This window comes from Mauremys reevesii, linkage group 8, assembly GCF_016161935.1.
Source record: "Mauremys reevesii isolate NIE-2019 linkage group 8, ASM1616193v1, whole genome shotgun sequence".
In the NCBI taxonomy this organism is placed as follows: domain Eukaryota; kingdom Metazoa; phylum Chordata; order Testudines; family Geoemydidae; genus Mauremys; species Mauremys reevesii.
In genome coordinates this window covers 36,391,414-36,444,889 of record NC_052630.1, presented here as the reverse complement: position 1 = coordinate 36,444,889, position 53,476 = coordinate 36,391,414, and the positions used below count along the sequence as shown (strand labels likewise).

Sequence of the window (53,476 nt, the reverse complement as noted above, 5' to 3'; positions counted from 1 at the left end):
TGAGAGGTTTTCCTACAGAAAATGGCAAAAATATTTTCAGAAAAAGAAGGCAATGGGTTTTTCTAATCAAGTAAAGAAAACCAAATAATAAAGACAGACACGGCTTTCCTAATCCATGACTAATGTAAGCTGCTTAGTTGTGTGTTAATTTTTAGCTTTTATGTAGAAAAGTTTTATATAAAACCTAAGTTTAAAGCACATTTCTACTCTGAAAGCAAAGTGTAAAAATACCATAGTAGGTTTCCTATGGACTCTGATACTACAGTGGCAGGGAGAGAGAGGGGAAAAGGGCACATTATAAGTACTTAGATAAACTTGCTCCACTTACAAATAAGTAAGGCTAAGATTTTGTCATGGATATTTTTAGTAAAAGTCATGGACAGATCATGGGCAAAAAAGAAAAATTCACAGGAAGCAGTGACCTGTCCCTGACTTTTACTAAAAATATACCTGACAAAATGGGGATCCACAGATCCCCACACTACCTGAAGTGGAGCATACAGGGGATAGGAGCCGCCAGCAGCAGCTGGGGGCTGTGGGTTACCCCTGCCACCTTCGACTGCCCCTGCAGGCCAGGAGCTGTGAGGTGACCTGGCCTCCCACGATGGCTGGGAGCAGTGGGTTTCTCCTGCCATAGCCGGGAGCTGCAGGGCTCCCCACCGCCCGAGGCAGCCAAGAACTCGGGGGTTCCTCCGCCACCACTGGCAGCCGGAAGTCCCCTGATGCCCACTGTGGCCAGGGCTCGGGGGTTCCCCCACCACCTGTGTGAGCTGGGGTTCCCCACTGCCTGCAGCAGCTGCAGGGTACCCTGCCCCCCGCAGCAGTTTGGAGCTTCGGGGTCCACCAGAGGCAACGGTGGGACCCTGCAGCTCCCTGCCCATGCTGGCGGAGGAGGGCCCTGCAGCTCCAGATCTCCAGAGGCTGAAGTCACAGAGGTCACTGGAAGTCACGGATTCTGTGACTTCTGCAATTAAATCGTAGCCTTACAAATAAGCTACCAGCACCAATAACTCTGTAAGCCAGTTGTGTCCTTTGGAACCCATGCATCATAACTAAGAGGTGGCAGGGCCAAATCTTGCCTTCCTGGATACCCCAGGAGCCCTGTTGTCTTCAGTGGGCTTGTATAGATGTCAATGAGCAAAATGTGGTGGTGGTTTGGTTTTTTTGTGTTTTTTGATCTAGAACTTAATTAGCAGTATAGTTGACAATGCACAAAACTGAAAGAGGCTCCAGCTGGCTCTGCAGGGCTCACAAGAAAGAAACAGGAATTTACTTAATTTGTAATGAAAGAGATGCCAGGGCTCAAACAATTCTTTTACATTCATAATTGATTCAGCAAGCCCAGAGGTACTAGGGCTCTGAACTGCCAAACCTGGAGGTGCTGGGGTTCAGCCCTGGCACAAATTAAGTCCTGGTTTCCCTACTGTAGGCCCGTTCCCATCTGTAAAGACATCCTGTGAAGTTTGTGGTAACTATTGCCCCTATGGGAACTGCAAGAGGCAATAAAGCAACATGGTTTCATGGATGGGATGTGTTCGCTGGGCAACAAGCCAAGGGCACTGACTCCAATCAGGGTCCTTTTCCTACTTGTGTGGTGGGGGCTCCCCTTACTAGTAGGAAATTCCAAACTTACTCCCTTGACTTATGGTGAGATGGGATCCTACCTTCAGGCAGGTAGCAATTCACCCAGAATCGCTTGCACCCTCAATAGCAAACACTCTGCTCCTTTCGCTGTTGCTTGTTTTACTGTCCCACCCAGTTGCCCCAGCTGTGCTAGGTGCTGTACAAACTGAACAGGTCAAGGGGAGGGGCTGGAGACGAAATCCCCTCGTGTCTCTTTGGCCCAGACCGAGGCACCCATGCTGGGTTGTCTTGGGAACGGGAATGGCCTTGATAATAAGTGGCGGGGGGGGATCATGCTCTGTCTCAAATCCCCGCCACGCGGAGCATCACGGGAGTCGCTCCGAGCCCCTCCCCCTGTTACCCTCACGCAGAGGCGGCGGAAGCATTCTCCCTCGTTCCAGATGAGCCCCATTCCCGGAAGTCCTCCAGCCCCGCCCCCTGAGCACAATCGATCTCTATGTGTCAGGCCGCTCCCTCAGCCCCATGAGCCTCTATGGTTCCATTCGGGAGCCGAACTCCAAACCGTCCAGCTCTCTCTGGCAGACCTACGCCTCGCTTCCCGGCGCTGACGCTTAGTCTCCTCTTGCGGTGACACACCATACCGGGAAGTCCTCCAGGAGACTCTCTTGGCTCGGTAGGCGATGTACTTCCTTCCGGTAGGTCTCTTAGTCCTCCTGCTCCCCCCCAGCAGGGGCGCCGGAAGTCCTCCTGTCATTTCCTGTTCGCTCCTCTTTCCGGGAGGGGGAGGAACCTTTTCCCGGAAGTCCTCCCGCTTCCCAGCGGCCGGCCTCTCTGGAGCCTAGCCCCCGGAAGTCCCGCCCCCATTCCCTGTTCTCTGGTGACACTGACAGTTTTATGTTACAATCTGAGCCAGTCAGAGTTTGTCACTGTGCCGGTCCGGAGCGGCTTGTAGGGACTGAGTATGCTCAGTAACAGCGGCTGAAGCCGCTGCCCGGCCCCTGGCTCCGCCCTGCCTTGGGGTGCCAGTCTGTTCCTGCTGGGAGGGGACAGACAGACTCCGTGCAAGAGACCCAGCTGAATGCACGGGAGAGGCAAACAGCTGGAGGCAGGAGAAGGGGGCTGAGGGGTTGGAGCTGGGGTTGGGGCACTGCGAGACAGCGGCCGGGGGCCAATTATCGGGATCGGGCTGTGCAGAGGGTACCGGAGTTAACACAGATGGGGTGGCTGCACATAATGGGAGTTGGGGGAGCAAGGGTTTTTTCCCCCCTCCCTCCCTCGCAGGACGTGGTTCTTAGCCCCGGCTTCCTAGGGCTGTGCTCTTAAATGCAGAATGCATTTCACTGCCTGGACAAGGCGGCGCTTTCCTGTCCGATATAATGTACTAAGCTGGTAAAGGAGACTTGAGTCAGTTAAATATTTTACATACAACCACCTCCCCTCCAAATATGATAACTGTCAGTGTTTGGAAGAATCCCTTATTAGTTTATATGTCTGTATATAGCCTCATAGAACTGCAGTTAAGACAAATTTGTGAATGCCTAATAGCCTGAACTGGACTGGCTTTTTCTTGTAATCCACTGTAAATTATATACTTTTCAAAATGTTATTACTCTTAGCACTTCCTCATTTATCTTCATTAACATTGTGCAAATGGATGTCACTGCTATTTAACTGATGCTTTTAATAACAATAACAATTTAAAATATGAATAGTTGCTCAGCTTCAGCAGTCACATCTCACTGTATTTCTGGTATAGCACTTCCTGTTTGTATTGCAACATTCGTTTTTTATTCAAAATTTGTGTGGGTTTTTCATTTTTTTTTCTTCTTGACAATAGATATGGAGAACAACTATTCAGATTTCTTCATACCAGCCCTTCATAGTCAAAGTTGATAAGTCTCCCGTCAGTCTTCTTTTCTCAAAACTAAACATGCCCCAGTTTTTTTAACCTTTCTTCATAGGTCAGGTTTTCTAAACATTTTATGATTTGTGTTGCTGTCCTCTGGACTCTTTCCAGTTTGTCCAAATCTATCCTAAATTGTGACACCAAGAATTGGACACTGTGCTCCAGTTGAGGCCTCACCAATGCCAAGGAGAGCAGGACAGTTACTTCCCATGTCTTACATATGACACTCCTGTAAATACACCCCCAGAATATTAGGCTTTTTCACAGCTTTATTACATTGGTGACTCTCACTTAATTTGTGAACCACTATAACCCCCACAACCTTTTCAGCAGTATTACCACTGAGCCATTTCCTCCCCTCCCACATTGTAATTGTGCATTTAATTTGTCCTTCCTAAAGAGAAGTGCAAAATATTTTACTTACTGAATTTCATCTTGTTGAATTGAGACCAATTCTCCAGTTTGTTAAGGGTCATTGTCACCAGGGCTGGCTTCTCCCCCACTCCAAAGCATGTGCTGCCATGTCTTTTTCAAGGAGGTTTATTTCCTTAACAGAGATTAGCAAACAACACAAAAACAGTCTTCACTCATTCCTTAACCTCAGGGCCTGCCCCTCCCAGGAGCCTTTGGCACTCCTGCTCCTGGCCATTTCCCAGTCTCAGTCAGCTCTGCTCCTTTCTTGGAGCCACAGCCCTGGGGCTGCTTCCCTGAGCCCCTTACCCCAGAGACTCCCACAGGAGCTAGCTCCACTCCAGTGTGGCTTTCTCCCCCCAGGACAGAGCCTGTCTCAGTCCATCTCTTCCAGCTGCCCACTAGCATCCTGTCACACTGTCTAGAGTGGCTCATGACCAAGAGTGCCAGCCTCTGGGAAAACTGTCAAAATTAGTGCAGATACAACCAATTTGGGGCATGTTCTATAAAAGAGTTCACTAACCCAGTAACAAATGTGAACTTCTGGGTCACTGTAACAATCTTACCATGGAGTCACAGACAGTCCCCTTGGATACTCCAATCTATCTTGCCATCCAGATATGCATACCTTTGTGATAGATGGGCCCTTGCACCAAAGATCACAGCAATATTCTGGTTACTCCCAGTCCCAAAGGACCAGTCATCTTACTCCAGGTCAGTTGTATCTCAGATCTCACACCAAAGACAATGCTTGTAGCCAATCCTATAATAAACTATCTAAAGATGTATTAACTAGGAAAAGGAAATTAGTTATTTACAAGGTTAAAGCAGGTAAACGTATATGCACACAAATGAGTATCTTAAGTTTCAAGAATTAATATAAGTTGACACAATAAACAAGCTCTATGTGTCCTTTAGGGCTAACCCAGGGCAAGCACTGGGGATCTTATGCTTAGTAATCTTTGCCCCTCAGAGTTCAAGCAGCATAAAAGATACAGTTTCTCCTTGTTAGGACCTTTTATTCCTTCCCCCCTTTTGCTTTAAGTTGCAAGTTCAGCTGTTGGGAGGAATTCATTTGGATGTCTCCTCTTCACAAGGGTGAGAGAAGAGCAATCAGCAAAGGCCTTTGTCCTCTGATGTTCCACACTGGTTTGTCTGGTATCGATGGACTTGTTTCTGTGTAACTTTGGATCTGTGATGTACCTGTATCCATCTCCTGTGTTTGAGTCTGATCAATGCACTGTAGCATTGCTCTGTGTCAAATAAAGATACCTGAATGACAAAGTCTTGAGTCAAACTCAGTTCTTGGAAAGCCGAGTGCAAAGAGGTCATGGAGGGAATCCCAACATGTGTGACTCTCCAGGATGGACTGGCAAGAGAAAGGGGCAACCACGCACACAGGGCTTGTCTTCAGTGACAGTTTTAGCCACCACTGTAGCAACAGTGATTTTTCTGCAACAGTGCAAACTCCTAGTGTAGAGCGGTGCAAGTTACTAAAAACCCAGGAGTAAACAGGGTCATAGTACCTGGATGGGGTAGTGTCAGGGGACTTGGGAGTCCCCACAGAGCTTTGTGTTTTAGAGTTAACCACACAGTATAAGTATGGAGCAGTTTGTACTTCTGATTCATAGTTTCAGGCTGTCTGCATACTCAGGCAGCATCAGTTACACTCAGATTGCTTTCTCATAGTGGGGACTTCAATGGCACTAATCATGGTTAAAATTAAGCACATGCATAAGCCTTTGTAGAATTCAGGTCATAGTAAAAAGACAAAACAAAACAGAGAGGTGGATTTAAAAAGGAAAGGATGGCATGGTAAATAGTACAAATGGTTTTTTTTAATTTACACAAAATAGCTGTGTTAGTAGGTTTTTAGCACAGAGGCTAAGAAAGTCATGATCACTGATAGACATATCGGTTCCCAGCTGCTTAACTGTTACCAGGTAGCAGTGTTCAATAGACATTATGTTAGAAGTGGGCCTGAGGGCGGGGTGTAAAGTTAGATACAATAATGCCTTTAGTGATTATTCAGGGGAGTAAGTTCAACACCACGGGGTTACATGTGGCACAGTGGCAAAGTACTGAACTGTTTGTGGGAGAAGTAAAATAACTGGTGACAAAGGTCATTCACTGTTGGCAAAGTAAAGACAGTGGTCGTTGACATAAAGCCAATGCAGCAAAGCATCTAGCATGGGAGTCATAATGTGACCAGAATGAACCTGTGCTGTACAAGGAAGGAAACTTGCAGACAAATAAGGTAAATTTAGTATGGAGAATTACACATTCACAATAATAACAGAAGTATTATAACAGCAGTCAGCCTAAGAGGTTTAACCTAGCTATGATCTTCAATTTTGAATTTCTGTAATTAATATTTAGAAACACCATGCCAGCCAACTGCATAACACAGTAACTCCTCACTTAACATTATAGTTATGTTCCTGAAAAATGCCACTTTAAGTGAAACAATGTTAAATGAATCCAATTTTCCCATAAGATTTAATGTAAATGTGAGGGGTTAGGTTCCAAGGAAATTTTTGGAGGGCAGACAAAAGGCATTATATACTGTGCAGTACTGTACTGTACTGTGGTGGGGAGATGACCCTGGTTTACCCCTGGGGCTGAGGGTGCAGGGTCTGGGAGGGAGTTAGGGTGCGGGAGGAGGCTCAGGGCTGGGGCAGACAGGAGGTGCAGAGCACTTACCTGTGGCAGTTCCTGTTTGGTGCAGGGGGTGTGCAGGTGGCTCTGCGCAGCGCGGTACCACCCTCATGGCCGCGATTCTGGGAGCCGTGATTCTGGGAGCTTCCCCACCCAGAAGGCAGGGGCTTTAGGGGCTGCAGGGCCCTGGGCTAAGGGGACACTGGGGCCTTGGCCTAAAGCTCTAAAGCCCCTTTCGGAATGCGGCCCTGCGAGCACGGGCCGGAGAACTCAGGAAGAGCAGAGGCAGCCGTGCAGCCAGCAGCCGGAGAGAAGCGGCACTTTCCCCTTCAAAGCGCCGCTTCTCTCCAGCCGGCTTTGAAGGGGAAAGCGCTGCTTCTCTCCAGCCGCTGGCTGTGCGGCTGCCCCTGCTCCTCCTGAGTCCTCTGGCATGTGCTTGCAGGGCCACATTCCGAAAGGGGCTTTAGAGCTGCAGGCCAGGGCCCCAGGGCCCCCTTAGCCCAGGGCCCTGTAGCCCCTAAAGCCCCAGTGTTCTGGGTGGCCCTGGCTACGGGTTGGGGGGCGGGGGGAAAGCTTCCCTGCTCCATCCCTCCCTCCCTCGCAGAAACTCCTAAGCTCCGCCAAACAGCTGTTTGGTGGCGGGGGAAGCTCTGGGAGGGAGGGAGGAAGGGAAGGGGAGGAGGTGGAGAAGAGGAACTTGTGCCATGCTCCCTTGTAAAGTCAGCCAAATGATGTTATAAGGGAGCATTGCACAACTTTAAACGAGTATGTTCCCTAATGGACAGGGGCGGCTCTACAAATCAGGCTGCCCCAAGCAGCGCGCGGGCGCTCGCCGCCTTCCCCCCCCCGCGCGGCGGGTCCCCCTCCCCGGCTCCGACATCTGGGTGGGGAGAGCGGTCTCCTCTTGAGCTCCGCCGCCCGCCCCGGCAGGGTCACACCGGAGGCCGGACGACCGACCTGCGCCAGTCCGCGAGCTGGGGAGGGAGCAGCGGACGGCGCGGGACGGCGGACCCCGCATGCAGCACCGCGCTGGTCCGTCCCGGTCCGCGGCTCCGGGCGACCCCGGCATGCAATGCGAAGCTCAAGCTCCCCAGGATGCCGCCCCCCAGGATGCCGATGCCGGGTGCTTGGCCCTGCGGCCCTGCCTAGCTGCTAATGGAGCAGCGACGTAACTTCGAAACAATGTTAAGCAGGAAGACGTTAAGTGAGGAGTTACTGTATTGAAATATGTACATGATGATTTTGTTAGGAACAATAGCAGCTAATATAAAAACAATTATAAAAATCAAGCCATGGTAAAAGTAAAAGTAACTAACGTGTAGCTAATGAAAATACCAACTTGTTAATATGAAAGTCGGAATCTATACTGAACTCGACTTTAGAGTTCAGTAGTTCCCTTAATATGTTATAATTTTAATAACAATAAAGAAATGGTAACAATTATTAACTGACAAAATCATCTGCACAACTAGACAAACCAGGGAAAGAAGATGTAGTACAAACTATACCATTCCCTCTCCCACAAGAGAGAGAAAAAAAAGGGTGGATGAGAGAGAGTCACTTAGAGCAGTAAGAATAGGAGTCCTTGTGGCACCTTAGAGACTAACACATTTATTTCAGCATGAGCTTTCGTGAGCTACAGCTCACTTCTTCGGATGCATAGAATGGAACTCCATTCTATGCATCTGAAGAAGTGAGCTGTAGCTCACGAAAGCTCATGCTGAAATAAATGTGTTAGTCTCTAAGGTGCCACAAGGACTCCTGTTCTTTTTGCGGATACAGACTAACATGGCTGCTACTCTGAAACTTAGAGCAGTGGTTCTCAACCAGAGGTCTTCCAGTGAGTACATCAATTAATCTAGATATTTGCCTAGTTTTGCAACAGGCTACATAAAAAGCACTAGTGAAGTCAGTACAAACTCAAATTTCATACAAACAATTACTTGTTTATACTGCTGTATATACTGAAATGTAAGCACAATATTTATATTCCAATTAATTTATTTTAAAATTATATGGTAAAAATTAGAAAGTAAGTGATTTGTCAGTAAGAGTGAGCTGTGGCACTTTTGTATTTTTATGTCTGATTTTGTAAGCAAGTAGTTTTTTCAGTGTGGTGAGACTTGGGGGTAGGCAAGACAATCAGATTCCTGAAAGGGGTACAATAGTCTGGAAAGGTTGAGATACACTGACTTAGACGTGCAAACAGTATTTTTCAGACCTCCTGGACCCATCTCTGTGTAGCATCAGGCAGATCACCCTGGAGTCTGGATAAGCAGTCTGGGTGAGGAGTCAGGGATGTCAATCAAGCTTTTAATTGAGGCCTTGATGCAGCAAGGCACTTAAGACATGCGTAACTTTAACTGCTGACGGTCTCGCTACTGTGCCCATATTCCGGTCACCGGCTCCCCACTTCTGTCTGTCACGCTGACCAGTAAGCACGCTCTGAGAGCAGGGAAGGGCAAAGTGTGGGCAGCGGCCTCGGACGCGGCTACTACGCATGCCCAGCTCCTCCGCGCATGCTCAGTGCAGTGAGGTTCCGGGGTGGGTGGGAGACGGGAGTGCGGCGGCCGGGCTGACGGGCGCTGCGGTGACCATGGCTGACGAAGCGGCGGAGCTGGAGGAGGCGCTGCGGCGCCAGGCGGACACGGTGCGGCGGCTGAAGCAGGAGAAGGCCAGTCCGGAAGAGGTGAGCCCGGCTCGTCCCCGCGGCTCCCTGGCCGGGCTGTAGCGCCCCCTCCCGCCCCTACGCGCCTCTCCGGGCGGGTTGGCTTGGGGCTCGGGCCTGCCGGGGCCGGGGAAGCAGGATGCCCGAGCCGGGCCGGGGTGGATGCCCGGAGCGTGCCCGGGGAAGGGGAAGGGGCCGGGGAGGGGGGCGTGGAAGCGGGGTGTCCGGGGCTGGGAAGCCCAGCTGCCTCCCCTGGGTTGTGCTGTTCATCTGCCACCCTGTCTCTGTACCCAGGTGGCTGAGCAGGTGGCGAAGCTGCTGGAGCTGAAGGCGCAGCTGGGCACAGATGAGGGGAAACACAAGTTTGTCCTCAAGACCCCAAAGGTAAGTCCCCTGCCCTGGACTCTGAAGCTGTGACAGGCAGCCCCTCTTCACTTCTCCCCTCTCTCTCTCTCTCTCTCGTGGTGGACAGCCTGCCTTGGTCCCCACAGTGCATCAGATGCATCTGCCTGGAGGAATGAGCTGCAGTATAGCCTGGCCCAGGGCCAGTATGTTACCAGGGTGCAGGGCTTGAAGGTAGGGGCATCTGAACCTCAAAGGCTCCAGCCACAGTTGTCTGACAAAGGCTGTGTGTGTGCTTACAAAGGTACCAAGTGGCATGGAAACCTGAGACTCAAAGGTGTGTAAACAGCCAGGCCTGGAGCAGTGAGAACGGGAGGCCCAGGAAAGCATGCTTTCACTCCACTTTCTGCAGTCACTGCAGGCTCTGCCAATTGAGTACCTGCCCATCTGAAAAACCTGCCGTTAAATAAATTAATCTTGAACCCATTACCCAACCCCCATCTATTTATACCCTCCTCACTCCACTGAAGATGCAAAGCTAACTTCTTCCTCTAGCTGTGTTTATGTGCAAGTTCTTAAAAGTTTCTACAAGTGGTGGCATCACTGGGAGTGTTAGTGTAGACAGGGCTCTGGCTCACCGCTAGCAGTGTAAGAACCATGTTGTCTAACCATTTTGTGAATGTAACACAGGGGTAAAATCACGTACAATCTCTGTCACCTGATGTCTGGTGGAACTGTGCTGAGGGTGATGGCACTGGAACTTTAGGAGAAATCACAGTGTAGAAAAGGTCTTGTGTATCTTCCTTCCTTTTACCTTATCTGCGGATCATCTTCCATAAGAGCCTTGTGTGCATGATCTGTGTGGCCCCCAGACCTTCACATGCTTCTCTTTAGAATATATGTCTTTTAAAAGGACTATACACCTAAACAGTATTATGTGGATAGATTAAGAACATATAAGAACATGAGAACGGCCATACTGGGTCAGACCAAAGGTCAATCTAGCCCAGTATCCTGTCTTCTGACAGTGGCCAATGCCAAGTGCCCCAGAGGAAATGAACAGAACAGGTAAATCATCAAGAGATCCATTCACTGTCGCACATTCCCAGCTTCTGGCAAAACAGAGGCTAAGGACACCATCCCTGCTCATCCTGGCTAATAGCCATTGATGGACAAATCCTTCATTAATTTATCTAGCTCTTTTTTGAACCCTGTTATAGTCTTGGCCTTCAAAATGAATGAAGGGCCAAAAGATCATAGACTCAGTGCATTAAAAAACAATTTGTTTTAATATCAGCCACAAGCTTATCTTCCTTATTCCATCACCCTGCTCTGTTTTTGTCTCCCGTTCTCTTTTTCTCTAGTAGGGTTCAAAAAAAAAGTGTGGCCATTCTCATGGGTAATGAGAATATCCACGTGTTGCATCCAAAAACAACAACAAAAATACCCCCAGAATAATGTAGATCTAATTCCTCAAGCTTTGGGACATAAGCCAACCACAAACTGACTAGAATTAGGAAGAATGTCCTCTGTGAACAAGTTATTCCATACCATAGTTGTCCATTTTGGGGTTTCTTGTACCTTTTAAAGCACCAATTACTGACCTGATCTGGGAGAGTAATTCCTGTAATCCTTTGTGAGCTGTTTGGGGCAAAGTCCTGCTCTTTTGTTTATATAGTGCCAAATACACTGGCACAATCCAAATAATTGTTCTCTAAGACAGAAGATCTGCAGGGGACAGTTTCTCTGGTGATCCAGATTGTATGGTGGCATGTTCTTATGGGCTGTCCCAAGTCAAAGCAGCTACACTTCACAGAACAGCCTGGTAACTGCACTGGGAGGGGCACTTTCAAAGATTCCCTTAGTGTCCTCAGCCAAGTCTGTGAAATACCTGGCCACCAGCAACCTCCCATCTGCAAACAGAACTTGCGTCAGTTTAGAAACCCATCATTAGTTTAAACAGTGCAACTTTGTGTGTATTTCAGCCCTACCTTTCCAGAAATCCCTCACTGTCTTGCCTACTATGACCACACTTTACTATGCATTAAAGAGAAACTGTCTCCACTGCTGATAAATAAATAATTTAACCCTGTGCCTTCGAGATAGATGAATGTCCTAGACTTCAGGGCTTCCTCCTGACAGTTAACAAAGTGCGGGGTTTTATCCTGGTTTTCATAAACCCCAGAAGAGCTGATGTAACTGACAGCAGACCGAGTGAGCACATGTGCATTGCAAGGGACACTCCATATGGCAGGTAATGCTGCCACCTTGCCCTGCATGTAGCCTGTATAGTCTCCCTAAGTCAGTGGTTCTCAATCTTTTTGGGCTCAGGACCCATTTGTAAATGTTTATGGCTTGTCACAACACAGTAAATAGTCTGGGGGTGGAGGCCCTGGGGTGATTTTGGTTGGATTCCAGGAGGGTTGGGTCCTGCCCGGAACTCTCCCCACAGTGGCAGTTCCTGCAGCTCCTGTGCTGTGGGGCTAGCTGGGCGTGGGTCTCTGCTCTGGGTGTTGCAAACTCCAGGGTTGCAGCACCGCTCAGGTTTGGCCCTGCTCCCTGACTGGACCAAATTTGGGTGAGTGGAGTTGTGACCTAGTTCACGGGATTGCCGTGCCACTCATTCAAATTTGGCCTATCCGGACTCCAGTTATTATGACAGCTAGGCCAAACCTGAGTGGCGCTGGGACCCCAGAGGCTGCACTGCCTGGGGCAGGGAAGCAAACCCAGCCAGCCCCATGGGACAGGCACCACAGGAGCTGCCACGTGACCCTTTGAAACACTCTGGCAACCCAGTTTTGGGTCCTGACCCACGGATTGAAAAACCGTAGACCATGCTGCCTCTCTCTATTGACTTGCTCCTTTTTGACCAGAGATCATGCTGGCTGCTCAGCAGAGGAGATGATAACTGAAGGCATCTGTCTCGAAGGACACTTGTGGCCATCCAAGCTCTATCAGCGGTTGCCTGGGCAACGGTGCCCATCTAGCTGTGAACTGATCTGGGGTCTTCCGAAAAATGAAGGGAACCCAAAGGCCACCCCAGAGTGGCTGTGAGAGGACTGTGACTAACCTGTGATCTTTGGGGCATGGTGGTAATAAGTAACCCTGGTGACCAGTTTGCATCAGTTACATCTTCAAGGCTATTCACCAGGAGAAGAGCTAGAAAACTTTTCTTTAAAATATTGCTCTTCCAGGGCAATCACAGCTGTGAGCCTCAAACCTCACACCCCCTGCAAAAGCCAGCTCCTCCCTCAAGTAATGAGTACAGGCAGGGTGCAAGGATGTTATGTGGCATTTTCCCTGGAGCAGCCAGACCATTTACAGTGGTTGCCACATCTGGTGAAGGAACCAGGAAGCTAACAGCTCAGGTTTCCCAGCCTTGTAGCTGATGTTAGATATCTGCTTGATGATGGATCTTGCTGCTGGGGCAGTAACTGACAGTTCTTAAAGTACAGTTCCTGGAATAGGGACTGTCATTTTCTTTGTCTTGTGGGGCCCTGAGCATGCTGAGGCTGGCCAAATAGGACATAGGTCAGTCAGTTTTAATCTGCTGTAGATGTTTTTCTCTTTAGAATTTTACAGAAGCTCAGGAATTCTGTCTGTTTCAGGTTCCTTTAAATATGTCCCCAATTTCAAAGGTAATAAGGTAGCTTCCATTAGCACTCAATTCAAGTAAATGGGGGAAGTTAGCATTGCTTAGGGCAGGGGTTCTCAAACTTCATTGCACTGCGACCCCCTTCTGACAACAAAAATTATTACACGATCCGAGGAGCGGGGACCAAATCCTGAGGCCAGCTGCCCCAGGTGGCAGGGCCAAAGCCTGAGCCCTACTGTCCTGGGCAGGTGAGCCAAAGTCAAAGCCCAAGAGCTCCAGCCCAGGCAGGGAGCCTGTAACCCAGGCCTGCACAACAATGCGGCCCGCGGAGCCTCACTGTGCGGCCCGCGGGGGGATTCTGAATCCCCCGCACACGGCGCTCTGCGGGCAGCCCAGAGCCCTTTAAATCCCAGCCGCGGCAGCGAGTCAGAAAGCTCTGGGCTGCCCGCAGCCACGGGGAGCGCAGAGCCCTTTAAATCCCAGCCGCGGCCGGGAATCAAAGGGCTCTGGGTTGCCCACAGCCGCGGGGAGCCCAGAGCCCTTTGAATCCCAGCCCACGGCTGCTGATTGCCCCCTCCACGGACCCCTGCCCTAACTGCCCCCCAGGACCCCCACTCCTTTCTAACACCGCTGGTCCTTGTCCCCTGATACCCCTCTCCCAGGACCCCACCCCCTATCTAAATGCCGCTGCTCCTTGTCCCCTGATTGCCCCCTCCTGAGACCCCTGCCCCTAACTGCCCCTTGGGACTCCAGCCCCTATCTAAGCCTCCCTTCTCCTTGTCCCCAACTGCCCCCTCCTGAGATCCCCCCCAGCTTCCCCTCACAACCTCACCCCCTACCTGTCCCCTGATGAACACCTGAGACTCCCATGCCTATCCAACTGCTGCCTGTCCCCTGACTGCACCCCCGAACCTCCGCCCCATCCAACCTCCCTGTCCCTTGACTGCCCCCCAGAGCCCCCTACCCCTTCTCCCACCCCTATCCCCCTTACCATGCCACTCAGACCAGCGTATGTGGCTCCATGCAGCTCCAGACATGTTGCTGCCATGCTCCCAGTGGAGCCCACACCCCCCCCCCGCAGCACCTGCCTTCCAGATTTGAACATCTCAAAATTCAGGAGTGCTCAAGCTCAGTTTGGGCAGCTGTTACTTCATTTCTCCCAAATCAAATATACTGATCCACTGTAACTTGCTGTAGAAAAAGTAGGATAAAATTGAGCAAGAAATGCTTATTAGGACTGGAATTGCTATTTTCAACAGCCATTGCCTTTTTGTTTAAAAGGAAGACAGTGATATTGCATTGGCAAATTCCCCATAGAAAGAAAGAGTGGAACAAAAGAATAATAAAGGCACCTCAACTTTTCGTCATTTATGGAGGACAGTCTTATAATATGCATCCAGATATCCTCCAATCACACAAGCTGAAAATTGTTCCACTTTACTGCAGCTCTGTAACCATATGGGAACCAATCCTGTCTGTGTTTTGTGCACATCCAAAATTCCTGCTGAATGACCCACCCTGGGAGTGAGTTACCAGTGACCCAGGGCTGGGGCGGCAGGAGGTGGGGGGGGGCACTGGTGGAGGGGAGCCCAGGGCTGGGGCAGCAGCGGGGTGAGGGGAGGGCACTGGTGGGGAGGAAAGGGGGAAACCCAGCGCTGGGGCGGCAGGGGTGTGGGTAGGGGGGAGAGCCCAGGACTGGGGCAGCAGGGGGGTACAGGGGGGAGCCCAGGGCTGGGACAGGGGGCAAGCAAAATTTTTTTTTGCTTGGGACAGCAAAAAACCTAGAGCTGGCTCTGCTGGGTTCCCCCAGCCGCCGGAGCCCCGGGCCCTTTAATTTGCCCCTGAGGGCTCCCAGCCACCTCTTCAGCTGGGAGCCCCTGGTTGATATAAAATAAAATATCACCTCCCCACCCCCAACCTTCCTTTTGGCCCACAGCTGTTTTGGTGGGGTGGCGCTGGGGAAGGAGGGTTTGTTTCTGCAGGGCTGGGTGGCCCTGGGGCGGGGTGTTTCTGCAGGGCCGGGAGGTTTCGGCCCTTAGCTGTTTTCTTTGGAGGAATGTGGCCCTCGCCGCTTTATGAGTTGTGCAGGCCTGCTGTAACCTGAACCCTGCCACCCAGGCCTGAAGTCCTTGGGCTTTGGCTTTGGTCCCGGGCAGTGGGGCTTGGGCTTCAGCCCCAGGCCCCAACAAGTTTGAGCCAGCCCTGGCGACCCCATTAAAATGGGATCGCAACCCACTTTGGGGTCCCGACCCACAGCTTGAGAACTGCCGGCTTAGAGCTATGGTTTGCTCAAATAACAGTGATAAATGTGGTGTAAATGGCTGAATAGATCTGTAGGCTCAAAGGCTGTGCCACTGTACACATGGCACAATCTTCAGGCAGTCTCCTGTTGTTACAGTAGCAGTGGCCTTAGCAGCAGCTGGAGCACTAGTGCAGAGTCTTTATCACTGTAAAAGCTGGCAGCTAGCCTACATTAGCACTGCTGCGCGTTCTAGCTTCGGGGTGCCACGCTGGTGCTAGACCAATGGCAGGATAATTGCAAAAAATTGCTGGTGTGGCCAGGGCTAAAGACATCACAGGCAGTCACTAGAAACTTTTAATTAAAAAAAATGGAAATGTCTTTTTCTAGAGATTTTTGGTGTCAGGTGAGATGCAACGTCTGGGATGGCTAACAGCGGGGCATGCCACCTGCATTTGTGTCTGCCTTCTTCTAGAAGGGCCCGTCCTTATGGCCATGGGAGTTCAATCTTGGGCCTTGTCATTTTTTGGCCTCTGCTGAGAACAGCAGAAAGGGGGTAATTAATGCCATTTGTGATAGTAGTGTGTGTGATGTGGACATCTGTCCACTAGGCACTAGACAGAGACCCCTCAACTCATTCCACAAAGACCACTAAGCAACCTGTGGATGGTAATGAATGTGGGCTGCATTTGAATCCATGACTAGTAGGTGAAAGGCTGGATAACCTGATCCCTTGATCCATCTTGCTCCTGTGCTCCAAATTTTAGCTAAAATAAAAAAGTAACTAGTAAGACCACAAAAGTGGAAGAAAGTCTCTAGTTATTTAAAATTTGAGACAATGCCCAGCTTCTCAAGATCTGAAAAAATGTTATCTGCTGCTTCCCAGTTTCTCTGCCTGAATGACATCTCAGTGCAGTAAACATAACATTAAAAGCCGGTCTTCCTTTTCTGGCCCACAGAATCATACGTTATTTAATACTGTGTGCCCCCTTTCTCTCCCTGACATCACATATGACTATCAGTAGAAGAGGCAAAGCCGGTAACTGCCATGTGAGAATAAGGTCTGAATTTATTAATAGTCAGCCATAGTGGTTTTTGGCTGTCTGGAGAGGATGATCAGAATGATTCAGTGATTCTAACAAAGAAGAAATGGAATGAGAAATCTCATCCACTTCACATAGCAAAGGTGCACTCAGGAGACAAGTATCAGACCCTCTGGTCTTGCTGAAATTTCCAATTTCTCTGTCTAAAGGAATTCTTAGATTAAAACACCTATAAGCCTGATGTTTTACTCCTAAATTTCGAAAGCTCCTCTGTCGTCTCAGCCTTATCCTTTAGTTGGGTTATTTTACCAGACACTGACTCAGAAAAATCTTCCTTTCTTTGGTGCCTTTCTAAACTGTGAGCTCTTCAAGGCAGGGACCTTGCCTTTATACGTGTCTATAAAGGGCCAAGCATGCTATTGGTTCTGTAGAAGTAATTGGATCCATGCTGGATTCTCCACCTTCTGGCTCCCATTAGCTGTGTGCTACCCAGCAGCTGTATAAGTAGCCAGGTCCCTTCTGGGCAGCATCTTGTGGCTTTCACCTGCATTTTAAGAGATCCTTGGACCATCTTTTTCTTCTCTGGGCTGGAGCTTTTGCTTTTGGTTAATTCCCTTTCACCAGGTGTATTGATGCTGTTCCCTGTTGTGTATCCCTGTCTTTCTGGCTTTGTAAGTATTTTAGACACATGACACACCTAGTCCACCACTTCCTTCCTTTGTGCATGGAAGAAGCAGAATGTACCCATCCATGTTAATGTTCATCTGGGCAGAATCATTCCACTAGCTCAGGCCATGGTTCTCTGCTCTTCTTCTCACCCACTTCCCTTTGATTTGGGGTCTCAGGGCACCCGGGACTACAACCCCAAGCAGATGGCCATCCGGGAGAAAGTCTTCGACATCATTATCAGCACCTTCAAGCGCCATGGAGCTGAGGTCATCGACACCCCTGTGTTTGAGCTGAAGGTGAGTGCAGGAGCTGTGAGGTGACATCTGGGAGGGGGTGGCTGTGCTGGTTAAGGCACTGACCCATGAATTGAACATGATCCCCAGGCCTGTAGCTGTTTGCCCCTTGAAATCTTTGGGTGCATTTTAAAGTATGGTAGCTGCCCTGACTAAGGCCTCAGTGTGAGCAGCTCCCATTAAAAGTGAGAGCCTTCTGTAGTAAAGCTGTGGTTTAAAGGTTGCACCCTTGGCTTATCACGTGGACACGGGGCATCTCCTTGCTTCCTCACTGAGCCTCTTGTTGCAGCTTTGTGCTCCTAGGCTTTGTCCCTACTCACCTGAGATGTCATCTCTCTATTTCATCTAGGAAACTCTGACAGGAAAGTATGGGGAGGACTCGAAGCTCATCTATGACCTGAAAGACCAGGGGGGAGAGCTGCTGTCTCTTCGCTATGACCTCACTGTATCCTGCCACAGTTCCTGCTCCTGGCATGCCGATTTCATCCTACACAGTACATTCACTGATGGGCAGTATCATGTGGAGGCCTCAAGAGGGAGATGGGGAGGTCCTCAGTGGTGGGGCAGTCATGCAACAGGGCCCAGTGGGAAGAGCACAGGTCTGGGAATAGAGACCTGGGTTCTGTTCCCGGCTATGCCAGACTCGCTGTGACTCACTGTACTCAGCTGTTGTAACTATTATTCTCCCCTTCATATAACACAAGAACCGGGGATCATCCAATGAAATTAATAGGCAGCAGGTTTAAAACAAACATAAGGCAGTACGTCTTTACGCAACGCTCAGTCAATCTGTGGAATTCATTGCCATGGGATGTTATTAAGGCCAAAACTATGCTTGGGTTCAAAAAGGAATTAGATAAGTTCATGGAGGACAGGTCCATCAGTGCCTATTAGCCAAGATGGTCAGGGACACAATCCCGTGCTCTGAGTGTCCTTAAACCTCTGACTATCAGAAGCTGGGACTGGATGATGGGGGATGGATCACTTGATAAATTGCCCTGTTCTGTTCATTCCCTCTGACACATCCGCTGCTGGCCATTGTCAGAAGACAGGAGGCTGGGTTAGATGGACCATTGGTCTGGCCCAGTATGGCCGTTCGTATGGGGGTTAATGAAGCTGTGATGCCTTCATGAAGCAGAATGTCTGATAGTAGTAATTGCTGCAGGGCTGTCTCCTTTTCTTCCCTTTGGCTTCAGTGATTGAGGCGGTGAGCATGAATGCTCTTAGCTGTTACTCCTGGAGAAGGGTGTGTTCCTTACTGAGCCTGGATAACAGGGGAGGGGTTAACCAGACTTCTGCCTGCAGAGTGATAATTGGGCTGGTTAGACACATAATAGAAATGAGGCATAACACCCTTTGCTACTATATGCAGAGAAGTTGGGTGATCCTGTCCACACCAAACCCCTTGTCCTGGACCTTCCGAGCCACAGGAGAATCTTCTTGCATTCCACCCTTAACCCTTTGTGCTCAGGTGCCCTTTGCTCGTTATTTGGCAATGAACAAAATCACCAACATTAAGCGCTACCACATTGCCAAAGTTTACAGACGGGATAATCCGGCCATGACGAGGGGCCGCTACAGGGAGTTCTACCAGTGTGTGAGTACCGGCAGCCTGAATGCTCTCCATGCCGCAGGGAGCTGTGTGTCTGGGTCCAGGGTTCCCCAGGAACTCAGTCAAGGTGGACCTATATGTGTGACTACAGTGCTGGCTCAAAGCACAAGGAAGTGGACAGGGAGGAAGAGAACTCCCGTTTTGTGTCTGGGGCCTGGGTGCCACATGGGGAGCTGGTTGTCTGGGGACCCTGGTTGCTACTGGGCTCCCCTAGTTGTTACATTGCCCAGATTTTCACTGCCTGTGCTTGTGCCCCAGGATTTTGACATCGCCGGACAGTTTGACCCCATGATTCCCGATGCTGAGTGTCTGAAGATTGTGCATGAGATCCTGAGCGGGCTGCAGATTGGAGACTTCCTCATTAAGGTAAAACCAGAGTCAGGTGCCAGTTTCAATACACGATGATGTGAAGTGAAGAGCATTCTCCTTGCTTTCTGCTTGTTCCTGGTCTCAGCCCAGCAGCACCTGCACCCTCTGTAATGCACAGTGCAGATTGATCCAGAACCCGCAGTGTCTGTGGCATCTCCTCTCTATGCATTGTTTATGCTAGAGAAACTACCAGGCTTGACACTGGTTGTCACCTGGCAACCACCATCTCAAGCTGCTCTTCAGAAGGGAGTTCTGGGGCGGACAGGGTCACCCAACTTCTCTGCCTGTTGTAGTAAAGGGTGTTAAGCCTCATTTCTGTTACATGTCTAATGTGCTTTGCTCCAGGAGGTGTAGAACTTGTCATGTTTTGGTGGGTGGAGTCAGACAGCAGCTCTCAAACCCAGCTCAGGCAGCAGGGCGACTGCTATGTTGGGCACCCAGTGCTAAAAAGAGGGGTCCGGTAGTATTCGTCTTCTCCTCCAGGGCTTATGATTCTCATGGTGAGGTCCTGCGTGTTGCACCTTGAGTCTGCAAGCTCCACACCTTCACCCTCGTACTGATGACCTTCATCCCTGCTCCCTTTTGAGAATCCATCACCTCCTCCAGGGAATCTGTCCCTGGGCTGAGCTCCTGCTGCGCAACAAGAGACCAACCCCCGGCCCATGTGTGGTAGCACGCAGCACATACTGCTGTGCAGACGCAGCCTCTCTTATAGTCTACCCTGAACAAATGGGGGCAATGGGACCTGAGGAAATTAGAGGTAGCTAGGGTGTTAGAAAGGGACCAAGTGCCCCGAGACAGCAATGGAAGTAGTGGTGTCGGGAGAACCTTGGAGGCAGCTAAGGCCCCCTGTGAGTTCGTAGACCTAGCGAGACACTGCTGGGCTCTGTGGATCAGCTGGAGGGGTGGAAGTCAGCCCTGGCTGCAGACTTGTTTCTGGGATTTCCTAGTGGGATATCTGGTTATGATGGGGGCTATCTGTGTTGTTGGACCCAAGGTCCATCTAATCCAGTATCTTCTCTGACAGTGGCAGCAGCTGGTGCTTCTGAGGAAGGGGCAAGAATCCCCATGATAGATAGATATGGAATAACCTGCCCACAGGGAAAGCTGCTTGCCCTGACCTTCATCAGTCAGTGATTGGTTTATGCCCTGACATAGGAGGATTTAGAATCCTCCAAAAATTTGTTCCCTCCCTTGTGTAACTGCAGGTGTGCCCATTCTCCATATAAACATCTGATTGCCTTTTTAAGCCTGCTAAATGGTTGGCCTAGTTACATCTTGTAGCCATGAGTTCCACAGCTTAATTATGCATTGTGCAATTTAAAAATCCCTTGAGTTTTTGATGTAATTGGATGTCCTGCTGTTGTGTATTCTGAGAGAAAGTGACTAGAAGTGCCCAATTTGCCTTCTCTCTATCCTTCATTAAAGATTAGTTCTCTGTCATGTACTCTTTTATATACAGAGCTGGTGCCTTGCTAGTTTAAGTTAAGAACAGCTTTCTGTTTAAATGATGATTCTGTGTCAGAGGTGGGCAAACTGTGGCCCACAGGCCACCTGCTTGGCCTTTGAGCTCCCGGACGGGGAGGCTAGCCCCCAGCCCCTCCCCTGCTGTCCCCTCTCCCCTGCAGCCTCAGCTCGCTGTGCTGGCAGCGCTCTGGGCAGTATGGCTGTGAGAGCCGCCAGCCTGAGTAGCATGGTAAAGTGGCATGGAGCGGGGGGTTGGATAAGGGGTAGGGGGTCCCGGGGGGCAGTCAGGGGACAGGGAGCAGAGGGCAGTTGGAAGGGGCGGAGGTCAGGGGGGCGGTCAGGGGATGAGGAACAGGGAGGGTTGGATAGGCATGGGAGTCCTGGGAGCCTGTCAGGGGGCAGGGGTGTGGATGGGGGTCAGGGCAGTCAGGGGACAGGGAGCCGGAGGGGTAGGATGGGTTGGGAGTTCTGAGGGGGGCAGTCAGGGGGTGGGAAGTGGGAGGAGGCGGATGTGGGTGGGGGCCAAGCTGTTTGGGGAGGCACAGCCTTCCCTACCCGGCCCTACATACAGTTTCAGAACCCCGATGTGGCCCTCAGGCCAAAAAGTTTGCCCACCCCTGCTCTGTGTGCTCTAAAGTCTACATAGTTACATGGGTATGTCTTGACTTTTGGTGTGCTTCATGGGGTAGAGTTATTGGTCCAAATGTGGGGTCATTTGATCAAGGGGTTCTGGCGATACAGCGCCCCCCCCCCCCCCCCGCCCAAACAGCTTTTCTCAAAATTGAGAGATTTTTAATAGCATTTTTTGTGCACAGATCTATGGATCAAACCTGGGCTCTGATCCTGTCACAGAGGTCCCTAATGCTGGACATCTGACCCAGCATGGAACCCACTGTCCCTTTGGGGGAGTGAAATTGAGAACAACATTTGTGAGAGAGCTTAGCTTTTCAGTTAGACATATGCCTAACTATTCCTAAGCCTCACAAAGTATATGGCAAGAGCACACGGGAATGACAGCCACCAAGTGGTCTAGTGGTTAGAATAATGGACTTGGACTCAATAAACCAGGGTTCTATTTTTGCTGCTGCCACAGGCTGTTCAGTGACGTTGCCCACGTCCCAGCATCACTCTGTTCCTCAGTGTCCCAATAGGGATAATGCTGTTTCCTTTCTTGGTAAAGTGCTTTGAGATCTGATGGAGAGCATCTCAACTGCAAATCTATATGATAATTACAGCTGCCCCATAAAGAACACTAACTCTTACCAATAACATTTATTTCTGTTTAAAAAAAACAACAGGAAATTCACTGACAAGAAATTTGGTTAAAGCAGAGTTAAGGTTGCTGAGTGCTCAGCAAAATTCAAACTTGTGAAAACCATGAAATAGAGTGTTATGGTACACGCCCACACAACCATATCTCTGCCTTCTTGGAGCAGAGTGCCCATGTGCCATAACACATACTTGCCCTCTGCCTTTGCATTGTACTGAAAAGGAGCTGCCTACATTTGCCCCACACAGCTCCACAGAAAGAACACTACTGCTGCTAAATTTTACATCCGCCTTCATTTTTAGGCACACAATGCCATCTAATACTTCAGCTTTCTACTGTACTTTCCCTTACCCTTCATTAAACCCACAGACAAGGTTCATCTTACTTCCGCCTAACTGCTGACAATCCCCGGGGCAAGAAGACTCCTGCACCCTGCTACACCTCATTTCAAGTGTTACATTGCATGAGTATCTCCCAAGATAGACATGCACCTCTTTCCTTTGATCACATGCGCAGGTAAGGGAGAGGGGCTCTCACATACCCTTAGAGGGGCACCCTCCCACCCCACAATAGCTTCATATCTCAATCATGGCTCTTCCAATCTGCTTCAGCTAATCCCTCCACCATTCAATGCAGTGAAATCTAAGGCAGTGAAAGCAGCTGGAGTGCATGCAGCTAATTCCAAGGGGCTGTTGCCAGCTGCAGGGGGGCAGAATGAAGGGGGTCTGGGTATTTGCCTTATCTCTGTATTTCCTGATTCTTTTCAAAAGTCTACGTTTTGCTGGAGTCAGCATTTTGCAAGGCCACAAGTTACTATCCAGCAATCTTAACTCTGTGTTAATGAAACTTTTTGTCAGTGAATTAATCTCTGTTGTAGACTCATTCCAATTGTTCAAGTCTCTTCCCATCTGGAAGACTTTCCTGGCTTTGAATCTCTGCTCTCCCTTCTTTCTGCACCCACACTCTTTGTGCTTTTAGGGGAGGAGGGCTTGCTCAGTGGTTTGAGCATTGGCCTGTTAAACCCAGGGCTGTGAGTTTAATCCTTGAGGGGGCCACTTAGGGATCTGGGGGAAAAAATTGGTCCTGCTAGTGAAGGCAGGGGGCTGGACTCAATGACCTTTCAAGGTCCCTTCCAGTTCTAGGAGATTGGTATATCTCAATTATTACCTTTCTCCATTGAGAGAAGGTGACCAGAACTGTTATTAGTATTCCAGGTGAGGGAATGATGATTTTCTCTGCTGTGCATTACCTTGCATTGGAATTCTTTGAGCTTTGTCTGCTGTTCTGCCCCCCACGCACCTACCTTGGCTCCTCAGACTGGGCTAACTGTAATAATTGTCACTTTGCCACCTTGCTGCTTGTTGAAGTGTTCATTAGACTCTGGTCCTCATACAGAAACTTGGGACACCTGCTGTTAACCTTTGCCATGCTGAAAACTGAACATTTCCTTCTCCTCTTTGTTTTCTGTCTTGCCCAGTTTCTGTTCCATGATGGGACTTTAATTCTCATCCGTGCCTCTCTTTCCTGAATAGTCTCCTGTGAGGTCCTTTGTCAGAGGCTTTTGAAAGTCCAGCTAAATTGTCATCCAGTTTACACTTGTCCACTGTTTCGTAGCAGGAGCAGCTAAGCCCCTGGGACTTCTGGGAGCTGATGGTGGTAGGGGTAGCTGGCTAGGTGGGGTCAGGGTGGTAGCCAGCCCCTCTTCTCTACCCCCAAAGTCTGAGAGGAGTGAAGCTGAAGATTCTGTTGTAATTGGGATATTTCCATTGGGTTCCCATTGAGTGACTCTGCTTCCTTCCAGGTCAACGACCGGCGTATCCTTGATGGGATGTTTGCAGTTTGTGGGGTACCAGACAGCAAGTTCCGAACGATTTGCTCCACTGTGGACAAACTAGACAAGGTAAGGGCTGACGTTGCCTGTTACTGCTGCTTTGTGGGTTTCACAGCCCTCCCAGTCAACACAGACTGCTCAGACAGACTAAGGGCAGTGGAATCTGGTTAGAGAATGCTAGTAAATGTTGAATTATTTCTTTTCTTCCCCCATGCGTTGGACATTAGGGGTTAAGCACCTAGATAGTGTAACTAGGTCTCCACGAAACACCCTATTTCCTTTAACATCCCCAGTGGGTCCTGAGCAAACAGATTTACAGTGCAAGTCACCCTAAATCCATGGGATTCTGCAAGTCTCTTAATTCACCATCACAAGACTTAAAGGATGAGCTGCTGGTTATTAACCTGGATTAGTGAAGTTCCTGTGTGCCTGGAGCAGGGATCCCACCACCCCACTCCTGGTTGCCATCTGGAATCCATGCTGCATCAGAACGTTCAAAAGCTTTTTTCTAATTCAATGTTTTTGGGGCCATCAACATCCACTGTTATGCTGGGGACCTCATTACAGCCCAGCTGTTCTCCAGATCTGTAGTATAGTCTAGAGGGAACCTTGCTAAAGCCTTGGTATCTGGCATAGTGGCAGACTGCTGCAGGAGGAGTATAGAAGCCAGGATCCTGCAAGCCTCAGGTGAATGAGGGCTGAGTTCTGTCAGGTGAATTTGCAAATGACTAGGATGTAGAGGCATTGTCCTGTCAATGGCTCTGTAAATATCACCCTGTGAGCAAGTGCTCTACTGCTCGACAATGCTCCAGCCAGCATCAAAGCAGGAGACACACAGTCTGTGGAGGCTGGGCATTGCTGGCTGTAGAGTCTGTGGGAGGCTGGGGTCATATGCGGACTTGTCACTTCAAAGCATCCCTTGCCCTAGCAACATGTGTGTCCTGTGAGGAAGGAAGGAGCTGCACTGTGGGTGCTTAGGGAGGTGGGGTAGTGGTGAAACCATCTCCATGTTCCAATCAAATGAAAGTACAGAGGAAGAAAAGAGAGACCAGCCTGAAGAAGCTGGGAGTGCAGGGATTGGTACCCACAGTGCGTGGGATGTGCACCTTTCTTGTGGTGGACAGGCTTATGCCAACCAGGCTGGCTAGTGTGGATGAGCTGTAATGGTGCAATTCTCTATTGTAGCCAAAGTTCAAGATAACAGACCAGCACACTGCACTGGTCAATAGCTTTGATTCCAGGAGGAACAATAGCAGCAATTCTCACCTCCACTTTGGTTCCTGAAGATGAATGAGGTCAAAAGGTGGGTTGGCCTTCAGCTGCCTCTCTAGACAGTTTTCTTTGCCGCTGAGTCTTGACTGTAATTCCCAGGCAGATGTTACAAAGCTGGAGTTAAGGCTGTAAATGACTTTGCTCATTTGTGCTAACTGAAGGGGAAAACCTTAAAAGAATGTTATAAAGAGTTGGAGCCAGAAACCAGACCACTGGAAAATCTGTAAACAGAGTTAAAGCCCAGGTAAAGAGCCAGGGTAAGGCAACCTAGGACCCTAGGGACACCATGACAGAGAAGGGGCCCTGTGACTTCCTTGTGCCGTGGTTCCACACACACACATGGAGCCCTGATGGTGGGGGGCCCTCTCCCCTCCCAGAGAGGCACAGACATTAGCATAGGGTCCCCTTCTTCCCTCTCCTCCCATAGAGCAGCAAGAGGGGCCCAGCTCTCTCTGACAGGGGCAGCAGTGACAGCAGGGAGCTTCCACAGTACTTAACCTGGTAGCTGACATGTAGTTGCTTGAGAGGGTGGATTGCACCCACTGTAATCTTCTCCTCCTGCCATACACACACTCCTGTGCTGGGATGGCATTGACCACCCCTTACGCCATGCATTGGGTCTTGACGTTAATACTCAATTGAGATGCATAGGACAGTTCCCCCTTCAAGAGCTACTGTTTCAGACTCTCTGCAGACTCAGGCAGATATAGCTACACCAGTTACACTTTGTGTCTTTGAGCTTTTCTTTGCAAATACAGTAGAACCTCAGAGTTATGAACACCTCGGGATGGAGGTTGTTTGTAACCTTGAACTGTTCGTAACTCTGAACAGAACATTATGGTTGTTCTTTCAAAGTTTACAGCTGAGCATTGCCTTAATACAAGTTTGAAACTTTACTGTGAAGAAGAAAAATGCTGCTTCCCCTTTATTATTTTACATTTAACACAGCACTGTACTATATTTGCTTCTTTTTGGGGGTGGGGGAGGTGTCTCTGCTGCCTCCTGATTGTGTACTTCCGGTTCCAAATGAAGTGTGTGGTTGACTAGTCAGTTCATAACTCTGAGGTTCTACTGTATGAGGGCTAGGAACTTTTTTTATGAAAGCTGAGATTCTGATGTGCTCACCCGACTGCAGGAGCGGGGAACCCTTGTGCCGGTTCCTATAGTGTCTGTGCCTTAATCTGGCTCTGCCTCTACTCACAGCGCTGAGAGCCATCCTTGCAGCTGAGATGTCTGCTGTACTTCAATTATCTTCCTTTGTTTGAAAGTATTAACAGTGAGAGATTTATACACAGGGCCCACCCCTGCAAGCGCACAGCAAGCACTACCCTTGGTGTCACTGGGAGTTGCGCATCCCTATGTGGGCTAGAAGGGTGTCAGTAGGACACTTGGAAACTTGCTGGAACGTTTACTAATTCAGAGGAATTTGGGGGAGAAAAATGTACACAGCTGCTTTGGTGAAACCTCTTGGGACACACAGGAAAAGGCAGAGTGGTTAGTAAACTAACTATATTGAGTAGTTGTAAATAAAACAAAGCCTGCAGCAGCAGCCCTCCTTCCCCCATTGCTCTAGACCAGTGGTTTTCAAACATTTTAGACTGTGTACCCCTTTCCAAATAATGTAGCCTACTGTGTACCCCCATCTGAGGGTAATAATATACCTATGACTAGATTGCCAAGTCTTCCTAAATGAAATGTAATGCCATTACAGGATTTTCCTCGCATACCCCCTGATGAGAGCTCCTGTACCCCTAGGGGTACACATACCCCAGTTTGAAAACCACTGCTCTAGAATGTACTTCTAACACTTGCATTCTTCTTCCTGTGGAGGCCTCCTTTAGTGATTCTAACAACATTCAATAAAGGCTACTAGCTGGATGCTTAGGTTTGAATGCTCAGTAGTGAAAGAGTTAATGCTAGCATTTTGTGGTTCATCATTAACCCCAAAATGCCAGATGTAGTTTGTCTCTCTCTGAGCATGTGGCACTGCACCTGTGCTGCCATAGTGTAGATGCTTCTTACTTCGATGGAAGGGATTTTTCCATGGCTGTAGTTAATCTCTCTCTCAGAGGTGGTAGCTAGGTTGTCAGAAGAATTCTTCCATCAACTTAGTTACATCTACACCAAGGTTTAGGTCAACCTAACTATATTGCTGAGGTCACACAATTTTTCACAGCCTTGAGCAGTGTAGCTAGGACAATCTCATTTTTAAGTGGAAACAAGGCCTGAGCTATTTCAGGCTGCTGGCTGCATACTCAGGCCTCGTCTACACTAGGGGGAAAAAGCTTCTACAATGAGATCATAACACTGTAAACACTAGTGTAGAAAGGGCAAGGTGTAGTTTTACCTTGGTATAGCTGGTCATTTTGCCCTGTCTACACAAGGGTTTTTACAGTGTGTTAGTGGTCTCCTAAAAATGACACCTTTTTTCTTAGTGTAGACGTGACCTGGAAGCCTGTATCTGCACTGGCAAACATGGGACCTGCAATTCGTAACCAGTGCAGCGGCAGAAGCTGTAGAGCGGACAGGTCCTGCGTGGGCTCAGATGTTTTTACTGCTGTGACCCAGGCCTTGGAGCAAAACAAAAGCTTTGTTTGCTATGTCCCCCCTGAGTTCTGTGATAGCTTTGCTCCATGTTCTTGCTTGATGAATTCCATTAGAGCTGCTGTCCCGGGGTGGATTTACAAGATGATTTTAAGGCAGGGTAAGGGGTAATGTTATCAGAGTAACAATGCCCTAAGGAGATTTATAGGTAAGTGGGTAGTGTGTGTTGGGTATGCTCATTGGCTATGCTGTGTAGTGTAGCACTCCCAAGAAATATAGTAGTTAGGAGGGGAGTGAATGGCCTGGTCTAGTGAGCTACTAAAATACGTAATTGGCTATTCATTTGTAAATGCTGGCACCCTGCATCGTTATTCCACAGACAATTGAGTCACTAACAAAAGTAGCCAATCTGTCAGTCTTCATCGCTGCCTCTTTCTTTGTAGTGGTGGGATCCCAGGACCAGGAACCCAGGTACCCCGGCTAATCACAGCTCTGAAGCTGACTCTAGCTGTGACTTTGGAAAAGCCACTTAACCACTATGTGCCTCGGTTTCCCCTCTGTTAAAAGAGGGGAGATAAATACTTACCGGTAGGGTTGTCTGCAAAGTGTTCCCTGTTGTCTCCTCTGCAGTACCTTTTCCCCCCTCTTACTTTCTCTTAGCCTTTTCTAGCTGTGTTCTCACTTCCTCTTCTTATAACCAGTTTTACTGTATCTTCTTTTATACCTTGCACCACATTGTTCTGTTTCACCTGAGAGAAATTGACTAGATCCTGGAATTCTGAGGCATCAAGCTGCTTTAGAGTCTGATTTCCCAATTCCTCTTCGCTGCTCTATTTATATGAAGCAGAACAGTGGCGACAGGGAGAGATGGTGATGAGCGCTCCACTGAGAACAACTTCCAGGAGCAGTGGGTTCAGCCTGGGGAGCTGTGATTAATTAACATTCTCATCCCCCCCTCCCCAGGCAACATGGGAGGATGTGAAGAGCGAGATGGTTGGCGAGAAGGGGCTCTCGCCAGAGGCTGCAGATCGCATTGGGGAATACGTTCAACTGCATGGTGAGTTCTAGGGAAATGTGAGACTTGGTTCCCTGTCCAGCCGAGAGTCCATGTGGGTCGCTTCACCTTCCCAGCAGCTATTCCAACTTCCTTGGTCTCTGCATTGGGGGGGGGGAGGGGAGGGGGGAGGTGCGCGCATGTGCATGCCAGGGGTCCCCAGATGTTTAGCTGACTTGCAGCCTGGGTGTCCCAGGTAGGATGCATGATCGGTATCCTCTCGGAGGGAGATAGAGATGAATGAAGCTGGAGGAGTGAGCAGGTGGCTGTGAGCCAGGCTGAGTGGAGCGAGTCCATGGGAGCTTGGCCCTCCCTGCCTTTTATATTTAAGTTGTGTGTCATTTCTGCAGGTGGTCTGGGTCTGATTGAGCAGCTGCTCCAGGATCCTAAGTTGTCCCAGAACAAGCTGGCCCGGGAGGGGCTGGGAGACATGAAGCTGCTGTTTGAGTACCTGACCCTGTTTGGCATCGCAGATAAGGTGAGTGGTGGAGGGACACTGACCAGGCCTGGCTGAGTCATTTGTTGTGCCTGGTAATGGGATTCCCCTCCTGTCCCGCAGATCTCCTTCGACCTGAGCCTGGCGCGGGGTCTGGATTATTACACTGGGGTGATCTACGAGGCCATCCTGCTTCAGCCTCAGAACGCCCACAAGGAGGAGCCGGTCAGTGTGGGCAGTGTGGCTGGAGGCGGCCGCTATGACGGGCTGGTGGGGATGTTTGACCCCAAGGGGCGGAAGGTGCCCTGTGTGGGAGTCAGCATCGGAATCGAGCGGATCTTCTCTATCATGGAGCAGAAAGTGGAGGTGAGTGCCACCTGGCTGCTACTCCTCCTTTGATCCTGGGGAGGACAGACTGGCACCTGCCCTTCCTCCCTGCTGACACAGGGCTGATCAAAAGCTGCAAGGCAGGGGAGCATGCAGGCTCACAACTTGTGTTGGTCAGCCACTTAGTTGCCTAAGTCAGATTGCTGTCGCTCTACATGATCAACCAGTTTTAGGCAGGTAAATATTAGAACAGCACAGTAGTGACTCTGCAGTCTCTGAAGCTCCATCTGGCAACAAAAGACCCAGGTTCAGATGCTGCTTTAACACCTAGGAAGATGGAAAACACAGCTCCCTGCCCCAAAGTGCTTACTGACCAAAAGAAAACGTTGTACAGCATAGGGTTGTCAGAGTGACAGCTATCACATGGAGTGTTCATGGGTTTTAATACACTGAGCAGGGAGGCAGGAGCTTACATTCTAACTGGGGAAAGCAGTGTCTGTCATTGCAGAATTGTGAAGGTGCCTCACCCCATCGCTGTAGCGCTACCTCTGCTCTTGTTCCTTCCTCAGCTCCCCAGCCCCTTTCTGCTGGGCTGGAGGGACGTCTGCTCCTGGGAACTTTTCTGCCAAGTCTTTTGTCAGGAGCTAAGCTAGTAGCTTACTGGCTATTTTAACTTATCTCCACAGCCCCGGCAGGATTGGCACCATCCCAGAGGCTGGATTGGACCATTTTCCTCAGGGCTTCATTTATTGTTCAAACACACTACTTACAAACTAACACAAACCAAGGCTTTTCGTCCTAAGGACCATCGCCCTGGGAGAGGTCCCTTGCCACAATAGCCAACCTGCTTCCTGTAGCTTCCCTCCTCCTCTGAGCTCTTTCAGTCTGTATGGGAAGCACCTGACCCTTCCCAGCTGGAGCTGATCATTCCCTCTCCCAAGTCCAAATACCTGTTCTTTAAGGGGCTCTGCCTCATAACAGGGCTGCCTGGCCCGTAAAGGGGCATACCACCCAGTCTAAAGCAACCTGACTGTAAATCCCTTCCCTGCGATTGTTTATGTTTCAGTTTCTTGTGATTTCATGACCCTAGCTCTCTTGTCAGCCATAGAGTCCTCCTGCAAATTCAGACCAGACAAGATCTGATTTTCTCATGTTAAGAAAACAAATCTATTTAGGCCACCACCTCCTCTCCAGCTGGGGGCACAAGCCCAGTGCTTCTCCTTAACAGGTGAGCTTTACAGGGGGGCTCTCAGGCAAAGTAGAGCCAGGAAAATGCAACTTTGAGTAACTGGCAGAAGGGAAGGAAGAGCACAAAGATGGTGAAGCTCCTGGCCTCCAGTGGGGCAGAAGGGGGAGACAGTGTGTTCGTTTGAGCTTGGCATTGCTTACTTAGTGGTACCTGGCTCAGTCTGGGTCCCACCTTTCCTGCTGCTGCTATGGAGCTGGTGATGTTTTTTTGTTAGGCTAGGTCAGTGAGAGTACATCTGTTACACTGGGAAGGCCTCTGGAGGGAAGCTTCCGTTGAATTGCCCATCTCCAGCGGAAACTCCAACCCTGTGGCACTGGAGCGGGGGAAGCTAGAAACTGCATTTTAAACCAAATTGGATCCCCAAGGATGTAGAATGTAGAACTGTGGGGATTTGGCTTGTTGGGGTTTCCAGGGGCTCTTCCACTGCGTTGCTGCTGGCTTGTCCTTTCACTGTCTAAGCTACTGGCTTCCCAGTCCTCATTGAATCCATGCAAGCAAAGTGCTCTGTGTGAAGTGGTGGTGGTTCCTGATAGAAAGGGTCTGGGTGGGTGAGGAGTGTCTCAGCTCATGAGCGGCAGGGTGTTTCTCTACGTCATCAACAACTCTCACAAGACTCTGTCCCTGCATCCAGGCTTCAGAAGAAAAGATCCGGACTACAGAGACACAGGTTCTTGTAGCGGCTGCACAGAAGAAACTCCTTGAAGAGAGACTGAAGCTCATCTCTGAGCTGTGGGATTCTGGGATCAAGGTATGGCTGGGCAGAGTCTGAATGAAGGAGAGGAAGGAAACTGGTTGGCTCCAGCCCTTCCGTTCCCGGTGCTGGGCATGGACTAGAGCCATCCTCCTGTTCTTGTTACCCTAACACCATAAGTGGGGAGGAGGGAGACACTCTGGGGAGACATGCCACGTGAGCAGCAAGCCCTGCCTACTTGAATGTGACCTTGCTGCCTATTCTCTTCTATCCAGCCTCACCATTCCTACAATTAGGCACTCACTCTGCCGTACATGAGGCAGGGCCAGAGCTGCCAGTCACTGGGAAGGGAGATTGGCACCCCTTTAAGGAAAGCTGTACATGCTACATTCTGACAGCAGCAGCACATGGTTTCCAGACTTCCTGCTTTCCCTGGGTTGTGCAGTACTAGAAATCCTTTACACAAGCTCTCACTTGGCTCCAGCTTGGTTTCCAAGTTGGGAATATTGCTAACCTCTTCTACAGGGCAAAGGGCACTCTCTAGCATGGCATGCATCAGTTGCCCTTCTGATGCCAGCAGAGCTAAGAAAAAGAGCTCTGTGCCTCGTGCCACGCCCCTGATGCCTTGCCTAGCTGGGGAATATTGCATCTTTTGCTCTCTAGCCTCAGCTGCCAGACCACCACTGGAACTGGTAGGAGAGGTCCCTATGCTTCAGCAAAGCAGTGCAGAGGAAAAGAGCTCCACCTGTGCCCATGGCACACTTTGCTAATGCTGGGTAAGCTGTTTCAGTTTTGGAAGCATTCTGATTAGGTTGCTCTTCAGAAGGGGGAGCCCTGTCCCCGGCCTGGTGACTGAGAGATCTGGTCCTGCTGCCTCAAATGCAAACTAGACGGGGAAATCCAAAAACAGGAATGGCAAGTGGGTGCCTGGAGAAATCAGCAGGTATCAAATGTATTGCTGTACTGTGGGTCCCCTCTAGGCAGAGATGCTGTATAAGAAGAACCCCAAGCTGCTGAACCAGCTGCAGTATTGTGAAGACAACGGAATCCCTCTCGTTGCCATTGTAGGAGAGCAGGAGCTAAAGGATGGAGTTGTCAAGCTGCGAGTCGTAGCTACGAGGGAAGAGGTGAGGATGCCTTTGCATATAAGGGATGGGCTGAAGATAGACATTAACAGGCTTTGTCTTGCCAAAAATGAAATGGGCCAAAGGCACCCCAGTATGTGGGAATGGATGTAGGAAGAGAGATTGAGGTGTCAGTAATCTCTCAGCCACATGAATGATTGTTGGGTACCATTGCTGAATTTCTCCTTTATACCCCAAGAGTGGATATAAGGCAGCTGTATTAGTATGGGCACCTTCCCATATACTGCATCTCAGGAGGCAGAAGATATCAAAGAAGCTAGTCACATTCATCTGACTTGAAGAGTCAGTGAGATACAGGAAGGCTGTTTGATGTGGCAGGTACTGCAGAGGAGAAGGCTTGCCCACGGACAATGGCTAAACTGAGTGGGGGGACAGAGGGGAGGCAGATACTAGATGAGGACAGGGAGGGGTGTGGAGATAAGGTCTGTGAATTGGTGACAATACTTAGCACATATAGGCTGGAGCAAGTCTACAGAGGGATGGTTCAGAAACAAGGGCAACTTTGAACTGACTCCTACAGGCATGGAGAGCCTGTGAAGGTGTTGGATATGGTTGTTCTTCTTTGCATGAGAAGGTGGATAGCAGCATTTTCTGTGTGCTGGGCAACCGGTTCTTAAGGATGTCATAGAGAAAGGAGTTATTAAAAACTGTTTAGATTGGACCCTGTGCTAGAGACGAATCAAGCTGGAGAGCCACTTACCTAGGAGTTGTTTTGCAGAGAGAGAGAGAGTGTGTGTGTGTGTGTGTTAGAAACATTACTTCAAAAATGAAGTTCTGAATACTTTGGCTTGATCTGTGGGAGGACAACTAGGTGCTCTTTTGTCAGACAGGGCAGTGCGTGCGATTTGGGGTATTCTTGGATGGACTGGAGAAGAATGGTTCCAGGAGGAGGCTGGATTATAGGAGAGGAGTGGTTCTATGAATTCATTATTTATTTGTTTTTCAGGTTGATGTTCGTAGGGAAAACCTCATTGAGGAAATCAAGAGGCGAACGTGCCATCCCTAGCCTTCCAGCCAGCCACACCTGCTAGTTTATTGGATTTCAACTGATACGGGGGAAGGGGAAGACTTGTAGAGATTTCCTCTCTAAATGCCAGAGTTCTTACTCATGACATGTCAGTGGGGGCACAGGGGTCTTTGAAGCTGTATTTATTATTTTATCATGAATTTCTTTTTCCCAGAGGGATCAGAAATGCTGCTTTGCCTTTTAAAGAACACTGTGCTCCTGGGCGTAGCCAGTGAGAGAGCTGGAGAGGATGTTTCCTGAGACACTCTGGAGAATGCCAGCTGTGTGTCTGTAATCATTACTGTTACTGGGCAGAGCTGTGGTGCCCTGGGCCATTGGCAGACACTGAGGCTCTTGGTCACAACTTCATGTTCCTTTCTGTTTGAATAAACATTCTGCACAGTGTCACTTCTCTGCCTGGAGGGAAGGGACCTCGTCTCAAAGTGTAAAACATTCTAAGCAAGCTTAATAAACCTTCTGACAGTCCCACACCTGCCTCTTGTGTGACTGTCTTCTGGGATTGTCAGGATGTCAGGGCCTCTGTTACTCTTCCCCCACACTCCCCCAGGACAAGGGCCAGGTGTTAAATGTTGCTGCTGCTGCTGTTCCATTCCTTGAGTTTCAGGGACCTTTTAAAAAGTGCACTGGGGGTGGTATTTTGCAGTGTGCAGTGAAAAGTCTTATCCGGAAACTCCCATTGGAAACATTAAAGAAAAAGAACAATAAAGACCTGAGTTTGGTGGTGTGCAGAAGCAGGAGGTAGCCAGGATGTCCCTGCCAACTCTAGTCTTATCTAATTCCTTAAATATTGTACAAGTAATTTAACTTTGTGCCAGTCATTCCTAATTCCCTGTAAAACTAGCCATCATAATCAACTAAATTCCCTGTGAAGGGCAGCAGGTTGCTCCTAATCCCCCCTTTAATGTACAAAAAATCCATAGACTCCTCCCATTGTGGTTTAAATGCATTAGGCTTGATTACATCACCTCCATTGTTTTCTCTTCACCAGTCTGTAAAATAATCCCTACTTAAATTTGGTTTACATGGGATCCTTTAAATTTGTGCCCCCTAGTTCTGGTTTACCCAGTGACCTCAGACACATTCAGTTTAATTGGAGGATAACCCTTAGCTAGCTGATGTATTACAGTCAGCGCCCTCTCAATTGCCTTTTCTCAGAACTAAATAATCCCAGTTTTATCTGTCTCATTATTTTAGATGCTCTGTGCTGCCCAAATTACTCCAAAAAGTCTTTACCCAGTGCTTTGTATCACTTGATAATCTCCTTGAGCTATCACAATGCACTCCCCTGCATAAACCTCAATATCTTTTTAGACACTTTTGCTTTGGCTGCTGCCTATTGGGCTAAGTTTAATAGTAAGTAGGGTTTATCAGCTCTTCTTCCTCTACTATTTCGGTGCCATAAGAACTATAATATAGCCCAGAGGTGGGCAAACTACAGCCCGTGAACCATTTTAAGCCAGCCTGCAAGGTCCTGCTGGGGAGCTGGGTCTGGGGCTTGCCTCTCTCAGGCGCTTCAGCTGGGGTGCAGGGTCAGGGATCACACCATGCGGCTCCTGGAAGCCATGGCATGGCCCCACTCCGGCTCATACACTCTCCAATAGCCCCCTCCTTTGCTCCAATTGGAGCTGCAGGGGATGCCTGCGGACGGGGCAGTGTGCAGAGCTGCCTGGCTGCACCTCCATGTAGGAGCCGGAGCAGGGACATGCCGCTGCTTCTGGGAGCCGCTTGAAGTAAGTGCCGCTTGGAGCCTGCACCCCTGAGCTTCTCCCCATGCTCTGACCCTCCCTGCCCTCCAAACTCCTCAATCCCAGCCCGGAACACCCTCCTGCACCCCAAACCTCTCAGCCCTACCCAAGCCTGCACCCCCAGCTGGAGCCTGCACCCCCCTCTTTCACTCCACTCCTTCAGCCCAGAACCCACTCCTGCACCCTGAACTCATTTCTGGCCCCACCCCAGAGCCCACACCCCCAACCAGAGCCCGAACCCCATCCTGCACCCGAACCCCAATTTTGTGAGCATTCACAGTCTGCCATACAATTTCTATGTCCAGTTGTGGCCCTCAGGCCAAAAAGTTAGTCCACCCCTGCTATAGCCTGTCTAAACGTTAGACATTTCCGCCCCCTGTGCATCCTTTCAGGCTTGTAGAATGTGAAATTATTTACTTCTGAGACCATTCACCTAATCTTTGTCCCAAATCCTTTCTCTCAAGATTATTCTGTAAAACAGCTACAATGTTAAGTCTTAACTACTCCCCTTCTTCTGTTTCAAACCCTAATGCTAATTGCACATTTTTGTCCAAGGCTGGAATTTTAAAATTTGTCCAAATCCTGTCAGAATTTAATGGAAGTTGGATATACCTAATGATCTGGGCTTTTTGGAAATATTAAAAATTTTTGAAATATTATCTAATATCTAATATTATTAGAAATATTTTTTGAAAGTTTCATGCATTGAAATGTAACCTAAATCACTTTAAAACAACTGTTGCATCTTCAGCAGACTGTCATGATTGTATACTTAAAAGTAAAACTCACAAGCCAGATATTGCTTAAATTAATGAGAAAGCAGCTCCTATTTTTCTTTAAAGGTAAGAGTGATTACACTTAGCACATTTTTTTAAATGTAGGAACTGCTTTCCAATGACCAAGAAAGAAAATTGCAGAGTTGCTACTTTCTCATGCATTTAAATGGGTGGTGAATTATTAAAGTCATACTGTCAGGAACACCTTCATTCTTATTAGAGTATCAGTATATGGGAGTTTTCGCTGAGATAACTAGTGGTGTTACAGAGAGAGTGAGCTAAGGACTAAGGTTCCTAAACAAATAGAACAGGATCCAACCCTACTATTTTTCTTTGACACAAAACTGCCACTGACTTCAAAGGGCACCTCTGATTTAATAATACTTAATTTCAAGGTGCTACAACTGATGGCTGCAGTTTTCCTTTAAAGCTTCTTCTGAACAAACCAAAGCTGTGCTGGGTTGTGTTGTGTTGGATAGGGCTGGAAGAGGCTATAAATTCTGAGAGAAAAGTAATGAAGAAATGTGTCTTCTCCATGAGCCACTTTCCCTAACAAATCAGAACTGGGTGGGTTTGACTGGCTCTGGTGCCTGCTTTCTTTTCTGGAGAAGCTGGTTGTGAATAAGTAGGTGTAAGTGTCTGCAAAAAAAACTTGACTGCTACAGCAACGGCATCTGAAAGGACTGGGCTAGAGAGAGGGGGGAGCATGACACACACGGCAGTGCACAAACCGCACCAGAACATGTTGCCTTTCTCTGACCCTGCTAGCAAATGCAGGGACATTTCATTGTCGTTAAGACAGCGCTGGTTCTTGAGCAGTCTCCATTCCTCTTCTGTTCCCTTATGTTATTCTGCATCTTGCCAACATCAAGCCCTCAAGGTTCGGCAGTAGCTGGGCCTCTGGCTGCCAGGGCACTGGGCTAGTAGTTGGGGGTTTCTGCAGCCATTACTTCTCGTGGTCTTTCTCATTAGTGTGAGTGTCGGCACAGCAAAGGAGTTAATGGGGAGGGAGGGGGGTTTCTCTGCATAACCCTCCTTCAGTGCTCTGGAATAGGAAGAAGAGGCAGGTGCTATCCGCCTAGCTGCTGCAGGTGGGGGGTTCAACTGGGGCTCCCACCCCTTCCGTGGGGAGACTGCCCGCGTGTCCCCTGCCGGCAGACCTGGCGCGGGAGCTGCTGGCAGCAGCGCCCCCCTCCGCAGGCCTCCTTGGGCTGTAACTTTGTAGCGATGCCACGAGAGGTAACTTCGACTCAGCCGCTTCGCCCTGGGTGCCGGAGCGAGGCCAGCCCCACCCTGCAGCCAGGGGGCGGGGTGCGCCCAACCAGCGCCCAATGAGCGAGCCCGGAGCGGGGCCACTGGAAGCTTCCAGGCCTGGGGCGGGTATAAAGGGGCGGTGGGCGAAGCCACCCCTGCGAAGGGTTTGGCTGGTGTAGGATGGAGGGCGTGCTGGAGGCGCAGGTGAGCACCCCGGGGCTTTGCCCCGGCCTTCCCCTGCAGGGGCCCGCCTAGGCGCACGGCGGCGCGAGCGAGGGGACCTGGGCTCTGGTGCCGAACACGTGGCCCTGGGTAGCTCCGGCCGCCTCTTGCTTCCCCCCCGAGGGCACGAGGAGTCTGCAGCGTCCTCGGGCAGCGCAGCCCCTTTGGCTGGTGCGGCGCCTTCCGCCGGTACAGGGCTCCTGGAGCGGGGCTCAGCGCTTCCCTGCCCCAGGGGGCCCGTCCCGTCCCGTCCCGTCCCGTCTGCCGGCCGCGGAGCGAACTTCGCTCTGAGCGGCTCCTCCGGCAGGGGGCAGGGCGGGGCTGCCCGGCTAGGAGAGGTGTGCGGGGTTATTGCCATCGCTGCTTTGGGGTAGTCGCTCGAGTGCTCCCCGGTGCTGCCCCGCTTGGAAGCGACAGAACCGGCATCGGCTTCGCAAACTGGCCCTGGATGGGGAGTACCAGGCTCAGGGGCCCGGCGGAGCCTTGCGGCCGGTTCCGGCCCGTTTTGCTTCGGGTTTTGCTAAGGGGCCGAACTCCCTCCCTGGAGACTCCCCTAAACAGGCGCTTTGCGGAGAGGAGTCTGCCCCAGGGTCCGGAAGCATTAATGAACTTTGATTTCCCCCCCTCTGCGACCTCTTCTCCCCCCTCAACCCCAACCGCACCCGTGGGTCCTAAGAGGCAAGGGTGGCGCCCTTGTCAGCATGGAGGAGCCCGGAGGTTGTGTGAGCCCCGAGGTGGGAGACCAGCGAGGAGGTGACAGGCGATGCCCGTCCCCTGAGGAGGAGCAAGGGCGTGGGTGGAACGCCAGGAAGAGGTGGGGTGGGGCCTTGGGGGAGTGTGGGGTCTGGAAATCAGTGCCTGTGGTACTGATCCCTCAAAGGCTTGGTTGCACCGCCCCTGATTGTTTGGAGGCTCCACTAGGTGAACTAGGTAGTGGCCTAGGGCAGCAAGTGGTTAGGGGCGCCCAGGGCTGTCCTTAGGCATAGGCAGCTGGGTAGGGCACCTGAAAACTTGGGGCACCACTGGGTCTTAGTGGCCACCCTACTTGTGTTCCTGTCCCTGTTCTGACCCTTCCTGCAGGCTCTGAGGCTTCCTGGGAAGGGGATGTAGTAGTTAAAAGAGGGGAAAAAGTCTCCAGCCTGCCAGAGCTATTAGCACAACACTCAAACTGTTAAAGAGCCATTCAAGGGGTAATGAAGGCATTTAACAGGTATTTACCAACCCCCAGGTATCTACTGTCCGTTTCTAAAAGTACTGACAGACAGTTGTGCATAACTGTAATGAATGTTTACTCACATGTCAGTCTACAGGACCTTAGTAAATTAGTGAGTTGGTGAAGATTATATAAAATCACATCTCTAAAAAAATCATTGCATAGAGTTTTAGATGCACAAGCATCTTTAGCCTTACATGCTGGGATCTTCGGACATATGGTTTTTTAAATAAATTCTTCAAAAGACCACCCTTAAATACACATTTTAATTACTGTAGTGTAAAAAAAAAAACTTACTTCCAAAGTCTTCCTGTCCTTTCTGTCTATCCATTTCTCCCTTCATCCCCTTTTCTCCTCCCCCCCCCCCCCACTGAAGGACGCAACAGCCCTCTGCTTCTAGATAGTTGGACAAGAGTTTCCCTTGCTCTACTTCTGACTATTGGATGAACTCGTTTTAAGCAAAATCAGTACCTTAGTAAGATATAAAATCCTTTGTTATGCCTACCTCTTTGGAAACATATTTTTTGAAGTTGGTGAAATGTCATAAACGTGTATTGTTATGGAGATCACACAGTAAATCAGTGTTCCCTTTTTCTAAAAGCAATGAACATTGTTATGAACACACTAAACCTCTGTGACTGATCAATTTAAAATGTCTGTTTCAGTGAGTTAAATATGCAGTAATCTGGAATGAGTACATTTAGGAGTACATTTAAAATATAAAATCAGCTTAGATACTGATTAAGAAAATGTAAAACAAAGAGCTGCATCATGTATTCCATAATATTGAACGTTGTATTTAGCAAGACAGCTGACTCACCCTTACTACAAATTTTTTTAAATAAATGTCTGACAAACTTCAGGGCATATAAAAAAACCTGTGATTGACATTTTTTATTCCCAAATTTAGTGCTTTTAATTAGGTACCTTCTGCATGTCTATTCTGTGTGAGGGAGAGGATACAGGGGTCTCTGTGGGGAACTATGACTCTCTGCCACCATGGGCTGGGTGTCTCGTTGTTTCTGCCTTGTCCCTCTGCCCCTGCCGGGCTGCAAGCTCAGGCTGCTGTCGGGCATATGGGCACCAGTTTAATAATACTGCTTAGGGCCCCATAAATCCTAAGGACGGCCCTGGGGGCACCAAAAAGTGGTGCCCTGGCTTGGCGGGGAGGGGCAGGGAGAAGCTGCCCGGAGGCGCCAGAGAGCCAGAGTGTCCTGCTTGCAGCAGCAGCAAGCCCCAGCCATGGAGGAGCAGGCGAAGGTGGGCAGGAGCCCTGCAAAGGCGGCAGCACGGGGAGCAGCTGTGCCTCCTGCCCAGGCTGCAGCCTGGTGCCTCCCTGGGGGACTCATGCAGGCTGCAGCAGATGCATGCGGGCAGAGGCCCCCGTGTGCCACCCAGCTCCCCCCTTGCCATGCTCAGGCTTTGTGGCTCCCGGGCATGTGAGCCGCTGCCAGGCGCAGGGCCCTGAGCCTGCTCCAGGAGGGGCAGCGATGGCTCTCACTCCTGGGAGCCGCAGAGCCCGAGCGTGGCAAGGGGGAAGCTGGGGGGCACATGGGGGCTTCTGCCCGCATGCATGTGCTGCAGGAGCCCCCAGAAGGCGCTGCAGCCGGCCAAGCCAGTGAGTGGACTTGGGGTGGGAGCCGGTGGGGTGGGGTGGGGAGGGCTCACAGGGAGGCTGTGCACTCTCCAGGGGAGTTCAGGGGCAGGGAGGGAGGAACCTTGGGCACAGCTGGCCCCTGGCGTCTATAAAGGCTAGTTGGGATTTGCCCCTCAATGGACCAATGTTGGGGGGGGCAGGGGGGGGCAAGGTGGAAGTTTTGCCTAGGGTACAAAATATCCTTGCACGGGCCCTGCAAACAATCAAAGATAAATTAATTTAACTCTCCCCAGGATTTAGCTACAAATGTTGGTTTTCATTATTTGTAAATTTCAGTCTGTTTAGGCTGCCCTAGCACTATCTGTTGTATGTTAATAGTTCTCGAACGCCCACTGCCTCTTCCGGAAATGGGTGTCAGCCAGAACTGCTCAGCTACCACTCCGTTCAGCTGCGATCATGTTTCTCCTCAAGAGATGCAAGTTGCTTAGCTTTGGTGGCAGGGTGCTGCATTCCCAAATTAATGGCGAAAAACCATCTTCACAAGACACTCTTTTAGAGCCCAATAATGACAACCCAAACTGGGGAGGAAGCCTATCTTTAAAAGGGGACGGGGAGGGTGACTTAAAATCTTAACATGGATTATAGCCATCTCTGCCTTTTCATGTTGTGTTAAACCCCTGTGAGTGCCCTGGCATGTTGGATTCTGTGTGCAGGGAGCATTGTTGCTGGTTTAGAGAACTAGGGAGTTTAGGGCCAATCACTTTCTTGCTCTCTAATCTCTACCTTCTGGAAGGATTTTTTCCTATTTTAGAAAAACAGTACAACTAAATATCTACTAGCTGTAGAAACTAATGTTGAGGCTTGAGGGCAGTCTCAAAAATGCTTGCCTACATTGGAAAGCTGCACTGTGTTAATGTAAAGGGTGACTGCTAACCCAGTCTAGTTAAACTAGTGCAGACCCTTGTGTGGATGCACTTATTTCAATGCAAGTTAAACTGACTTCTGATCACCTTAAGCTAAATCAAAACATGCTTGTTTTGAAACCAGAATAAGAGCCTCTACACAGGGGTTTGCACCAGTTTAATTAAAGTAGTTTAAAAAAAAAAAAAAAAACTTGAGTGAAACTGATGCAATGGTCCCATGTAGGAAAGGTTTTAAGAACTCCTTGTTTTAGGGTATCTCCATACCCAGGAAAGATGCTGATGTCTCTTTGGGTGGGGTATGAAAGCTGCCACTTTACCAATACTTCTCCAGTCTGTTCTCTACAGCTGAGTTGCAACTTAAGTCTTATAAAATGCAGCTTCTAATTGGCGTGAGTGAGTCTGGTATGGTATGGCAGTATGGTATTCTCTCTGGCATCCTGTTCCAGATGTATGTCCTGTCTTAGCATCAGTCTGAGTTGGTGGCAGTCTGACTGCTTGCTGCACCTTTTTATGTATCACTCTTTAGTTTTTCTCTAATACTGAGGTTTTTCTCTTGAAAACCTTTTGCAACCTGGGAGCTTCATAGGTCCTCATCACCATGGACTGGGTGGGAGTGAGCTGATGAGGCTCCCTGCAACACAGAATCTACCATGGCTCCATTTAACCAGACCAAGTAGGTGAACCTTGACTAGTAGAGCCACTGGAGGCCTCTGTGATGTAAGGAGTCTTGTCACATGTTCTCTGACCCTGGAGAATAAGAAAGCACAGTCTAAAGTTTTACATACTAGTTGGTGGTGGTTTTTTGGAGGAGGGTTGTAAATGGGTGTCTACTGCTGGAATGGGTCACTGCTAATGCACTTCCTTTGAAGGCCTCATCTGTGAAGTCAGAAATAACCACTGGGACTTTGGATAAAGTGTCTGTCTGGTTCCTTGACAGATGTGGAGTGATGCCATCAATCAGAACAATAAAACAGCCCTGTTGGCCTGGGTGAAGGAGACTGGCATCCAACTGGTGCAGGTCAATGGTCAGAGGAAGTATGGGGGCCCTCCCCCAGGTATGTAAACAGCTTTGTCAGTTGCTTTAGGCATAGAAATACAGTCACTCTACTGGTTCCAAACTGCTGAATCTGTTCACAGCTCTGTAGTGGGTAGCAATGAATGGGAAACCTAGATAAGTTTCCTGATGAGGAACTGTGGGATTTTACATAAGAACGGCCGTACTGGGTCAGACCAAAGGTCCATCTAGCCCAGTATCCTGTCTGACAGTGGCCAATGCCAGGTGCCCCAGAGGGAGTGAACCTAACAGGTCATGATCAAGTGATCTCTCTCCTGCCATCTATCTCCACCCTCTGACAAACATGGTGTCCCTAGCCTCTTCCTTACCCATCCTGGCTAATAGCCATTAATGGACTTAACCTCCATAAATTTATCCAGTTCTCTTTTAAACGCTGTTGTAGTCCTAGCCTTCACAACCTCCTCAGGCAAGGAGTTCCACAGGTTGACTGTGTGCTGTGTGAAGAACTTCCTTTTATCTGTTTTAAATCTGCTGCCCATTAATTTCATTTGGTGGCCCCTAGTTCTTATATTATGGGAACAAGTAAATAACTTTTCCTTATCCACTTTCTCCACACCACTCATCATTTTATATACCTCTATCATATCCCCCCTTAGTCTCCTCGTTTCCAAGTTGAAAAGCCCTAGCCTCTTTAATCCCTCCTCATATGGGACCTGTTCCAAACCCTTAAATTATTTTAGTTGCTCTTTTCTGAACCTTTTCTAGTGCTAGTATATCTTTTTTTGAGATGAGACCACATCTGTACACAGTATTCAAGATGTGGGCGTACCATTGATTTATATAAGGGCAATAAGATATTCAGTCTTATTCTCTATCCCTTTTTTAACGATTCCTAATGTCCTGTTTGCTTTTTTGACTGCCGCTGCACACTGCATAGACATCTTCAGAGAACTATCCACAATCTTTTTCCTGATTAGTTGTAGCTAAATTAGCCCCCCATGATATTGTATGTATAGTTGGGGTTATTTTTTCCAATGTGCATTACTTTACATTTATCCACAGGCCTCCCTGGGGGACCTGCGCCCAAGGTCTTTGGAGGCAGGGGGGGAACCGCCCCCATCATGACCCGGCAGAGCAGGTTGGGGCTAGATCATTCCACTTCCTGTCACCTGGTGACTGCAGGATGGGCTTGACCCCGCACTCACAGGGTGGCGGGAAGTGGAGTGACCTGGTCTCCGCCTGCTCCGCTCAGCTCCCTGGGCTCCCAGACTCTTGGGGGGCAGGGAGGAACTACCCCCTGCACTCACCAGTGGCATGGCTTGGAGCAGGCTGGGGCAGGGTCTCTCCACTTCCTGCTGCCCAGTGAGTGCAGGGCACACCAGGCCCCTGGCATGTAGCTCAGGGGAAGGGGTGGAGTGGGGGCAGGGATGGGGCAGAGCAAGGTGGGAAGCCGTGGGGGCAGGGCTATGGGGAAGGGGTGGAGTGGGGGCAGCTTTCCTGGCCAGGGGATCGGGCTGGCTGCTGGAGCAGCACACGGCTGTGTAGGGCACGAGGAAATTTGGGGCACCAAATTGCCCCAGATTTCCTGGTGCCCTACACAGCTATGTACTTTGCGTATGAGTAAGAATAGCCCTGGTGCTGAGCTGCGCTTGCTCTGCTTGTCCTGCTAGTGGGACAAGGGGGTCTGTCCTGCTGCTGTGCCTCTCCTTGGCGTGTTTCTGGCTCACTCAGCCCCTCTCCCTGGCAGCTGGGCCCAGGCAGGGAGCAGAGGGGGCAGGATGGAGCCACTTTGCACACCGGGTGAAGGTGGCCACTCTGGGTCGCTGCTTCTGTGCAGCATAGCTGCTGCCTTGGAAAGCCCAGCTGTGGAGGCAGCAGCAGCCCAGACCTGGCTGCTGGGGAGGGGGGGCAAGTAAGAGGTGTGCTGCCCCTTCCCCCACCCTCCCAGCATATTTCCAGATTGGCCTTTGTCCCTGGCAGCTGGGCCAGGGTGGGAGTGGAGGAGGTGGGCGGCTGCTGCTGCTTCCCCAGCCAGGTGCTTGCTCAGGCAGCCATTGCTCTGCAGCTACCCCGAGCGGCCACCTTCAGCCAGTGGGAGAAGCAGCTCCATCTCAGCCTCTCTGTTACCAGCCTGGGTCCAGCTGCTGGGGACAGAGGCTGAGTGAGCATGAAATATGCTGGGGGTGGGGGTGGGGGAGGAGAGAGGTGCAGTGGGAGAAGGACAGTGCCCCCCACCTGCAGGTAACTCTCATGGGGGGAGTGTGGTGACCCTGGATGGGGGGGGGGGGGAGTGTTGCTGGGGAAGATATTGGGCGCTTCCTCCGCTCACCCTGAGTTTGGGCATTGCCCGCAACCCCCTCCCCCTGCTGAGGTGTCCATAAGGGTACAGGAGCTCTCGGAAGACACTGTGGTGCTGTGAGTTTCCACAGGCGATGGGCCCAGCTCAGAGGCACATGCTTCCCATACCTGTGGCCCCAGCCCTCCAGGAGCTGTGGGATTGGCTGCAGCCCAGGGACATGGGGCTGCAAGGTTCCTCCCAGAGGTGATGCATGGGATGGTTATGTCAACCCCCAACCCACCCCCTCCCCTCCCCTAATATCAGCAGGTACAAGTTGTGTCTGGCTACAGATAAAACCAGATTGACCATTGGCCTCCCTGGCTTCTGACATGCCTGACTCCGTTCCTTCGCTTTCATGTGGCACTGCTGCTGATCCCTGTCATTCTGCTTGTCCTGTGTTACCTGCTCATAGGTGTCCATGTTTCTACAGCTGGATTGAAGCTGTGCCTACACAGCCTTTTCTCCCCACAGGCACAGGAGTTCCGATATCTCCTGTCCACTCCAGGCTGGAGTGTGGCTGGAGTGTATGACCAGCCGGGCAGCTGCATATAGCAATGGAGATCTGCTAGGTGTGCTTGCCAAGCTGGACAGTCAGGAAAAGGCACTTCAAAAGTTTGTGGGAGTTCAAAGGTGGGAGTGGCTTCTGGTCTCTGAGTCCTGGGCAGTGGAGTTGACAGTTGAATGTGTCAGGCATTGTGGGACAGCTGTTGGAGGACTGTTAGGGTCTACATAGGTAATGCAAGGTCTACACTCACACTGTCAACCTCTGTGTGTCAATCATGGCTCAGTGCTGCTCAGGGAGCTGATATTACTATGTTGGTGTAATGGAGACCTTGCATTGGTGGGAGACCAGTTTACACACAGACACGCACAACTAGGTTGATGCAAGGCAGCTTATGTTGACCGAACTCTGTAATGTAGACAAGGCGTGTGTGTGTGTGTGTCTCTCTCTCTGAAGGGATGGGGGAATGGCAGGAGTTGAAAGTTGTCAAACGCAGAACAAAGAAGAGGTGGTGGTAGTATATATAAACTAGGAAAGGGGCACAAATGTACAGGTGATATGTTGGCAGGAGGGTGTGGATCAGTCGAGGTCAGAGAAGGTAAGCTGGGCTGGAAGTGTCCATGCAGGAGAAGCAGTTCAGTGTGTAGAAGTCTGATGAGGCCAGGGACCCTGCTTAGCTACCTGAGCAGAGTTGGTCTGCCAAGGGCGGGGTGAGCTAGTGAGGGGTGTTGCAGCTAAGAGGCTTTCTAAATGATCTGTAATCTGAGGCATGGTATGCTCAACGGTGAGGTGGACGTTGGGCAGCTTACATCGACCTAATTATGTCAGTGTCTACACTGCAGCCTTGTCTCGCCGATGTGAGTGCTCCACTGCCACGAGAGGTGTGGGGTTTAGGTTGGTGTAGTTAGGGCGACAGTGTCTGTGTAGACGCTGCGTTCCTTACATAAGCTGTTGGCTCTTGTCAATTGACAAGAAAGCTGGGCAGTTAAAGCCCAACTGCCTCTCTCTCCCCTGGAGAGATGGGCAGCTGGACCTTACTCCTGTCTGGGAATGTTGGCTAGCTTGTCAATTTTATGGCTCTGGAGCCGGGAACATGGAGGTGAGAAACCCTGGGTGGTTTTCCCCTGCTCCTGGCAAGGAATGGGGAGGCAATTGGGTGGGGGAGGCCTCAGGCTCCCTCAGGGAGCTGTCAGCAAAATTGAGACTAGGGTCTCAGCTGCCCACACAACCCCTTTTAGGTCGGTGGAAGTGCTTCTGGTGAGGATGTGCACCACCAACCCGAGGAGAGTATTGTAGACATGCACCACCACAGAAATTACTACAGTGGTTGTAAGTTGACCTAATAGAGGTTGACTTAGGTCTTAGGTCACTATACATTTGAATAATTTTCTCTATTAAAGATCAAGGACGTGTTAGACTTCTGTGCAAAGTCTGTATGTGTTAAGCATTCACACCTACCACTTGAGCCTTTTTGGTACCTCTGAGGGCTCATGCTTGGGGGCCCTACCAAATTCACAAGCATGAAATATGCATCACGGACCATGAAATCTGGTCTCCCCTGTGAAATCTGTCCATTGTGGGGGTGGGAGGGGTTGTGGTATTGCCACCTTTACTTGTGTGCTGCCTTCAGAGCTGGTCAGTCAGAGAGCAGTGGGTACCCAGCTTGGAAGGAAGTGCCACTGCCAGCAGCAGCGGTGCAGAAGTGAGGTTGCCATGGTATGAGGGGGTTGTCACTTTTTGTGGGGGCAGGGCTGGTGGGTTATATGGGCAACCACCCAGGGTGCTGCAGTTGGAGGGGCATTGTGGTCACCCTGCTCCCCACACAGCCAACCCAATGCCCCCTTAACTTCTGAACCCTGGCCCAGGGCTGGGGGGCCTCAGCTGGGGCTTCTACCATGCACCAGACTCCAGCTGCTAGTCCTGGCTGGTCTTGGGAGGGACAGATGGGACTTCCTTGTCCCCTGCATGGGCCACTCCTGGGGCTGGGAGAGACCAACCTCTGGGGACCCTCTCCCAGCTGCAGGAAGCTCAGCAGCAGCCAGCTAGGAACGCAGCTCTTTTATGCTGCTGGCACTAGCACTGACTTCAGAGCTGGGCTCCCAGTCAGCAGCTGTTGCTCTCCAGCAGCAGCACAGAAGTAAGAGTGGCAATACTGCAACCCCCTACAATAGCCTTGCGATCCCCCCATGATTCCATTTTGGGTCAGAACTCCCATGCTTATGACACCATGACGTTTCAGATTTAAATATCTGAACCCATGCAATTTAAGGTTTGTGGTTTTTTGTTGTTTTTTCAAATCCCATGACCATGGAATTTACCAAAATGGACCATAAAAGCATGAGTAGGGCCCTACCAAATTCAAGTGGAGTTCTGGAGGAGGATATATTTTTAAGATGGGGTGGGGAGGAGTGGATCTGAAGGGTCAGTACTGAGCCCAAGGTTCCCGGGGCAGGAGGGGTACTAGACAGAGGGTGTGTGCCTTGAGAGCATGCCATGGGACAACTGTTCCAGGCCTGGGGGGGGAGGAGTCTGTTCAGGCTCCAGAGACTAAAACACCTGGGCACCCAACCCAGCAGCTGGGTTCCCTCGTAGCATCCTGGTGGGTGGCCGAGAGTGAGGATGTGCTGTGAAGGGAGCAGGGTGGATTGCTTTAAATCGAGGCCTTTGAAGATCACTGATCTTCAAATCACCAAGTGAAAGCCTCTGTTTAAATACTGATTTTAATTAATTTTTTCCATTTGTGCTTCAGTTCTTTTCTAAAAAAAGGTGCTGTCTTATTGGTTAGTGTGCCCATTAAACATGTTGCTTTACGACTAAGTAGAGTCTTGACACTAGATTTGGTGCATCTTTTTGCTACACATATTTAAGCAACTTTAGAGCTTTATATTTTCAGAGTCTTAATTGTATGTTTTTTTTTAGTATGTTAGAAAATGGTGACTGATACATGGTTTACTTCTAGATAATTAACTTTTTGCTCATGATTTGTCAGGCTCCATTAGGATGGTAACTGGAATTTAATTAAACACAACAGCATATTTTTTTAAATAAAACATTTAATACAGTACATGACCTATTGTGCCATATTTATAAAGCAAAATTAGGTTTGGGGGAAGACCTCTTTCTTCCTACAGAAAAGCAGCCTTTAATGCCAAGTTTTTGATAGCAGCTCCTGGATTTAACTTTGATTATTTAAATGTTAAGCAATTATTTAGATTTCATTTTAAACAACTTTACTTATAAAAGTAAAACTTATAATTTAAAAAACAAAATAAAAAAGCCTTTTATGTTTTTATCGCCCCTGAGAGGGTTCCCCCGTCCTCTCCCACTAGCAGGACAGCCTTACTTTTTACCCTTTTGGATCTGCTCCAGCCCATCCAGTGTGCAGAGCTGGTGTCCAAGGCTCATTGCCTACCCAGGATCCTTCTGCAGATAAGGGGTAAGCTGAGGCCTGGTTCACTTTGCCCCCCCCTGTGGCACAGCCTCTTGTTGCACTGAGTTTCAGGGAAGTGCAGTTGTTGCAGACTGGATGTCTCTCACGATCTTACTGCTTGGCTTTCGTTGTGTATCTGCAGGCTGGATCGGGGAGCCCCCTCCATCCGGCTCAGAGGTATTCATTGGAAAACTCCCTCAGGACATCTATGAAAACAAACTAATTCCTCTCTTCCAAAGCGTTGGCAAGCTGTACGAGTTCCGCCTCATGATGACCTTCAGTGGGCTCAACCGTGGCTTTGCCTACGCCAAGTACAGCAATCGGCGCAGTGCGCAAATAGCTATTGCAGCTCTGAACAGCTTTGAGGTGCAGAAGGGCTGCCCCATCATGGTTTGCAGGAGCACTGAGAAGTGTGAGCTGTGTGTGGATGGCCTGGCGTCCTCAGTGGAGCAGGGCCAGCTGTGGACACTGTTGCAGGAGGTGACCGTGGGAGTCCTGAACATTTCCCTGTATCCCAGCCCCTCCCGGAAGGGGGGACAGCTTGCAGTTCTGAAATACAACTCCCACCGAGCCGCAGCCATGGCCAAGAAAACTCTAGTGGAAGGTAATCAACCTCTGTGGGGAGGAGCGGGCCAGGGCAAGAGGAGTCAGAATGGAAGGGGCATTGCAGATCCCACAAGTGGCAATGGCTTCTCTGAGCACTAGTCTGGGAGTAGTGGGTGCATGTATCTTTTGGTCTACTGAAGTCTCTCTTGTCCTGACAGGCTGGTATCGCCTTAAAATGGCAACACTGGTTGCCATCTTGTCCCTTTCCATGTCCATTTGGATGTTGCTTTTGTTTGTGACAGTTGATTGCCCCAGCTATCCTGGGGTATAAATCACCAAGGCAGAAAGGAGAGCTTGAAAATGATAGCAGAGCTGTGGCTCGTCCCTCAGCTAGATGGGTTTGGGGGTGGGGTTTTCTCTAGTTTAGGCCTATATCTGGTAACCTGTAGCCATTGTCAGTGTAAACCCAACCCAGAACTGCAGAGAATTATCAGTAGTATCTCACTGTCTTATGTCCAGTACCTTTGTGTGTGGAGGAATCTGTGTGCATTCTTGCTTTCTTGCCTGTATCTTGCATTTGCTGTCCCCATTCTCAGCACCAGGAGCACCAATGCTCTGAAACTGAGACTTGCTTCCTCTTGTGTGTAGGTAACTTGGGCCCATATGGAGAGGAAATTGAAGTGGATTGGCTGAAAGTAGACATGAAGCAGAAACTCCGTGCCAGCTCAGAGAGAACCTTCCCAGAAAGTTTGCAGCCTGGTGGCTGCAAGAGTGGCACTCCGAGCCAGATGCCTCGTGGTGCTGTGATGTGCCCTTTGCCACAGGCATTCTGCGTGTTAGACTACCTGAACGCACTGTGCAAGAAGCAGCAGCTGGGAATCCCTGTGTTTCTGACTAAATGTGTCCAAGCGAACCCTGACGGCTGGCTGCGGTTCTGGTATCAGGTGGTGATTCCAGGTTACCCATCCCCCTTCAGTGGGTTTATGTGGATCAAACCTGATAAGTCTGGCTTGAGTGGACATGACAAGGCCAAGAATGCCATAGCGCTGCAGCTGCTCAAAACTTTGGGTGAGTCCTTGCATGGCTCTGCAGAGGTCTTGGGATCTGCTCCCCTCAGCCTCAACAGCTAGGGCATTTAAAAACCCAGTGTCTCAGTTATGAGGATGCTGTTGGACCAAATTCAGCCTCGTGTCTTGACCCTTTTATGTAGGTTTAGGAAAGAACCATAGAAACATTTCTATGTTCTTTCCAGTGGAATGCCAGGGGTTGATAGATGGTCCTCTTCTGCATGCCCACCCCTGCCATTGCAGCTTTGTCCTTATGTATGAGACACTTCCAGTAGAGTCAGAGACCACGCATGAACGGCCCAGAGTCTGGCTGAGGGGGAAATTCTGAACAAAAATGAAATAAGCCAGTGAGGAGGAAGATTAATTTAAACCTTGAAATAATTTTAATCTTGGAAACCTCTCCTTGCTTGAGGCTTTACCTGCTCTCCAGGTTAGGGGATGCTAGTATCTCCTGTTGCCTTTGGGATTGCAAGGGTGAGGAAGGGAGCAGGAATCAAAGGAATGTGGAACACCACCTGCTGGAGGGTAGGTGAAATGCTACCCAGTGGAGTGACTCTCTGGGTTATGCGCTTCCTGTGCTAGCACTCCAGTGGCTGGAGTGTATTGATGTGAGCTGAAGTTGAAGGAGGAGCTGTGAACTGCAGGAAAGGCTGGGTAAAAGTTCTGTTTGGGAAGGGGAGGAGTGTTCATGCATGGGGAAAGGGGAGGGGTGGGCTGTCTGACTGTTTAACTCTGTATTGCATATGGCTCTAATTCTCTTTTCCTTCCCCAACAGGGTGCCCGGTGGTGTAGGCTGGATGTTTCCACAGAGCCATGCGCTGCCCCCTGGGGCTTGGTGCATTGGCTTTGCGTTCCTGTCACGGGCCCCTTGCAGGGAGGAGGGGTAGGGCTGATGTGCTGACGTTTTGTAAGCTGGTTTTACAGGACGTGGACACTGAGCGGAGGCTGCTTCTGGTCCCTGTCTGTCTGTTTTTGTGTTTTCTCTCAGATGTTAGTTTGACACAGATTTGTGTTAGGTTTTTTTAAGTGTTTTTGTTTTCTGCTCTGGCTGTGCCCAGGTGGGTTAACCCAGTGAGATGGGGGGAGGTGGGTGTCATGGGGATTCCCACATACCATCATAGAAGGACAGGCTAAACTGGCCAGGCAATGAAGGACCCCATCTGCATAGGTCATAGAGGATGCATGCTGGGCAGCTGGGTGAATCTGACCAGGCTCGAAGATTTTTTTTTTCTTTTGTTCTGTTTGGGTTTTATTTGTATTGAAATACACCTGCCAGCATGGTAGAGAGGGGGATGCTCAGTGCTCTTTGGAGCACTGAGGGAACTCCCTGCTATTAGACTGGGCAATTAATGACTGTCCCTGGCATGTACAGCACAGAGCTATATTGGTAGCAAGCCCTGCAGGTGCACTGAACAAACCTCTGCTTCCCCCACCCCCATCTGGGGGAAGGGCTGCTCTGTTTAAGTTCCTGGGCCTAAATCTTGTTCTCTTGGCTTTTTATTGTTTGACTCATTCTGTTCAAGGTTGTTTACTTTGTTTTAAAAGCTTGGTTGAGTCTCTTATTGTGGCCTTGGCCAGTGAGGTCAGACAACTGTCCTGTGAAGCAAGGAAGAGCATGGGACAAGTGCTGGGTGGGAAATACCACCTGCAATGCTGCCTGTTCCACTGGCTTAGGCGCTGTTTGGAAGAATCCAATGTTCTCCGTTGGAAGCATCCCTCCTGGGCTGAGTTGTGAGCAGAGGCCTTTCGTGAATCCTGCTAGTGCCTAAGTAGGGGAGGGTCACGGCCAGCATGCTGATGGGAGCTGTTTTTAATGAGGAAATGGTGACCACCTCTCTGAGGCACCAAGGTATTTATGAGCAAGGGACTGTAAAGAAATGGCATTTGGGGTCCTCTGGTCCCCAGTGGCATTGATAGTCCGTGCGGCTGTGTATGAATGGTCATTCAGACTCTGACTGAAGGGTTGGGAGGTTCTATTAAAGTAGCCTGAAAGGCAACTGCTGTGTCCTGTCTTCTCTGGGGTATGGTGCCAACAGCCTTTTGGGCCCCCCATATGTGGAATGGATCCTGCCTCTGTCACCAGTGTTGGCTTGGGCTCAGGGAGGGGGTCCTCCACTGCTAGAATGCTGAGTCACCATCCTGCTGGAGCAGAAGGGCTGGTGGGCTTCCTTGTCAGCAGCTACACTCTTCCTTCCCCAAAGCCAGGCCAGTGAGGTGCTGTTCTAGAGTATCCTCTGGCTGCCTAGTCCTGCCCCCAGCAGCGTGAGCTCTGCTCTTCCCACTGCTTTATCTCCAGCACTGGCCTGTCCTCACATGGCGTTTGGGCCTTGAAAAGCTCAACCTCATCTCTCCATTAGCTAATGCTTGGGGCAGGCAGGGTTAGGGAGGAGATGCTGGGGTGTAGGGAAAGTTGCTGGCAGGGGGCAGCTGTGTTCAAGGCCAGCCACTGCTGAAGGTAAAGTGGAAGCATAAATGCTTCAGGGAGCAGTGGCAGGTGCTCAGCCTCACTCCCACTACTGAGCATCTCCAGGGTCTGTCTGCTGGTGAGCTTCCCTGGCCTTAAAGAACTTGGGAAGGGGTGGCAGAGGCTCTGCTCCTGAGCTGGAGCTTGCAGGATTTTTGAGAGGGTTTTGGGGGTGACAGCAAAGGCTCAGTTAGGAGTGAAGCACCTGCCTCATGGTGGCTGCTCCCATCCTCTTGAGAAACCAACTGCCCCTTCCTTGGGAGTTCTGTCAGTTCAGGACAGCTTCACCTGTCTTCCTCTCCTGTGCTCCACTGTGGGCACTTACTTAAGTTCTCTGGCTTCCTGCTGTCACCTCATGGTAGTGGCGGAGACGTGGGGGTGGGGGTGGGGTTCCATGCTGCAGTTCCCTGCCTGTACTGCAATATTCCCAGCAAGCCAGACTGCATTAACTGGCCACTGTGCTTTGCTTCCTCTCCACTGCCTATGCCCAGAGTAACTGCCTGCAGTTATACCAAGCTGTTTTTAAGGAAGTACATTTATTCTTAATGTGAAAACTTCTTAAACACTTTAAAAACAAAAAAAAACTTGACACCTTTTTTTAATGGGGCCTGACTTTGGACAGGCTGATACCAGGTAACCACACTGAGCCCTTGTACTGCCACTCACCTGTCTGTCACTCCTT

The 53,476-nt window shown here is 49.9% G+C and overlaps 2 protein-coding genes across 4 annotated transcripts; both read left to right on the top strand.

The window, feature by feature from the left end:
• Positions 1-2,136: 2,136 nt before the first annotated feature.
• Positions 2,137-34,170, top strand: HARS1 (histidyl-tRNA synthetase 1). 2 transcript variants are annotated; one of them, XM_039484009.1, is made up of 13 exons: positions 2,137-2,279; positions 9,522-9,611; positions 17,292-17,411; positions 17,758-17,853; positions 18,880-19,005; positions 19,279-19,386; positions 23,928-24,026; positions 28,737-28,830; positions 29,178-29,305; positions 29,387-29,629; positions 31,471-31,587; positions 32,511-32,657; positions 33,622-34,170. In XM_039484009.1, exons 1-13 carry the CDS (start codon positions 2,265-2,267, stop codon positions 33,679-33,681), a joined length of 1,443 nt encoding a protein of 480 aa, XP_039339943.1. In that variant the 5' UTR covers positions 2,137-2,264; the 3' UTR covers positions 33,682-34,170. The 2 variants fall into 2 exon arrangements, with proteins under 2 accessions (XP_039339943.1, XP_039339942.1); XM_039484008.1 differs by lacking the exon at positions 2,137-2,279 and adding an exon at positions 9,038-9,248.
• Positions 34,171-37,554: 3,384 nt separating this feature from the next.
• DND1 (DND microRNA-mediated repression inhibitor 1) lies at positions 37,555-52,327 on the top strand. 2 transcript variants are annotated; one of them, XM_039485411.1, is made up of 5 exons: positions 37,555-37,681; positions 42,370-42,487; positions 48,860-49,321; positions 49,912-50,331; positions 51,106-52,327. In XM_039485411.1, exons 1-5 carry the CDS (start codon positions 37,658-37,660, stop codon positions 51,120-51,122), a joined length of 1,041 nt encoding a protein of 346 aa, XP_039341345.1. In that variant the 5' UTR covers positions 37,555-37,657; the 3' UTR covers positions 51,123-52,327. The 2 variants fall into 2 exon arrangements, with proteins under 2 accessions (XP_039341345.1, XP_039341344.1); XM_039485410.1 differs by lacking the exon at positions 37,555-37,681 and adding an exon at positions 48,591-48,723.
• Positions 52,328-53,476: the final 1,149 nt, after the last annotated feature.

What these genes read in the sequence shown, in the direction of transcription:
- HARS1 (XM_039484008.1), top strand. Translation starts at nt 9,060, where the DNA reads ATGCCCAGCTCCTCCGCGCATGCTCAGTGCAGTGAGGTTCCGGGGTGG. An exon ending in ACAGGGAGTTCTACCAGTGT is followed by an intron (nt 19,006 to 19,278) that starts GTGAGTACCGGC and finishes CTTGTGCCCCAG; the next exon opens with GATTTTGACATCGCCGGACA. An exon ending in TGTGGGATTCTGGGATCAAG is followed by an intron (nt 31,588 to 32,510) that starts GTATGGCTGGGC and finishes GGTCCCCTCTAG; the next exon opens with GCAGAGATGCTGTATAAGAA.
- DND1 (XM_039485410.1), top strand. Translation starts at nt 42,455, where the DNA reads ATGGTCAGAGGAAGTATGGGGGCCCTCCCCCAG. An exon ending in GTATGGGGGCCCTCCCCCAG is followed by an intron (nt 42,488 to 48,590) that starts GTATGTAAACAG and finishes ATCGCCCCTGAG; the next exon opens with AGGGTTCCCCCGTCCTCTCC. An exon ending in GATCCTTCTGCAGATAAGGG is followed by an intron (nt 48,724 to 48,859) that starts GTAAGCTGAGGC and finishes GTGTATCTGCAG; the next exon opens with GCTGGATCGGGGAGCCCCCT.